This window comes from Theropithecus gelada, chromosome 1 (genome assembly GCF_003255815.1).
Source record: "Theropithecus gelada isolate Dixy chromosome 1, Tgel_1.0, whole genome shotgun sequence".
In the NCBI taxonomy this organism is placed as follows: Eukaryota; Metazoa; Chordata; class Mammalia; order Primates; family Cercopithecidae; genus Theropithecus; species Theropithecus gelada.
Window position 1 is genome coordinate 27,586,531 of NC_037668.1, and position 71,831 is coordinate 27,658,361.

General features: G+C 45.9%; 1 protein-coding gene across 3 annotated transcripts; it reads right to left on the reverse strand.

Annotated features, from left to right (window-relative positions):
• Positions 1-5,105: 5,105 nt before the first annotated feature.
• OLFML2B (olfactomedin like 2B) lies at positions 5,106-46,066 on the reverse strand. Of its 3 annotated transcripts, none has more exons than XM_025365881.1 (9): positions 45,607-46,066; positions 44,847-45,573; positions 41,529-41,792; positions 39,448-39,555; positions 28,069-28,245; positions 21,905-22,130; positions 19,622-20,155; positions 6,713-6,889; positions 5,106-6,184 (listed from the first exon to the last, which is right to left on the reverse strand). In XM_025365881.1, exons 2-9 carry the CDS (start codon positions 45,018-45,020, stop codon positions 5,583-5,585), a joined length of 2,262 nt encoding a protein of 753 aa, XP_025221666.1. In that variant the 5' UTR covers positions 45,021-45,573; positions 45,607-46,066; the 3' UTR covers positions 5,106-5,582. The 3 variants fall into 3 exon arrangements, with proteins under 3 accessions (XP_025221666.1, XP_025221660.1, XP_025221654.1); XM_025365875.1 differs by having other exon boundaries at positions 21,905-22,133; XM_025365869.1 differs by having other exon boundaries at positions 21,905-22,136.
• Between the last annotated feature and the right edge of the window lie 25,765 nt (positions 46,067-71,831).

Here is a 71,831-nt window from a genome sequence, read left to right on the forward strand (position 1 = left end):
GTCTTAGGACTTTCAGACTGCTACTGAAAAGGGAGAGTTCCTTGATTCCCCTCGCAGCAAGCGAGACAGGGGTATGGTTCGCCTGCTCAGTCGCCCCACCGCTCAAACCCCTAGAGACACGTGCAGAAGCCGGCGCATCCGCTTTTGGGCTCTGGTTCCGCAGCAGCTTCTAGGGCCGGGTGTCTGCGACTCCCAAAGCCCAAGTAGACGTGTGTCACAAGGCTCTTTCAGATTTACTGTCTGCAGACGGCTTATGTGTTAATCAGCTCAATGGACCCTCTGCCTTCTGTATCCCCAGCTGTTGCCCAGTGTCCCGAAAGAATCGGATCACACGCAGACTCGAAGGATGAGTGCAGGGTTTTATTGAGTGATGGAGGTGGCTCTCGGGGAGATGGATGGGGAGCCAGAAGTCGGGGATGTAGTGGGAAGGTGGTCTTCCCCTGGAGTCGGCTGCCCAGTGGCTAGACTCCTCTCCGACCGCCCCCGGATGAACTCCCCTCGGCGTCCAGGCGTCCCTCCTCTTCTGTCTTTCTCTGCCGCATTGGTCCGCCATTGCTGCTCTGCTAGTCCCAATGTCCCCTGCTGGGGAACGGCCAAGCTGCTTGTGTGTTCCCGCTAAGGTGTTGGGTTTATATGGGGGCAGGATGCGGGGGGCGGGCGTGGGGGGCCAAAAGGCAACTTTTTGGGCTCAAAAACAGAAATGTCTGTCCTCATTTAGGGCTGTGGGTCTTCAGGCTTGAGGGTGGGGCCTTTGCTGGGGAACTGCCCTCTTCTACCCAGTATTTCCCTGTCTCCTGTCTGTATCACTATAACAAAAATACCCTAGACTGGGTAATTTATAAACAACAGCAACTTATAGCTTACAGTTCTGGAGGCTGGGAATTCCAGGATCAAGGCACCAGCAGGTTTAGTGTCCCGTGAGGGCACCTCTGCTTCCTACGTGATTCCTTGCTGCTGCGCCCTCACATGGCCGAAGGGGCAAGAGGCCTCCTTGGAGCTTTTTTTTTTTTTTTTTGAGACGGAGTTTTGCGCTTGTTCGCTTGTTGCCCAGGCTGGGGCGCAGTGGTGCCATCTCAGCACTCTGCAACCTCCACCTCTTGGGTTCAAGCGGTTCTCCTGCCTCAGCCTCCCAAGTAGCTAGGATTGCAGGTGCCCATGATCACACCTGGCTAATTTTTGTATTTTTAGTAGAGATGGAGTTTCACCATGCTGGCTAGGCTAGTCTTGAACTCCTGACCTCAGGTGATCCACCTGCCTTGGCCTCCCAAAGTGTTGGGATTACAGGCATGAGCCACTACGTCCGGCCCTTGGAGCTTCTTTTAATCCCATCATGAGGGCTCTGCCCACTTGGCCTAATCCTACCAACACTATCACACTGGGGAGTAAGTTTCAAAATAAGAATTTAGGGGTGGGGGGAACAAACATTCAGACCATGACAGAGGAATAAGTTAAGTGACACCTGAAGGAGGTAATCAGATAAATGCAGAAAGTGATGTGTCACCAAAAACCCAACACAGTTTCATCAGCAAATCAGTGACGTGAAAGAAAGAGGTTGGGCAGGGAGAACCATTCTAGATGAAAAGAGGCTTAACTGGAGCTGACGGTAATTCACTAATATGGGTTTCTTGAGCTTTGACAAATACCATGATTATGCAAGATGTTAATATTAGGGGGAACTACTTGAAGGGTGTGCAGGAACTCTCCAACTTTGCAACTTTTCTGTAAATTTAAAATTATTGCAAAATGAAAAGTTTACAGGAGAGGAGGGGAGAGGAAGGGAGAGGAGATAGAGGGAGATTTCAGATGCAAAAACATAATTCAATGTGTGGATACTGATTGATCCTGGTTTAAAGTCCCAGCTGTACAAGACACTTTTGAGAACATTGGGGGAATTAAATTTGGGTTGTATGTTATTGATTTTAAGGAATCATAATTAATCTCGTTAGGTTAAGGTTATATTAAAAATTTTCTTAAGAGATACTTACTAAAGTGTTTGGGTAAAATGTCATGCTGTCCTTAATTTAAAATATTTGCACAAAAAAATTTGTAAAAGATGAAAGGCTGGGTACAGGGGTTTATGCCTATAGTCTCAGCTACTGGGAGGGCCAAGGCAGTAGGATCACTTGAGGCCAGGAGTTCAAGACCAGCCTGGGCAACATAGGGAGCCTCTATTGCTACAGAAAGTAAACAATAACAAAGTTAGCTGTGTTTAGTGGCACGTGCCTATAGTCCTAGCTACTCAGGAGGCTGAGGCAGGAGGATGACTTGAGCCCAAAAGTTCAAGCCTACAATGAGCTATGATTGCACCACTGCACTCCAGCCTGGGCAACAGAGTGAGACACTGTCTCTTAAAAAAAAAAAAGAAAAAAAAAAAGAAAAAAAAAGAAAGAAAAGATGAAGCAAATATAATAAAATTTTGATGATTGTCATATCTTAGTGATAGGAATGTGGAGTTTATTACACTTTCCTCTCTATTTTTTTGTATGATTGAAGGTTTTCATAATAAAAAGCTATATAATTACGTGTCAATTAAAAAACAAAGAGTATTGAATGCCTGTTACTTGCCTCATGTTTCATAATGTTGTTTCATTATGTCCCCAAACAGCCCTGTAAAACAGATTCATTACTCACTTTTTAAAGAGGAGGAAAATGAGGCTCAGAGAAGTTTGATGTCTTGTCCAAGATCATAAGCCAGACTGGGCAGAGCTGGGATTTGGCCATGAGAGGCCACTGTGTCCCACGGTGCCTCTGTGGGAGGAAAGGACCTGAGGTCTGGGTAATTAAGTTGTTGTGGAGACCCCAGGAGCAGGGATTGAACAGAGGGCCCCTAAGCTTATATCCCAGGGGACCGGGAGATTACCAGAGAAGGCCAAAGGCAGAGCTGGTTTGGGAAATCAAGTTAAGGAGTTTCACTTTAGACAGTGATAATGGCATGTTTTACACTCTTTTACTTGCCTTGCTTTATTTGAATCTTCATGAATCTACCCTTCTTGTAGACAGAATGTGTCCTTTTTACGGATGGCAGACAGGCTTAGAGAGGTCTTATCCAAGGTCTCACAAAAGACAAGTTGGAGAGCCAGGACTAAGACCCAGACCCTGGAGATGATTTTCTCCATCAAACACCTAGCTCCACGGTGGGGAAGGAGGCAGGTAGGAAGAAGGCCTGCGCACCATCACCCAACTGTGTTCAACTGTGTTGGATGCCGAGCGACAGCAGAATGCACCTTGTTCCTGCCCAGGGTGCTCAGTTGGTTGTAGGTGCTTCCATCAGCCTCACTTGGGGTGCCCGTGGGGCCCCTTCAGGCCTCTAGCTCCCTACTGTCTGCCTGCCCACAGCCTCCAGGTCTGAGATTCGCTCAACTCCTCTGCCTTCCATTTCTGCTCCATATCCCCTGATCAGATGGCTTTCTCGGACCTGTTCATGCAAACTTCAACCCCCTCCCTTCCCATCTTTGCCTGCTTTATTTTATTGTCACCTGTCACATTACACATAATGTATTTCTTTTTCTCTCTCACTCTCTAGAATATAAGCTTCATGAGGGCAAGGACTTTGTGTTATTTACTCCCATCCCCAGTCAGGGCTCCATAAATATTTACTGAATGAATAAATGTACATACAAATCAATGAATATAAAAATAATGAAATGATAAATTGTTAGGAATTTTTTTTCTACTTTTGAAATATATTGCTGGGAAGTCTTTTAACAGGAAAAAAATAAATATATTTCCCATCAGTATCAAGCAATTAAAATGCTCTAAGTTTGACAAGGTGTTACAGAGCTGAAGACTCAGCCAGCAAGTCTGAGGGCTGGGAAATACCCCCTCATTTTACAGGTGAGGGCAGAGGCCCAGAAGGGTCGGGGTGCAGGTCTCAGGTCTCACCCTAGACGGCAGCAGGTGGAGCATAGCCTGGTCATGATTCTGCTCTTCAGGTTTTGGAGAAACTCATTCTTTGTTTAAATCTTGGTGTTTTAAGTCTTGGTATTTCCAAAGTTTAACCCCACAAAAGAAAGCTGCTTGAAGAAGTCCTGGATGTTGTGCTCAGGGAAAACATTTCCGACCACCCAGCTTCAGGCCTGTGGTTACCCCTGCCTCTGCTTCCTCCTTCCGGCATGTGGGAGGAACCTGAGAAGTGTCCTCACCTGGCCTGAGTGGGCAGTTTGGCTCTAAAGCCAATTGATTCACCCAGACAAGCTGCAGCCGGCCTCCCTGGAGGGCTGTTCCTCGTGGCCCCCCACCTTGTTCTCTACACAGGGAGGTGCTCCCTGGTGTGACCCTCTAACTGGGGGTCAGGAAGTGAGGCCACCTACAGAGGGGTCAGGAGGAGGCTGAGGGGAGCTGCAACAGGAGAGCTGTGCTGATCTCCCCGCAGCATCCCTGGGTCCTGCCCTCCTTCATAACCTCAGGAGATGCCTGTTGAGGCTTTTTCAGATGTTCTATCTCCTGTTTTGTGTAATGTGGAGGAAGAATCACACTTGCGGACAGCAGGCACTGCACAGGGTTCAGCCCTGCACCAGGAGGGGCTGCAGTTCTCCCCCATCACTCAAGCGCTTCCCTCAAGGAACTCATTTCAGAAAGGGGCCCCTTTCCTGGAAGGGAAGGCGGGAGGAGAAAGCCTGGCTGAATGAGCTAGTTCAGGAAAAGGCAGACAGGGTTATGGGGAGAAGGAGACAGGAGGAGAGAGATGGATTGATTGAGAACTTCTTAAGGAAGTGCGGGAACAAGGTCGCACTCACACAGCTTTGTATTTTCAACAGTGCCTAAGACCCGACCCTCGAGAAGCAGGGCTAATGAATGAACAGGTTCCCCAAACTTGGGTGAAATGATGAGAGGAGTAGCAGAACAGAGCAAGGAAGCCAGTGTGACAGAGAGATGAAGGGATCAATGCCACAAAATTAAAGAGAACATGGGGGTCAGCTCATTCCAAATCCCCCACCAGGAAGTCCCTATCAGGAGGGGAGGAGGAGCTCTTAGGAACTGAACTGGGATGCAGCCCAGTTCAGTTAGAGAACATTTCTAAGAAACACCAGACCTCGTCTCCTTCCGGGAGCAGGATCCAACACCTGGCCAGACATATCGGTGCTAAACAAAAGTGCACTGGGGGCTGATTTTAAATTTCTTCTTTATTTAAAAAAAAGCATTTTTCTGGGTTTTTAAAACTTCTCCAATACATTAAAACTTTTTTCCCGCCACACAGCACTTCTTTCTTGCCTCTTTCACTTCTGCTCCTAGTGTTGTCTGCCTCCTGCAAGACCCAGATGAAACCTTTTCAATGGGCAAGATCTGAGACTTGGAGCTGGAGGGGCTGAAGGCCTGAAGGAAGGTGGTTACTGGTCAAAAGGAGAAGTTCACTTGCACAAAAATATAAACTGGGGAGGATGAGACCAGCACATACACGTATGGATTGATCTACAATCCATATAAAAAAATATACCGAAATCGTCATTTTACATTTGCAATATTATACAAAATAATATATATTTTTAAAACAACACATACCCACCTACACACACGTGCGCACACACACATACACACAAGGTGCTAGTGACCCCTCTGTGCTTCTGCTTGTGGGGACAAGGGTGTCAGTAGGCAAAGATGACGTGGTAGGTGACCTGGTGGCCATTGTCCCAGGCATAGAGCAGACGGTCCTTGGGGTTGTAGTCTATCTGGGTTGTATAGGAATACTCATTCTCAAACAGCAGCCTGGGGACGATCTGTGTGTTGGTGTGGGTGTCGAAGGCGTAGGAGATGTTGGCGTTCCGCTGGTTGTAGCTGTCCACAGCGTACAGCACCCCGCAGATGACGAAGCAGTTGCCATAGAAATTCCTCCGGAGCCCCGTGCGCCATGTGGTCTCTTTCTGTGTGCTCAGGTCCGCGGCATTGAGCTTACTCAGGACAATGACCTCCTGGCTGAAGCCCTCGTCGTCCAGGGCCGGGTAGATGAGCCACAGGCCATTCTCGTCCACAGCAAAGTCCACGTCTGAGTGTCCCTGCCATCGCCAGGGGGTGGCCTCCTCGTAGGCCACATCATGCAGCATGGCCCAGGCAGCCACGTAGCGCTGCTTCAGGTCATACTTGATGATGTTGCGGGTGAAGGCGCGATTGTAGTAGAAGGCGCCATTGTATACCACGTGGCCTGTGCCGATCCAGCTGTACGGGAGCTTGTAGGAATTGCTCCAGCGACCTGCAGGTGGGGAGAAAACAGGAGGCTTCAGGGTGGCATGGCAGAAGGTGGGCAGCCCATGTGATTAAGTGAGTGATGATCAACGAGGGGTCTGGAAACCCAGGTTTGTGTCTTAGCTCTGCCACTTTCTAGCATCCTGTAGCGTATCACTCAACCTGTCTGTGCCTCAGCGTCCTTATCTGTCATAGGGAAGTGACAATTCCCATCTACCTCTTTCTTTCAAGGATCCAGGAAGCTAATATACATGAATGTGGTTCATAAATTGTCAAGGGCTATGGGAAAGGGAGGCAGTCTTCTGGACTGCAGGTTTTCCATGTCCCAGGAGCTCGGAAGGAGGGGAAGAGCTGAGAGGCAGAGAATGTGAGGGAGTGGGGAAGGGGGACCGCTCTCCAAGGAAAGGTCCTTTAGTCATCAGAAGAAAGTGTCACCTTCCTAACTGCCATTACCACCCAAAGAGGCCCGGCTGTGATAAAAACAGAGGACGTGGGGAAGGGAAGGAGCCGCCTGGGTCGGATCTTTATCACGCACCTTGTTTGAAGTTCTCCAGGTTCCGGAACTCTACCAGGGTGTTGCCATAGTAATAGTTGGTTACGTAAATCCGCTCATCCTTGGCCAGGGGGTCCTTCATCCAGGCCCCTTCATTCCGCCCGTATGTGTTCTGGGTGGTTGGCCCCGTGATTGTGGAGAGAGTGTCCTTGCACCTTCCTGGTGGAGAAGAGGCAGATGGAGGTTTTGGGCTGATCTAGTGATGCCTCACCCCTTAAACCTTTACTGTTCCTCCTATTTAGAGTCTGGACTCCATGGCAGGCTTTAACAGCTCTGTATAACCTGACCCCAAACATTTTTCCATACCATCTCCTGCTACTCCCCTGATCCACCCTACACTTGACCCTACACTTGAGCCTCCACCGTGCCCATCTTTGGCCACCTTCACACCACCATGCTTTGCTCCTGTTCTGACTTCTTAGTCCTATCCTTCAAAGACCTAAGATCCAGAGTCCTTTTATGACACCATGCCCTCCTCTGGGGACCTATTCTATTTTATTCCATTCAGCTCTCAGGGTATCATGAATGCTGCTTTCTTACAGAGCATGTCATCCTGCATCTCCACAATGCTTGTGCTTCTCTCTCCTCCCTCCACGCCCACCCCCAACTGGAGTGTAGGCACCAAGGGATGCGGGAATGTGGCTTTTCCTTATTACATTCTCGGTGCTCAGAACACAGTATCTGGCTTGCTGCAGGCACCCAAACGTCTGATCACTGGGTGAACATGCAGCATGAGAAGTACGGCCAGAGGAGAGGACTCTACTGGGTGTAACCAGGAACTCAGCTCTGCCAGCTGCTGAGCCGCTCCAGGCTGTGGGACCAGCCCTAACAGAGCAATGGCTATTCATGTCCCTGAGGCCCACCTGCTGTCCTAGAGAGCTGTCCCCAAGCCTATGCCCTTGTCACTACTGGGAGCAGGATGCCAGGGCTCCCTGCTGAGGAATTGGTGGGCAAGATACCAAGTTCTTGAATAAGGAGCTGACTCTGGGTATAGAAGCCTCCTTCAGAGATCAAGTTGGCCACGATGGGACAGGAACTCAGCAATATCCTTCTGAGTGGCTCTGGACCCGGTGCCCAGGAGAGGTCCTAAAAGGCCACTGGAACTATACTGGGTTCTAGATGAAGTTGACAGTCTGCAATGCTCATATGCAGTATTATTATTGAACATAGCCTTGAATGATAGTGAAGTCACATGTAACTACTAAGGGCATGTGCTCTTCCTGTCTTCACACTTGTGGATTATGGAGGAGGTGGGAAGAGGGCAGTGGAAGGGGGCAGTGAGAGAGCCACATGAATCTTACCCTCACACAGCTTCCTTACCGCCTGCTGGCAGCTGGGGCCAGCAGAACCCCTGCCCCACCTGCCATCAAGACTGACGACACAGATGGGTGATGAGAATAATTGGTCCTTGACACTTGCGTGGGACAAAAGTAACAAAGACCCTACAGTTTGGATTCCAGAGTTCTCTAAATTCTAGGCCACCCTCATTTCCAAACTGTTCCAATCCGTTCCATCTATTCTGCTCCCCATGAAGTGGACTGAAGAAGGAGTCTAAGCCCTGCAGCTGACAGGACAGGGGCAAGCAGCTGGGTCCTTGGCCCTGGGTCTGGGGCAGCTGGGGGTGGAAGTGTCATGAACACTGTTTTGCAGGCAAGCCCCATAGCTGGGTGCAGTTGGCAGGGTTTAGGCAGCTCAGTGTGGCGTTTATTAGGTCCTGATCTGACGGAGCGGGAGAGATTCAGTCTCCATAAGACAAACAAAAGAATCTCCCTGTCAATGCCTCATTCCCCCAGAGCTGAGCTCATCTGTTCAAGACAATAAAATAGAAAACTCTGACTGAGCCCTGGCAGCGGAGATCTGATGGAAAACCTCTCATTCCCTGGATCTAGGCAGGGCCCTGGCTGCCAGTGAGGACGCCACGCTCCTTCTGCACTGAGGTGAGCCCTAGCATGCCATCACCGGGCAATCCTCTGCCCTGGCAAAGCTCAGAAAGGACACCAATTCCCTGTCCAGAGGCACCCCTGGCTCATGCCCCTAAGCCCCACAGATAGACATGAGGTGAGGTGTTTTCTGTCCGGGGATTGCCATGGCCACACCACCTCTCTGACCAAACATAGAAATTGCAGATAGACTCTTGAAAGCCAGGACTCATCTGTGCAGCTCCAGCAGCCCTGAAAATCCCTGCAGGGTCCCGTCTCACACCGAGGCTTTGCAGTGGCAGGGCCCCAATGCTGGGCTATAGATGTGCCCCAGGCTTGGGCCAGAGGCCTGGCTCTGGTTTTGGCCCAGCCACCAACTCCGAAGTCTGTGTTGCCACTATAATGTCAAAAAGTTTTAATCTCTTCAGAAGTAAAATGATTGTAATGCATTCCCTGCCTCCTTCACCAGAGTGCATGGAGAGTTCCCTCTGAAGGCGATGTGGTAGGCTGAGTAATGTCCCCTGGAGGGGACAAATCCCTGGAGCCTGTGACTGGGACAAAAGGAAACAAAGGGGACTTTGCAAATCTGATTACATAAAAAAATTCTGAGATGGGGAGACTATAGTGGAGTATCTGGGTGGTCCTATTGAATAAATACAGTCACAAGTATCCTTATAACATGGAGGCAAAGGGAGATTTGACCACAAGAGAAGGGGAAGCAATGTGATGAAAAAAGCAAAGACTGAAGAGATATGGCCACAAGCCAAAGAATGCTGGCAGCCACGAGAAGCTGGAAAAGGCAAGAAACGGATTCTCTCCTCAAGCCTCTGGAAAGAACCGGCCCTTCTGATACCTTGATTTTAGCCCTGCAAGACTCATTTTGAATTTCTGGCCTCCAGAACTGTTACAGAGTTCATTTCTGTTTTTAGCTACTAAGCTTGTGGCAATTTGGAGGCATAGGAAATGGATAGAGATGGAGTCAGCTTCTTGGGTTAGGGCATCCTTATTTCTGTAGGAAGAGGGGAGTCCCCACTTGCAGCTTCATTGTCCTGGTACTAGAACCTCAGGCTGTATTTTCACATGCCTTCAGAGACAGTAAACACTACTGCCCTGCGGACAAGCCCAGACAGGACAAATGCAAACGATTTCAGAGCATCTGAAGGCAGGATCAAGGGAAGAGGTCAGTAAAAAATGAGACCCAGACACATCACTGTGCTCTGAGAATCTGGGGCAGCTCAGATGCTCCCACACTTGGCAGTAAACCGTCAGCCTTGGAGAGAAGACACTGCATGTTGACAACTCTTCAAGGGGGATGACAGAAAGATGGGAGAAAGTTCAAAGGAACTGCAGAGAGGAGAGTGCAGTCTGCATCGCATCTTAGGTTTCCTCAGAGTAGGGCTGCCAAGGATGCCGGTGACGCTGACATTTACTACGCACTTTCTATGTATTCCATCATTTAACCAACAGTCCTGGGAGGCAGCTGGCCCTGTTTCAAAGGTTACCTGGGTCTGAAAAGAAGAGGCCCTTCCCCTCAGCATGTAAACCTCCTCGAATCTCAGCATTCTAAAAGAAATAAATCAGCAAGCAAGAGCCTTCTCGGCCCTCCCCGGCTCTCAGCTCCGGTGCTCACTTGGCAAGCCTCCCCAGTAGGGTCCTTAGGGCATCTGCTCCCCGACCAACCTCGTCAGCAATGCCTCTCAGCCCCTCAACCCGACTGCTGCCCCTCGGGGTGCTCTCCAGTCCTCTTATTCTAGTCAAGCCTCTGCTTTTTGCTTGGAAACTGAGGTAGCCACCCTCTGCTCCCACCGACACCCAGCCACCCACCTCAGAAGGCGTTTCCTTCCTCCCTCGGCTTCCACTACCACTCTCTCCTGGTCCCGCCTGCCTGCCTGGCCTTCTCCAGCTCTTTGGCTAGTGCTTCCTCTTCTGCCTGCTTTCAAATGTCACCCTCTGGAGTTCCACCTTCAGCCTCCTCTCTCCTCATTCCTCCTGCAGACTCAGCTCCTGCCGACAACTCAGCCCAGGTCCTGATTCTGAGCACCATGAATCCATCCAACTGCCTACAAGGCGCTTTCCTTCTGGGTGTCCTCCTGGCTCCTCAAACTTAAAGGACTGAAAATGGAAATCATTTGCTTCAGTTCACGGCTTGCTCCTCCTGTATTTACTGTCCCAGAGAAAGCCATGGTATGCCTTCCACCAACCGAGCCAGAAACCTAGGTCATCCCTGACATCCCCTTTCCCTTCACCCACACTCCAACTCAGCACTGAGTAACATCTTGACCCTGATCCTCCACCTCTATGGCATAGTTCAGACCTTACCACCTCTTGCCTGAATCACTCCAATTGCTCCAGTTGGTCTCTCTGGCTCATCTCTGCCCACTTCTAACTTATTCTCCCCAGTATTCCCTGGCTGCTTTTCCAAGATGCACATCTTCTTAAACCCTTAATGACTCACCATCTCCAACCACCACGTGCAGCCCAGAGTCCCCATCCTAGCACATCAGCCCTTCCTGCATCACCATTCTTACTTGTTGTCATCTGCCTTCATTCAGAGGTCTCAAACTCAGATGCCTACACGGGTCAGGCAGGAACTGAAATGATGAGTCAGGCTGAGTGTGAGACAAAAGGTGGCAGAAGACACTGTGGTGAACTGGAAGAGCTGACCTGAAGGCATTCAGACCCAACATAAAAACGCATCTTAGGATGAATTTGGCCCTCAGGCTGTCAACTTGAGATCTCTTGCCCATACCTAGCTGCTTGTATTCACCATAGTTGCCAGGGCTATGGTATTCACCATAAACCCAGGGCTGGCCTTATGGGCGTATGATCTGTGCAATCACACAGCACCCTTGCTCAGAAGGGCTGCCCTCCATTTAATGATCTGCTGTCACCATCTTGAACATCTTTTTTCACCCTCGAACTTGTATTTTATGTGAAGTCTAACAATGCAGCCTGAGTGTGAGCAGAGGAGAATGCAAGATATGTGTGGTCACCTTCTTTGTCCCCCACTTGCATATAGGGTTTGCTATGCCTAATGAGCACAGAATTGCAGGTAGACCCACTACATGCCTGAGTTCAGTGAGATTCAAAGTGAGCACAAGGTAGGTGTGTTGCCTCAGAGGCCACATTTTCCATTTGAACCAGATCGTGCTCCGAAAGCAGAAAGAAGGCAGTGGTGTTCTAAGAAACACAAATGGTCAAGGAACCCTATCATATTCTTTCTTGTGTTATTTCCCTGTATTAGACAACAACTTATGCTGAAATTGATACAGAAGAAGAGGGAAGGATAGGGCAACTCATAGTTCCTTTTCTTTTTAGTCCTTCCTCACTCAATAAGCTGAAGGCAAGGAGTGCTGTTAAGATGTTCACATATCAAGTAAAACAAAAACAGATGAGTTAGTTTTCTGCAGTGTTTCCACTATTCTAATAAGAACAAAATACATATGTATGTAGGAGCTACAAAATACGAAATGAGTCATTTTGGTGGATTCTGCATAAAAGTTGAAAGATCTTATATTTGCATTTAAAACTGACATTCCACAATATAAAGATGAATGGTATAATTCATGCTAGTAAATTAAATTTTTAATACAGGCATACCTCAAAGATATTGTGGGTTTGGTTCCAGACCACTGTAATAACGTGAATATCACAATAAAGTGAGTTTCATAACTTTTTTGGTTTCCCAGTGAGTATAAAAGTTGTGTTTACACTATACTGCAGTCTACTAAGGGTGTAATAGCATTATGGCTAAAAAAATGTACATACTTTAATTTTAAATACTTTATTACTAAAAAACACTAATGATCATCGAAGCCTTCAGTGAGTCATCATCTTTTTGCTGGTGGAGGGTCCTGCCTCGATGCTGATGGCTACTGACAGATCAGAGGGGTGGATGCTGAAGGCTAGGGGGCTGTGGCAATTTCTTAAAATAAGACAATGAAGTTTGCTGCATCAATTGACTCTTCCTTTCATGAAAGATTTCTCTGTAGTTTGTGATGCTATTTGATAGCATTTTACCCCATAGTAGAACTTCTTTCAAAATTGGAGTCAAGCCTCTCAAACCATGCCACTGCTTTATCAACTAAGTTTATGTAATATTCAAAATCATTTGTTGCCATTTCAACAGTGATCACATTGCCTTCACCAGGAGTAGTTTCCATATCAAGAAACCACTTTCTTTGTTCATCAATAAGAAGCAACTCCTCATTCATTCAAGTTTGATCATGGGATTGTAGCAATTCAGTCCCATCTTCAGGCTCCACTTCTAATTGTAGTTCTCTTGCTATTTCCACATCTGCAGTGACTTCCTCCACTGAAGACTTGAACCCCTCAGGGTCATCCATGAGGGTTGGAATCAACTTATTCCAAACTCCTGTTAATGTTGATATTTTGACCTCTTCCCATGAATCATGAAGGTTCTTAACGATGAATCCTTTCCAGAAGGTTTTCAATTTACTTTGCTCAGATCCATCAGAGGAATCATTATCTATGGCAGCTATAGCCTTATGAAATGTATTTCTTAAATAATAAGACTTGAAAGTCAAAAGGACTCCTTAATTCATGGGCTTCAGAATGAATGCTGTGTTGTCAGGCATGATAGCATTTATCTCCTTGCACATCTCCATGAGAGCTTTTGGGTGACTAGGTGCATTGTCAAAGAGCAGTCAGATTTTAAAAATAATCTGGCTGGGCGTGATGGCTCACGCCTGTAATCCCAGCACTTTGGGAGGCTGAGGCAGGCAGATCACGTGGTGTCAGGAGTTTGAGACCAGCCTGGCCAACGTGGTGAAACTCCATCTCTACTAAAAATACAAAAAAATTAGCTGGGCATGATGGCATGCGCCTATAATCCCAGCTACTCAGGAGGTTGAGGCAGGAGAATCACTTGAACCCAAGAGGTAGAGGTTGCAGTGAGCCGAGATCGTGCCACTGCATTCCAGCCTGGGTGACACAGCAAGATTCCATCTCAAATAATATTAATAATAATCTCTCTTTTCTGAGCAGTAGGTCTCAACAAAGGGCTTAAATTATTCAGTAAACCATGGTATAAAAAGATGTGCTATCATCCAAGCTTTGTTGTTCCATTTATAGAGCACCGGGAGAGTAGATTTAGCATCATTCTTAAAGACCCTAGGATTTTTAGAATAGTAAGTGAGCACTGGCTTTGATTTAAAGTCACCAGCTGCATTAGCCCCTAACAGAAGAGTCAGCTTGTCCTTTGAAGCTTTGAAGCCAGGCACTGACCTCTCCTCTTTAATTATGAAGGTCCTAGATGGCATCTTCTTCCAATGGATGGCTGTTCTGCCTACACGGAAAATCTGTTGTTTCGTGTAGCCACCTTCATCAATGATCTTAGCTAGATCTTCTAGGTAACTTGCTACAGCTTCTACATTAGTACTTGCTTTTCACCTTGCATTTTTACATTATGGAGATGACTTCTTTCTCTAAACCTCATGAACCAGCCTCTGTTAGCTTCAAACGTTTTTCTGCAGCTTCTTCACCTCTGTCAGCCACCACAGAATTGAAAAGAGTTAGGGCCTTGCTCTGGATTAACCTTTTGCTTAAGGGAATGTCATGGTTGTACTGTTTTTCTATCTGGACCACTACAACTTTCTCCATATCAGCAATAAGCCTGTTTCATTTGCTTATCATTCGTGTGTTTACTGGAGTAGCACTTTTAATTTCCTTCAAGAACTTTCCCTTTGCATTCACAACTTGGTTAACTGTTTGGCACAAGAAGGCTTTCAGCCTATCTCAGCTTTTGACATGCCAACCTCACTCAGCTCTGACATTTCTAGCTTTTGATTTAAAGTGAGAAGTGTGGGATTTTTCCTCTCACTTAAACACCTAGAGGCCATTGTAGAGTTATTAATTGGCCTAATTTCAATATTATTGTGATTAGGAATTACAGAATAGGGAGCTCCAAAAAGCAGGAGAGAAACCAGGGAATGCCAGTTGGGGGAGCAGTCAGAACACACACAACATTGATGGATTAAGTTCACTGCTTTATATTGGTGTGGTTGGTGATGCCCCAAAACAATGACAATAGTAATATCAAAGATCACTGATCACAGATCATCATAACAGATACAAAGAAAAAGTTTGAGATATTGTGAGAATTACCAAAATGTGACACAGAGACACAAAGTGAGCACACAGGGTTAGAAAAAGGTGCTGGTAGACTGGCTTGACACAGGGTTGCCACAAACCTTCAGTCTGTAAAAAATGCACTCTCTGTGAAGCACAACAAAGCAAAACATGATAAGATGGAGGCACGCCTGTTTCTTTACTTAAAATAGCATGGAATAGCAAATAAAAAACACCATGAAGGAGAGAGAGAGACAGAGAGAGAGGCACATACACAAAATGAATGGAAGAAGAGGAACTTTATATTTACTACTTTGCATGGCACTTTTACCCTGCCTTTTGAACACAGGCCCTATGTTGTCATTTTGCACTGGGCCCTGGTGCTCTTGTTGGCTCTGGTTCTTCTCATTGCAATGCCCCCTTCCTTCTTTGCCTGGCTAATTTCCCCTCATGCTACAAGACAGTTAGGCCAGCACCTCTTTTTGGAAAAGGGTCCTGGGCTGCCTCAGTCTCCCTCTGTGACCCACTGTGACCTGTGCCCTCCAGTGCTCACCACCCTGGTTGAAGTCATGTGTCTGTGTCAGTCTCACATACAAGCTGTGCAACTCCAAGACAGGGCCCCTGCCGTATCTGTCTTTGCATCCCTGACACCCATGGCACTCACACATCCTGAGTGCTCAGCACTTAATACTGGGCCAAATCCGAGTATTGTTTCCATGCTTAGAGCCCTCTCTACCTCTTTTAGCATTGAGTCCCTACTTCTCACGTCCTTCATCATCAGGCCCCGGCTCCCTATTCTGGAATTCCATCACTCTCCCTCATGTGTCCCTATCTGTGCTGGCACACTTGGGCTGCCTTCCATTCCCTGCCACCTCGGCCCATGCTCTTGGCTCTGCCTGGAGAGTTCTTCTCTGCCCTCTGAGGCTGGTGAGCTGGGGAACAGCCTCAGAGAGGAGCCCCATCACAGAAGTGATGCGACGCCCCTGGACAGCGTGCATCCATTGCCGGCCACACTTCCCACCTGCTCAGCCACTTCAGTCACTGCTGCCTCCCTGAACCTTTGGGAAAGTGACCACTTCTTGCTCACTTTGGATCTTTGCAGCCGAGCACGCTATAGTGCTGGATGAATTATTAATACTAGTTGACTCTTTATCCTTATCAAGAGGCTTAGACTTTAATCCTTTACCACCTGCAAGGATATATTTTATCCATTTTATATCCTTATTTCTAGGGCCAGAGGCCCCTGTGTTATACAATGACTGGATTCCCAGTGGTTTGAGGGAGTTGGATTAGCAGTGTCAGCAAAGAGACTGAGACCAGTGGAGCTGGGGCCGGGGGAGCTGCCTGTCTAGTGACTTAGAGTCTGGGCTCTGCAGAGGCTCTGGAAGCTGCCCCAGCCCACGTTAGCATCGCCTTCCTTGGGCTACCCCAGACCAGCCTCCCTGACACGAGACAGGCAGGACTGGCCATCACGCCCCATGGTCAGCGCAGCTGGCCAAGCCTCGGGGTGGTTACAGTCATCTGCTTTGTGGGGGAGACATTCTTCATAGTTCATGGTATTTCCTAGATTCAAATAGGAGCCAGGCTCTCTCTGGTATTGTCATAAACTGACTGTCCTCTTTGTCTGCTGCTCCTACCCACCCGCCCCCCCGCACTCCAAACCAGCCCCTTCTACAAAATGCATCAGGAATTGTAGTTGCAAAAGTTTGGGAATCTGCAGAGCCTTGGCCACGTGGCAGTTTCATTTCGCTGCAGTAGCCTGAGCTATTCCCAAAGCCAGGGCTGTCGGGAGCAGAAGCATCTTCTTGGATGGTACCAATTCTACCCAAACCCCGGCTCCAATTACTGACAACATTTTTCCTCTCTCTGCCCTAGAGCTATACTATGGCCAAATGCTTTGTTTGCACAGCCAAAAATAAATTCTGATTTACTTGTTTTTGGATTTTTTTTGAACATTTTATAACTATCCTGAGAATAATGGTAGACATTTTAGGACATCACAAAATCAGGATTGGAAACTATGGGATAAAATCTTTCTTTTAAAATTAGCCCTGTTTACAATCACATCTTAAATAGCTCAAAAATCAAAATTACTGGATTCATCAAACAGCAAACAAGCTTTCCCAGGTAGCAAATCAGTGGCCCGTGTCTATTTCAGCCAAAAGCTTTTTATTTTACTGATGACTGGGAGATGTCAGCACATCACAGTCTTCCTTGGCCAGGCACAGGCAAGTCAGGGGTCTGCAGAGAATGTTAGGGTAGGAAAATCCCATCCACACCAACAGCAGCTGGAGGGAGGCACTTGGCAGTGATAAACTATTGAAAATAATTCCCAGAAACAAACTTGTCAAAGTTCCGCATTGCCTAGACAGCCAAACCTTTCTTCTTCTCTGGGCCACCTCCTCTTCTCACCCCTTGGATTTGAAGAACACACTACATATGTGTCCATGTCTATTTCTTCTGCAGTCAACATATGAGGTGAGAACCCCAGCTCCTCGGAAAAATGCCACGGGTTAGTCTTTAAGCAAACCTTACATCCTCAGCATGATGATGCTATTCTAGTTAAACAGAATATTGAACAAGAGAAAATGTCATTCCTACCACCAGGTAAATGGCTGCTGGGACACCGGGCTTCTCTGGGCATCAGCATCTCAGTCAAGCTACTGGAGGGGGAAAGAGTTCTAAGTGTCCCTGAAAACAGCAGAAAAGCCTGCTGGTGGCAAAGCCCTGGGGAGGCAGTTGGGGACAGGCTGGGTTCTGGGACCCAGCTTGGTAGGTTATGGAGAGAGTGGATACCTCACTCCTGGCTAGCAAGTCACCAAGGGAAGAGGCTCCCAGGTTGGCAAACACCATTGCCTGATGGCATGCAAGGTGTGTGGGTCCTACCTGCAGCCTGTCTTCACTGTTAGCATTCTGGAAAACTGTGGTACGGGTGACAGGGGCCAGATTTCTAAATATTTGGAGGGACGTTCCCACTCACCCAAGGGTGACAGGAAGCTGAAATGGTGAAGTATGGGGGCCCAGGGAAGTTCACTCCTATGGCAGAGGGGGAGATGGAGTGTTGGGCTCAGGGCCTGTTCTCAAGAGCGCAAAGGCCAGGCTGTCCAGAGCTGGTGCACAAGTGGCAGCCTCTGCTCTGACCCCAAGGCAGTCTGCAGAAATACAGCAGGACCCGCGCTTCAGAAACGTAAACATTCTCTCCTGCTCCCACCCTCACCTCTGAGGCCCAAGAACTGCCTTCTTGCTTAGCTTCCTCCAGGCAAGGGTTCATGAGATTTTTCCCCAGGGTCCATTTTAATGGGCTATTTCACTGCTCTCATTCTGCCATTATTCTGAAACTTCCACCCAATAAGAATCCATTGCTGTTTCATGACCTGGTAAACTTCCTGCAGAAAACCATAGCATATACTGAGACCCAGAGAAGGCAGAGACTTGGCCAAAGTCACACAGTTATCAATGGCAGAGAGCAGAGTGTCTGACTCCCGGCAGGTGCTCCTTCACCACCCTGTCTCTGGCAGCAGCTCGTACCTTATGCTGAGGAGGGATTGGGAATGAGACTGCAAGGGCAAGAAAAATGGGAGACGGGAAAGATCCGTATAAGGCAGGCCATATCCTCTGTCAAATCAAGTGTATTTTTCAACAAACATTTGATGAAATTATTACTCAATAGTGTTATATTTCAGTCATGATCAGTGGTGATTTAATGAATGTTTGGTTTAGTTCTTTCTGGAAGAGACATTTGTAACTAGCTCCCATTTTTCCTTTTGTAGTTGCCTTTTTTCTCTACTTTACTATTTCACTGCTCTGAGTTCTCTTGGGCCATGGAGCTCCCAGGCACAGAATAGGGCTGCATTCTCCATGCTTCTGGAACATACCTTGTTCTTTTAGACCTAACAGTCAGGAGGCTTCCTTTCTCTGCTTAGAAAACTCCTCTTCAGGCCGGGCGCAGTGGCTCATGCCTATAATCCCAATACTTTGGGAGGCTGAGGCGGGTGGATCATGAGATCAGGAGATCGAGACCATCCTGGCTAACACGGTGAAACCCCTTCTCTACTAAAAGTACAAAAAATTAGCTGGGCATGGTGGCAGGTGCCTGTAGTCCCAGCTACTCAGGAGGCTGAGGCAGGAGAATGGTGTGAACCCAGGAGGCGGAGCTTGCAATGAGCCAAGATCGCACCATTGTACTCCAGCCTGGGTGACAGAGCGAGACTCTGTTTCAAAAAAAAAAAAAAAAAAAGGAAACTCCTATTCATCCTTCGAATCTCAGCTCAAATGACACCTCCTTAGATAAGTTTCCCCAGCCTTCCTGGCAGCCAGGCCAAGCTAATATTCCTTCTTTCTTTCCTCTGTTTCTCCATTCCTCTGCTACAGCACTTGTCACATGGTGCCATGATGTTTCTATGCTCTCCACGAGTGGGGTTCATGATTTTGCACTGAGGCCCATTGCACTGGCTATTCCCCGGCTCTCCCTCTGCTACAAATCTGAGACTTTTCCCCCAGTAAAAACCCTTTGTTCTTTTATGACTTGGTAAACTTACCACAGAAAAATTCACTTATTAATCACTGGATACCCCAATAGCCATCACAAAGCCTCATGTACGGAAAGCCCTCAACAAATATTTATAAAACTGACTCCTGAAGCCAAATCTTGGCTCCATTAATTTATATATCTATTTTAGGAAAAAGAGTCCCACTCTTGCCACTGGCGCAGTTTCAATACATAAACCCTAGATGTTAAAGCTAATCGGTGGTCAAAGGCGTCACTCCATTTGCCATAAAGAACTTTGACCATCTGGTCCCTCCCTCTCCTTTCAACATATTTCCAGACTCAGCCTTTTACCTGAGCTGATCAGGAGACCAAGGCCAGGTACAATGAACTTACCTATGACATTCCGGATGCCATCTTCTTCTTCGGGGCTCAGCGTGGGGCTGGCAGGGGTTGTTCCCTGCCCAGCAGGAGCATCTTTCCCCAGCGAGTCTGTTCTGACTGTGGTGGGAGGCACTGGGACTGTGTGCACAGCTTCCATCAATGCCTCCCTGGGAGACGCTGCCGGAGGAGCTGGGGCTGCTGGTTGCTGGGTGGCTGTGTGGGCCACGGTGGTGGCTGGTACCTGAGGAGAAGGCTGCAGGACTGACTCCCTCGTGGGATCTGGAGACACCGAGGTTGTTTGGAGTGTTGCTGAGAGTGGTTCCACTGAGGCACGGTTGGCAATGCTAGGAGCTGAGGTTGAGGGCTCTGGCAGGGCTGAGGACCAGGGTACGATCCGAGCATTCAGGTCGGTTGTCACAGCAGTGCTGTGTCCCTGGGGGGTGGCTGTGGGCCTCTGGGTGGCACTGGTCATCAGGTCATTGTGTCTCAGGAGCTGATCTTCAATCAGCAAATCCACTCCATTGTCACCGCTGAAAAACTCATCTTCTGTGAAACAAACACAAGGTTCACTGTGGCACGGGAGAGAAACAAGCTACAGTTGACAAGAGCACATGGCAATGGGCAGGTGAATTACAGGGTGCCTTTCCTTAACACGATGGCCTGACCTAAAGAGGGGGCCTGGCTGGGATTTCAGAAGAACGTGGACAGGAGCACAGGTGGAAGGACGTTGAATTTCCAGGAGGTTTCTCTGAATTCACTGCAGCCATGCTCCCCCCAGGACTCAGGGGTCACTGGCAGGATGCATTGGGGTCCTAAACCCCGACGGCTGGGAGTAAGTGAGTCATCCAATCCATCCATCCAACACATGTTTATGGAGTATGGATAACAATAGCGAGCAAAACAAGGATCCTTGACCTCATGGAGCTTCTATTTAGTGGTGGAGACGCTAAATAATAGACAGGATTGTGCAATTGAAGGTGCTATGGGGAACAAAAAGTAGGGTAAAGAGGGTCAAAAAAGCTAGAAGGGAAGGGAAACTTGCAGAGAAGAATAAAGTGGTGAGGATGAGACTCATTGAGCTAGGGAGATGAGCAGCTGCCTGGAGGAGGTGAAGGAGTCAGTTGAGCAGCCATCAGGCACAAAGATTCCAGGGGTGATTAACCACAGAGCAAAGGCCCTGAGGCAGGACATGTGTGCAGTGGCCCAGGAGCAGCGAGGTGGCCAGCGTGACTGAAGCAGAAGTGAGGTCAGAGCGAGGACAGGCACTGGGCATGCATGACTTACAGGCTGTGTGTGGAGTTCAGTTTTTATTCTGAATGAAATGGGGGAGGCTGCAGGATTTTGAACAGAGATGGAACATGGAGAGGCAAACATTTCTTACAGAGGACACAAAGAGCTCTAACCACAAAAGAAATAATTGGTAAAATAGACTTCATGTGCTCATCAAAAACACCATTAAGGAACTAAAAATGCATGCCATAGGTAGGGATACAATACTTGCAATACATATGATGGCAAAGAACTTGTAATCAGAATATGTAAAAAGCTCCCACAAATCAACAACACACACACACAAAAGACCAAAAAGCACAGTTAAACATGGGCAAAATGATGATGCCAGCTACTGGCTGGAGAATAAACATAGTGGAGGCAAAGGCAGAAGCAAGGAGACAGACAGGAGGCTGCTGCATCAGCCCTGATGGGGAAGGACCCGCTCAGACACACAGGGGAGAGGGGAAGAGCTGAGGCCTGCTGGGAGTGCTGGGCAAGGAAAAGAAAGAAGAGAAGAGGAGGAGGAAGAGGCGAGGAGGAGCACAGGAAGAGGAAGAAGCCTAAGGAACCAAGGTAAAGGTGATGTGAAAAGGGGTTGTCTCTCTTCCATGAAAAATGAAGAAGGACAGAGATCGAAGGGGAGGTCCCGGAGACTCAGACAGGAACCTCAGGACCTCCGGAGGGAGGAAAAAGTGGCTTGTGGCTCTAAGCCAGTCAGTGCCCCCAAGCCTCAGTTTCCTCACTGCAAACGGGGAGGACTGGACTGGAGGGCATTGAAGTCCCTTCCAGCCCAGCCGCGCTCTGCCATATGGTCTTCTTCAAGCCCCGAGAAGTTAAGTGACTTGCCCAAGGCCACTCAGCGAGCTGTGAGGAAATGCAGTGACAGCGCTGGATAACAGGGCCACAGCAATTATCAGAATGCAGGAGGGGCGTATGGCTCCCAGGAAGTCCAGCCCCCCATGGTCCAAATGGTGACTCCCTCCCTGCCCTGCCTCTGGGGCCACCCTGTTGACCCCAACTCACGCTGCTCTTCAATGTCATTCTCTTCTTCAGAGACCTTGGCTTTATAGTAGGTGATGCCCCGGATGACGGTGGGCTGGGAGGCCGGCCGGCCTCTCAGGTGGACCTGCCTCTGCAGGGGCCGCTGAGACCTCACCACCTCAGGCGGAGCCAGGGGTTGCTTCTGCAGAAGCTCGATGGAGTTGATCTGCTGGGACACAGTTTCTTCCTGCAGAAACCGCTCTTCATACTGCTCCTCAGAGGGGACACAAGGGAAGGTCAGGTCACTGGTCAGAGAGGCAGTGGGCAGGTGGGGGCAAGGCTGGAGCCAAGGCTGTGCTAATAACAGCAACACTTCCGAAGAGCCAAGCACTGTTCTAAGTGCTTTATACGTTTACATATGTCAACTAATTTAATCTTCTCATCAGTTCCATGAGGTAGGACCTATTTTTATCATGATCATTTACATTTCAGGAAACTGAGGCACAGAGAGGTTATATAAATTTCCCAAAGTCCCACAACAGGTAAGTGGTAAGGCAGATTGAAGCCAGGATGTCTGGTTCCAGAATCAACATCTCTATACTTGACGCATACTGCCCAGAGAATTCAGTCCTCCTCTTGGCTCTGGCCTAGGGATACTGGGTGACTTAGATCCGGTATAAGTTGTTTTGGGTGAGATCCATGTGAGGGGAAGGATGCCTGGGCTGGGACATGAAGCCCAAGGACCAGGATGCACACTGCGTCAGGATGAAGCTTGTTACAGCAATCAGAATGGACTTCCTAAAACACATGTCACTCCAGCCCCCAAACCCTTCCTCCTGCATACAGAATAAAGTCCAAAGTAAAACTGATCTTGATCTAGCTCAGCATTCTTCTCTCTTGTTGCGTGCCCTGCACCCCATGCCTTAGGTACTCCAGTCACTTGGCTGACTACTGAAACTCTTGGCTCTCCTGAGCCACTGGATCTATGTTCAGCCTGTTTTCTCTGCCTGGAAAACCATTATACCTCCTTCTCCCATATATCTACTTCTCAAGGCCCAGCTAAAATTTCAGGTCCCCAAGGAAATACTCCTGGACCTTCTAATTCAGAATTAATCAATCTTCCCCAAGCCTCATTTTGTGCTTTATGGCAGAGATTTCTCATTGATTACCCGAATTCCCTGCCCTCTTGTTCCTTACTAATGAAGACCTGGTTTTATGGGAGTGGGCATGGGACTGAATTCTGGCCAGTAGGGTATAGGAAGAAGTTGATGGGATGTGCATTTGGAAAAGTTCTGTATAAGGGGGGCTGATTCAGCCGGGAGGCGTCTTTTGCTCTCTTCCTCATTTCTCTGGACTGAAATGTGGACAGAATGGCTGGAGCTGAGCAGCCATCTTGTGATCATGAGGGGATTTTGAGGATGAAAGTCACTAACAACATCTTGGAGCTAATCATGCCAGCCCTGGACTGCCTGCCTCCAGAGTTTCTTTTACATGAAAGAACAACAAATATTTCTATTGTTTAAGGCACTGTATTTGGGTCTCTTACCCAAGCCAAACACAAGTCCTAAAGAATACAAGTCTGTGCTTCTGCTGTGGTGCCTCTCCTAGCCTGCTTTCCACAGGCACTATTTAGGGATGTTGCTATCTCTGCAGACTATGGGAATCTGAAAGAAGAAAGACCATTTCTTGTTCATCTTTGATTCCCCTGGATGGAGGCTCCCTAATATTTGTTAAATTGAATTTCTGAATCATAACAAATCCCAAAGAATTGTCTACGTTGGTAACTACTTGGCATTTGATTTTGTCAAAACAAATGATGCTCACATGGCCCTGTGACTGGGCATCTGGATGGCGCTGTGAGAGTGCCCCATGACAGCTCTGATCGTGTAGATGGACCACTCTGTCCTCCATAGAGCTGCTGCCCAAGGAGGAGCCCCTGTGTCCACAGTGTGGCAAGATCTCTGGTGCTGTGTCGGTCTGTCCAGTCAGATTCCCTGTCCAGGATTATAATCACCCACCTTTGAAAGCAAAGGACCTTGGGCATACGACCTGTGAACTGACTGTGCTCAAAGTCAGGGCCACCCCACAGGTGGGTCCAGCTGCTTTGGTGGCTCCATTAGAGAAATGTGGAAGCCTGAGAGGAGTGTGACCCAGCCCTGCTCTCCCTAGGACTCCAGTGGCTGAATAATGAAGATGCAGCTTCCTGCAGCCCCCTAAACCATGAGGTCCCTTCTCAACCAGGGGGAGGTGACTGAGTTCCCTTTAATCTTGTAATTCTAGGCCTGGTGGAAGCCACCCAGAGAGCAGAGCCCATGTGGAAACAAAACCTGTGTTCCTAGATGCCCGGTGCCCCGAGGCAGGGCAGGGCCTTTAGCCACTCCATGTTGGCTGTAGGAACCCGGCCACCATGGCCAATGTGCTCCTTTTGCACAGGAAGAAGCAAACCAAGCTCTTGCTTTGATCTTTACAATTTGGCCTGGAAAAAGCCCTGAGTCTTCATTACCCCCAAGGACACCCCCAAGCCTGTGCCTGTTTTCTCATGACAAGAGAGTTCTGGATGGCACAACCGATGGGGCTGTGTATCTCTCTCTCCCTAGCACACAGTGGTGACCGACTCCTGAAAGGCAGGGGACACCCTTCTGCCAGCCTCCCGTCTGCCCAGAGGAAACAGGCCAACTTGCCCGGCTGTGCCTGGGGCAGCCCCTACTCCTGCTCCTTGCCCCTCCCTCAATTCTCTGTTCTTGCTGGTGATGTAACCTCCACCTGAGCTGTAGCGGGTATCTGGTTGGTGGAGATGATATTTTAATGGATACCTATTATGGCCATGTCCTTTGTATTATTTTTAACCCTTACAACAATGGGGAAAGGAGATACCATCATCCACATTTTACAGATGAGGAAACAGAGGCTCAGAGTCGTTCAGCAATTTGGTTGAAAGTCAATCAGTTCAGTGGCTGAGAAGGGCAGTTCTCGAGTCACACAACTCAGGTCAGCCCCAGGCTGCCTGCCCTCAGAGCCTGCCTCTTCCTTCCATTAAGCCTCTGCCTGCAGCTGTGACCACAGGACTAACTCGCCTGCCATCCAAAAACTTGCCTGCCTCCCCTAGTCCTCTGGGTCGTGGTCTGGCTCCCACCCAGCAGACTTGGGAGATCCCTCATTTCCCATTAGGAAGAGCTGCTCGGCAGGCTGTCAGGAGACCCTGGCCACAGCCCATGACTCAGACACTGAAGGGCATCTAATTACTGGACCCTGGTCTCCCTCTGCATTGCAAAAGCAGGTTGTCATTTCTTCGCCACAAACCCCAGGAACTGTCTTTAATTCCAGGCTCTCAGGGAAGGGTGGGAACTGCAGTGCTTTCTCCCAACCAAGGAGATGGAGCAAGACCATGGACAGCCCTTGCCAGAGAACATATAATTTCCTCAGATCCACTGGCGACAGGCTGCGCTGGGTGGCAGCGGCCCCCTTCAAGCTTCGATTTCCTTTCTCTATGAATCCAAGAGTCTGTTGTATGACTTCAGCTCCTGGAGTCGAATGTTCCTACTCCCACCTTGCTCTCTCCACTCTCACCCTGCTCTCTCCATTCCCAACCCTGCCCCCAGAGCCCCATGCCAACCCCTCAGGCAAGGACCATCTTAGAGAGAAGCCCTCAACAAATTACCACTTACCATTCCAAGAAAGCTCTGACATAATCTACAGGAACCCTAAAAATAAACAACCAAACCCAGTGCCCCTTCCACCCGCTTTTTGGCATGGGGTTCACTAAACAGAGGGATGGCAAGATCCTGCCTTGGGGCCTCCTGCACCACTTCCCCTTTCTGCCCCACCGTCCTTGTGGGGAAGGATTGTGCTAACTTCAGCAGCGTGATGAATGGGGACTGGAGGAGGGGAAGGGACTTTGCTGAGCAAGGAGAAAAAGGGTTTGGTGTGTTTGATTTGGTTTTTGCTGTTTGCCCTCAGGAATTCTGAACTGAGTTCCCGAACATACCACATAATGTGTCATCAAGACGACAGATGCATTCTTAAGCTCAGCCGACTGGGAAACTGGAAGCCAGAGCAGGAAAGGGACGTCTGGCTCCGTTGGGCAGCTGGGCTGCTGATGCCAGGTGGGCTGAGATAAGAGACACTGTGCCCAGCTGTAATGAGTGGGAGCCATCAAGTTCCCTTCCAGCCCAAATGTTTTCTGGCTCCTTGGTTTATGAGCTCAGACCCACTCAGAGATGACCCACCAAGCAGACTAAACACTTGCTCAGTAGCCAGCATGTCAGGTACACCCAAAAATGAGAATCAAAATAATTTTTGAAGAAATATGATATTTCCAAAAAAGCACCAAAGTAGTCATCACGGGCAAAGCTAGAAAATTATCAACCTTTTTTATATCTATTTTATGGTTTGGAATTTTTATTTTGAGTTACATATTGGGGAGGGTGGAGGCACCATACTCTTTTCAGGGCTTGTTGCCTCAAAAGCCCCAATCTGCCTCCAGTCCTGCCTTTGGAACACGTGGGCCTAAGATCCCCAAACCCAGCTGCTGCCTGCCTGGCACCCTTTGATGAACTACCCAAGAGTTTCAAGCCCACATACCCAGCCTTCCTTTCTTTCTTATCTAAATCCTTAATGGCCCAGGCAACACAGTCCTGCACAGCAATGCTTCCCAAAAGTTCTTCACGTCACAGCATACAGAGAAACCAGCTCCGGGGCTCCAGCTGTCCCAGGCCCTGCTCAATCCACACTCAGAATGACTCCCCGAAGCTGAGGGGATCCCTCAATGGCCCACCTGGAACCCATTCCCCAGACACCAGTGTGTCACAGCTCTGCCATCTACCATCAACCCCTAGTAACCAGTTAAAATCAGCGAAGTCTCTCTTAAATGCTACCATCCCCTGGCTGGCCAATGACCCCTTTTACAATACCTGATCCAGACCCATCGTGCTAATAGTGTGCCTTGCTAATAGGACTCTTCAAGTCCTGCCACCAAAACTTACCTGTTTCCTCTTCCTTTTGGACTATCTCCCAAATTAATGCCTATTTCTTGGACAACAATTCAGTAAATAACCCAATACATTAAATGGCAGCATTTAACCATTAGTACATAAACATAACTTAGTAGTAATTGGAACCAAAAGAAACAGGCACCAAATGGGGAGGCATTTTTAAGCAAGCAGGTCTTTCGTTATCACTCAAATCACATTAGACAGTGTTCCAATCATGGGTAACTTTGTGCTAGGAACACAACTGGGTAAGAAGAAACAGAGGGTTGAGACCCTTTGCCACCACTTCCCAACTGAGAGAGGGAGACCATGCCCACAGCTGGATCTGTTTCCTTATCTGTAAAATGAGGATATTGATCTCTGTCCGGCCTGCTTTTCTAGGGCTGTGACGATAGCCACATGGTATAAGGATGAAAATATGTAGTAAATTACAAAGTCCCCTATAAATGAGGAGGGAGGAAATGTAATTTGTTTCCAAACTGGGGCATTTTTGAGAGTAAAAGAGGGTGCTATTAATAACCATGCCAGGGCCAGGTACGGTGGCTCACGCCTGTCATCGCAGTGATTTGGGAGGCTGATGCAGGAGGATTGCTTGTGACCAGGAGTTCCAGACCAGCCATATTTACAAAAACTACATAGCAAGACCCCATATTTACAAAAAATAAAAAGTAACGAATTTTTATTACCAGGCATGGTAGCATGTGCCTGTGGTCCTAGCTAATCAGGAGGCTGAGGCAGGAGGATCACTTGAGCCCAGGAATTTGAGGCTGTAGTGAGCTATGATCACAACACTGCACTCCAGCCTTGGTGACAGAGCTGGAACCTGTCTCTAAAAAAAAAAAAAAAAAAAAAATGCTATGACAGCAGGAATAAACCAGGATGGTCCCAGACAAGCCAGCATGCATATCTTCCCTATTTACAAACACAAGAGATGTTCACAAAGGTGGGACATAAGATTGTGAAAAAAAATAGGGGCTGGGACTCAGACTCAGATTTCAGTCCTGGCTTCAATACTTGCTGAACCTCTCTGGGCTTCAGTGTGAAGTAAAATGGGGTCAACTGCTCATCAAATCTACAGAACCTGCAGAACTATTGTATGGATGAAACGAGCTCATCTCTGTTAAAAGTCTGAAGCCTGAAAAGTTCTATGCAGGGAGAGATGCTGGTATCACGCTTCCAGGGCTTGTGATCAGAGGCCCTTAGAGGCTGGGGCTGTACCTCTGGGTGGGCGTAGGCTGCTGCCGCATCCCTCTGCAGGGCTGAGCGGATGTCTGGCATGCTATCTAGGATGTTTTCAGAGCAGTTTTCTTTGCCTCGCTTATTTATCTCAGTTTGAATTTCTTCCATGTCCTCTTTGATTTGTTCGTTTTCCTTGGTGAGGTTTTTAGAAACTTCCTGAGAAGGAAAAAAAAGATGATCCATTAAAGCACCCGAAGACAAGCAGGAGGCAGCTAGCAGCCATCTTCACTCAGAGCACATAGACGCAACAGACAGGCTGAGAATTCATCCAACAAATGATTGGGGCTAGAGAGTGTGCCCAGCCTTGGGCTGAGCACTGGTACCAAGTCCCCTGGCAGTATTTCCGGGGCAGTTCAGCCCTGGGATATCCAACTGCAGGAAATACTGCCCAAACTACCCATAGCTTTTCTATTAACAACATTGCCAAGTCTCTGGGCCACAAGGACACCAGGCTCTTTTTCTGTCCTTTGTATATAGTCCACCTTTACTCAGTGTTGAAGAACATTAAAGACTTCCATTCACTCGCATCCCATACATGTGAACCAGTAGCTCAGTTAATGAAAGAGGGGCTTTCTAAGCAATTTTGGAAGAGGTGGCCAAACAAACAAACAAACAACAACAACAACAACAAAACTACTCCGCCTTTTTAATGAGCACAAACCATTCCCTGGTACTTTAAAAACATCACTTACATAGAAAATTGATAGGCCCACTTCAAACTTTCCTATTTACCCATAAAAACAGTTTCACTAAATGACCCCTCACTTGGCAAATTAGCCATGCTCCAGACCTGGTTCATACCAGAGAGGGTCAAGGCTACATTTCAGTCAACCAACACTGGTGAGTACCTCTTGAGTGTCTAAGTGTAGTGCTACAGAAAGAAAGGCTTTAAGTATCCTTGGGGTTCTGGACCTGGGTGGGGTGGGAGAGATGTCAACTATAACTAGAGACGGACAAACCATGTCAAGTTCTGTAAATGCCAAATGTGAGGGTTCCTGAGTTCAGAGCAAGAGGAGAGTGGAGGCGTCCCAGGTAGGTTCCTAGAGAAGGTGAACACTGAATGGGATTTAAATCAAGGAAAGTTGTCGACAGCCTTAGAGGTGTCCCTTCTCCTCTAGTTATTTTTAAAGAGATTTGACTACATTGAGATCCAACTTTGGCCCTCATACTAAAGTTTCCATGAGCAGCTACATTTTTAAATGTGATGTCCTCCGTTGGGCCCTGTTTATGAGGTTGAGGAAGCAACAACGTAAAATACAGGATGTGTTTGCTTTCTATCTTTCTTTACCTAACAGACACAGGAAGTGTAAAAGCTGACATTGCCAGGCACAGCTCTGCAGCCTGGTGGGATGCTACTAACATCCTAGAGGAAAGTTCCAGTGATGCAGAACCAGGGGACGTGGCTATATCCAGGCAGTGACACCCAGACACCGCGGCTTCCGGGGCTCCTACAGGGGCTGCCCAGAGAAGCCCAATAGGTGCTTGTTAAATGAACCTGGCTCCCGAACCATCAGCCATGCCATTCTTATGGCATTTCATTGCATGCCAGATCCTGAGCGCTGGAAGGGCTCAGTGTGTTCCATGGCACTTAGGCTAAGCCAGCCTCTCTAAATTGCACAGAATTAACTGTGAGAGCTAAATTCCATGAGAAAGAGGTCTTGTTTTAAGAACGCCCAGAATGAGTGATCTTCCTGGGTGCACAGTCACTCCTGATATGTGTTATCTATCAGGAGGTCAAGTGTAATGGGTAAGAGCATGGGTTTTGAAGGAAACCGGTTCACCCCTCCATGCTGTTATTGCTAGATCTGAGATCTCAGGCACATTACTGAAACACCTCTGCTTCAGTTTCCCATCTGTAAAATGGGGATAGTACTAGCACTTTTCCTATAGGTTGTTAGGAGAATTAAGTGAGTTAATATATATGGATGTGCATGAAACATACCGGACTAAGTGGCTGTTATTTTTCATAGAATGTTACAGCTGAAATGGACCCAAGAACTCATGCCTAACCTTTCCTTTCACAGAGAGGAACCTGAGGCCCAGAGCAAGAATGTGACTTGCTCAAGGTCACTACCAAAAAGTGACAGAGTGGAACCAGCACCCGGTCTCCTAGCCCTTGCTCCTTCAGCTCACCTGTTGGATCACTAAGAACACCAGGAGAGGATCCTGGCACACATACAGCTCTCAGCAGCACCAAGCATGCCCAAAAGCCAGAGAATACTTGCAGTGTGGGTTCAGGATACATGACAGGATATGCATAGATGCTGAGAAATACAGAAATGTTGGACTCTCATAAATCCTCACTATTCAAAGTGTGGTGCAGAGTTCAGCAGCATCAGCATCACACAGGAGCTTGTCAGAAATGCAGATTCCCAGGCCCGCGCAGACCTGCCAAATCAGAATCTGTATTTTAACAAGATCCCCAGACGCTCTGCGTACACATTAAAGTTTGAGAAGCACCGCCTGAAGTGGAGAAAGCTTGGGGCACAGCTGCTTGAAAAGTGGACAGAAATGTGTGAGAAGGTCTGTTTTATAGGAGCTGAGTTCCTTCTGGGACTGATGGGAAAAGTTCCTGGCCCCTTAGTGGGGTTCAAGCATTTCTGTAATCCATCAGCACCTGCTGAGAGCAACACCTGTGGATGCCTTTCCTGTAGCTCTCACAGCCTAAGACAGATCACCAAGCCCAAGCAAGTGCAGGGATTCAATGTGTTACCTTTTCATTAAGGCGTTCATGTGCTCAGTGCTGCACTGAGGGTTCAAGGGTGAGCAAGGCCACTGGGATCCTGCCCTGGTGAAGGTCACCCTCCATGAGGGGTAAATAGGCAATAGACAAAGAAATAGACAAGAAAATATCAACGAGTGAAAAGTGCTCTGCAGAAACTCTGCCAGGGTGATGTGACAGATGCAGGCACTGACTCCTGGGTCAGGTTGATAGGTTTCTCTGAGGAGCGGACTGAGGAGTGTCCACACCTGCGGCCCACCACTGGCCCCAGGACTCTACTAAAGGCGCTGATACCTCTGGGTGGACTGGCTGGCTGGGCCTAAGCATCCTTATTATTTGACAGAAGATCTCACTAGATTCCTAAACACCGTGCATCAGTGGGTGTGGCACGCTCACTGTGAGGCAAAGGGCGCCCCCCCAGGTCTTGGGGTTTCTAGGGCCCTAGGGAGCCCCCCTTCACATTTGTTTATAGTCTCCCATCCCCTTTCGGGTGTCAGTAAGGAGTTGTTATTCTGCATTCCCACAGAGGAGAGTTTTAGGCAAGCCTGCCCTGAGAACCCGGAGGAGTAGTACAGTTTATTCCCCTCACGGGAATGGCAAAGCCCGCCAGCCGCCTGAATAAACAAGAGGCTGGCGGTGGCATCACCCCATTGGCCTGCAGGGCTGAGCCAGCTGGTGTCCCCCAGGGCAGCAGCCACAGCTGCCCCTCCTTGGCCACCCCCAATCAGCCACCTCTAACCTGGGGGTGCTGACCCTCAAGAGCTCCCCACCTCTCCCTGGGACTCTGCGCTCCTCACACCAAAGGCCTTTGGTGAGGCAATTCTCAGGAGATGCAGGGGATGCCACCTGCATAGGGTACCCTCGATTCTGCCCTGGGGGATAGGTGAACCCCATGATCTCATGCCTCAGGCTTTTCCCCCTGGGACAGCTGCAACCATGACATTTATGGTGTGTGCAACTTGGCTCGTGGGCAGTGCTGGCAACGTGGCAGCGGAGGCGGGAATTGCACCTATCTGGCAGAAGCAAGTGTACCCATGGCCCCTGCCAAGGATCCTGGCACAATGAAGAAGAGGGAAGGGAAGAGGGAGAAAGAGCAGATAGATAGAGGGCTGGGACAGAAAGCTGGACACAGCCAACTGTGGCAATGAAAGATTTGGGAACTTTGTCCTCATGATTTCTTGGGCCAGGCAGAGCCAAGGAACTGAGGGGTGTTCATAGAACAAGTGCCATGTGCAGGACTGGTATGCAGTTGGGCACTGGAGGGTGCCTGATGGGAACAGTTGTCCACTGGTGTCACACTGCCAGATGGAACAGGTGTCCACTGCTGACTTCAGCCAGATGCACACACACCAGAGGGACAGAATGTGCAAACAAGGCAGGGACCCTTGGCAAAGGGGAACCGGATGCAGGTGGAGTTAGGGGTGCAGCCATCAGTCAGCCCTAGTCAGTATGGCTGGTGTTTTGACAAGCCATGGAGGGCCGGCACAACCAGATGTGCAGACTGGTGGAATGGGTATGAAGGACACAGACTGTATCCTGACCTTGTCCAGCTCTTAGACACGTGTGCGTGTGCCTGGGTAAGACTGTGTAGTGGCTTAAGCCAAAACCTTGGGACCAGGGGAAAGATGACCATGGGGCAGAACTCTGGCAGTTCTCTGTGGTCTCGCTTTTACAACCAGAACCAGGGACAGGGGTGTGTGTAGGGGAGGGTCTGGCTCTGGAGATCAGGTGTAAACCCACACCACAGTCATGGCCTGCTTATATAACCACATAGGGCAAGGGATGAAACCTCTCTAGGCCCCAGGTGGAAAAAGAAGGAATGATAACACCTACCTCACTCAGGCTTGGCATGGAGATGGATGAGGGGCTGCATGTGGTACAGTGCTGGGAAATCGGGCTTGAGGCATGTGGGTGAAGCTGGAGTGGAAGGGACCCTTGGGGTCTCCATAGCAGATATGCAGGTGGAAAAGGAAAGGGAAGCTAGGGTTTGGTATGGCTGGCGTGGGGAGGAAGGTAAGTACCCAAGGCTGGTGTGCTGTAGAGAGACACGTTAGACACCTGTGGGAGTAGACGAAGCCAGACTGCAGGTGGGCCAAACCCTGGCCCCAAGTCACACAGCAGGTGCACACAGCCACATCTAAGGAGGCTGCATAGAAGGCCGCCTGGTAGGTCCTGTGGGCATCAGGATTCCCTGGCAGATAGCTGGATGTGCATAGGGCTAAGATCCAGATGGCAAGCCCAAGGGCATATGGGACATAGTTTCTCGTGGGAGTGAACTGAGCAAGTGTGAGGGTAACTGGACCCAAGGAGGGAGGGCTCGCAGTTCCCATCAGCTCACCATGCTCACCCTTTGCACCATCCAGGAGACAGCTAGGACCAGATGGCCTGGGACAGCCACCCCAGCTGACAGCTGTCTCCTAGCCCCTGGTAAGAATGCTGGGGAAAAGAACAGCTGGAAAGAGCCGGCGCTCCTGATGGCAGGACAGGTGGGCCGTGGCCTAATCCCTCCGACCACAGCTGATGGGAGAGACAGGCAGGCCTGGGTTCAGGGAGCCACCAGCTGCCCCATTGAACACGCATCCAACCAAACAGCTGTGGAGCATCTGTCCTACATCAGGTGCTGGACCAGGGCCTGGGAAACAAATATGACTTGACCCAACTTGCCCTTAAGAAGTCCAGGGCCTGGCAGGAGATTCAAACAAGGCAACAGCAAGAAGTCCCAAGCCTCTGGTGATGAATTTCTGTATTAGGGATAACCTTACCCCTTAAAATAGGGCCACTCGAGCCATGCGCGCCTGCACATCCTGGCAGCTCTAAACTGTTTCTAGGCAGACAGATGGTGGGCTGACACTCGCACTGTAAGTCTCTTTAGCCAAGAAGAAAACCTTATATCCCACAATGGCAAATTAGATTTGAAGTATATACAACCCCAGGAGAGGTAATATATTGGCTTTAACTCATATTAAGATGTAAATTGAATTAAATAGCGTTAGGGCTGAAATATATCTTAGAAACATTAACTTCAACCCTCTGCCTTTTCACGTATGAGGACACTGAAGTCAGGCTGGGTAAGCAGTGCCCCCCTCCCAGCCTTCACTTGAGGAAGAAGAGTGAAATGACTTACAGCAAACCCCTCGGAGAGAGCAGATTTGATCAGGAGAGAGAGTGAGCCCTGGGGGTGTCTCGACAGGGGTGGAGGGTGGGAGGAAAGGGGAGGCTTGGAAAGAGACAGCTCCCCCAACTCACAGCCAAGTCTGCACAGATGAAAATTACGTTTTCTTATTAGCCGGTGAAAAGATATATCCACCAGGGTCAGGCATGCTTCTTTGATCATGCCTTTCAGTCCAGAAACACAAAAGCCACCAGTGCTTTAGGTGTGGGGGAGAAGACCCCAGCAATGCCTGTGCCAGTACATTCTGGGGAACAGGCCAGCTCTGGGTCTGGTAAATCCATTGTGGACTTAAATCTTCCTTGGAGGCAACATTATCAGGAGAAAAGGCTTCAGCTGGGACACAAGGTTCCCTGGTGCCATCTATGCTCATGGGTGTGGTTTGCAAATTCCAGCAGGTAGATTGGAGAAAAAGGAAAGAGACACACACCAGAAGGGACAAGGCAGAAATCACACTATGGAAAGCTTACAGGCATGCATCTATTTTAAGAGCATGGGCTATGCACCCACACATATACAAAGGCGCACGTGTACATAAGCATTTCAAGCACTTATAAACACTTACAGGTATCCTGCAGCAAGGTGGGGGTGGGACATTTCTTCAATAAAATTTGCAAATTTTACGGAAATGACTGAAACCAACTAAAGCTTTGATGCTGAAGATTATTTTAATGATCTGTCCCTCTGTTTGTCTTTTTCTCCACTTTAGTAATAAATCTGCCCCTGGAAGCAGTATGTGCTGCTCGGGGTTGAACACCATGCCTCTAGTCCTGCTGCCTTCAGAATCCACCTTTAGGCCTGGGCAGCCTACAAGTCTTTGGGTCTCTGAGTGCACTGGGAGCTCGGATGAAGTCTTTTCTTGAGCTGAGTGAGTGCCACTGCCAGCTCTGTATGCAATGAACAGGGCTTGCCTTTGCCTTTGAAATTACAGATTTTCTTTATAGACTTTTAACTCCTATATCTTCAGATACTTATGTTCTGTGCCCACCCACCCCTCAACTCCAACATATACCCACACTTCCTGCATGCCCTTCCCCTTCCCAGCCACTCACAGGAAAGAAAGGTCAGTTGGGGTCTATGCTGGACTGCTGACCACCTTGAGTGTTTCTTGTTCCTGGAGCAGTTCTAAAACTGTTTTATGAGGTTTCAGACCTCCCCCAGTGAACTGGAAAGATATTTTTGGAGTTAAGTTTCTAGAACACAGCGAAATGATCCTACTAAGTTATACCCTCCAAATTGACAAAATCTGCAAAGTCTGACAATACCAAGTGTTGGTGACGATGTGTGTAGAACTTTTTTTGTTTTGAAACAGAGTCTTGCTCTGTCGCCCAGGCTGGAGTACAGTGGTGCGATCTCAGCTCACTGCAAGCTCTGCCTCCCGGGTTCACGCCATTCTCTTGCCTCAGCCTCCAGAGTAGTTGGGACTACAGGTGCCCGCCACCATGCCCAGCTAATTTTTTGTATGTTTAGTAGAGATGGGGTTTCACTGTGTTAGTCAGGATAGTCTCCATCTCCTGAACTCGTGATCCACCCACCTCGGCCTCCCAAAGTGCTGGGATTACAGGCGTGAGCCACCACACCCAGTGTGTATAGAACTTTAATACCCTGCTGGAGGGAATGTAAACTTATACTACTACTTTGGAAAACAGTTTGGCAATATCTCGTGAAGTTGAAGATAAGCATAACTAATGCTTACCTTCTAGTTCCATTTATCTAATGTACCACAGAGAAATGCAGGCACACATGCACCAGGGTACATGCACAGGGATGTTCATGTACAGGAATGTCCATGGGGCTATTCTCAATTATGAATGCAGAAACTGGAGACAATCCACATATCCATCATCAGGAGAACAGATACATTGTAGTATATTCACACAATAGAATACTACACAGCAATAAAAATGAATGAACCACAAGACACAAAAACAACATAGATAAATATTAAAAATATAAAATTGAATGAAAAAACCCAGCACACACACACACACACACACACACACACTTCTGTAAGATTCTATGTATTCAACATTCAAAAAAGGCAAAATGATTACATTTAGGGACGCATCCTTCAATGATGAAACTATAAAGAAAAACAAGGAAGATGCTCAACCTAAAAGTAAGGATAAAGGTTCCCTTGAGGGAAGGGTATGAGTAGGAGAGAGCATGTGGGGGCCTTTTGGGGTGTTAAAATTGGTCTGTTTCTTGAGCTGGTTGGTGATTACTAGGCATTTTGTTCACAGTAATTTTTTAAACTACATTCATTGTTTATACACTTTTCTATGCATGTGTCATTTTTCATTGTTTAAAGCAAAAGCTTACCCAAAATCATTCCACTAAGCAGAGCTGCTCCCAGAGCTGATTTTACCAAAAGGTAAACTCAAAATAGTTCAGATTCTATTTCTCTCTCCTTCCTTCCTCTTTCATCTGCAAATGAAGTTTCCATTCCTACCTCCTCCTATATACTTAAGGTGGAACTGTGGCTGTAGCCCATAAATGTGTGCTTGCTTATACTGCCAACCATTGATCTTACTCTGGGCAAAATGCCTCTCCAATCTGACCCCTTTTGTCTTGTCTGACCTCCAAAGAACTCCCATTGGGACTCAAGAATATTCAAGGACCAGGAGCAGATTTTAACTTCCATTCCTCCTGCAGAACCGAGCTGGAGAGGGAGTGTTTTTTCAATTTACCCAACATTCTGCCTTTTCAATTACTGCAGACTCCAGACAGTCAGCTGGCATGAGCCTTGAGACAAACTCGAGCAAATACAATGCGCCACTATTCGGGCACAGGGGCCCAGATCCATCTGAAGACTACTGTCACACTTCAGCACCCTATCACCTTAGCCTCTCTAGTTGGGAAACCTCCTTCCCGAACTCAACTTTAATCCTGTTTAATGGGACTGTGGGATATAGTCACAGTTCTGCCTAGAAATTCCCTTGGAAGAGCTATTGTTTGAAGTTCCTGTTAGGAAAAACTGATGCTTGCAGGGCAGATGGCAATGATTTGAAGACCCTTACAGGGTTGATTAGAAAGAGCCCTGGACCAGGAACCAGAAGGCCCTATACTTCCTAGCACTGTGATTTTGGCCAAGTCATCTAATTTCCTTGATTCTCACACTACCCAGGAACAAATGGACTAAATGTATATGGAATGCTTTACAAAACATAATATGCTATATAAATGTAAGGGATTATTATTATTAAGGTCCAATCTTTGCTACTAAACATATCACAGTTTTGGCAAGGAGATACTCTCACTAATGTAACTAAAACTGTTTTTTGCAAAAACCAGGTCACTGTGTGACTATATAGATGATACCACCCTGCTGGGACAGTGGTACTGCATCAAATTCACCCATACTCCCTCCTGAGCAGGAGGGCTCAGCTGTTGGACAAGGCTGTAATGAGACTGTGATCCTTGGACAAGCCCAGCCCACTGGCCTTCTCAGAGACTGAGCACCTGACCTTAGCCTCCAGAGCACTGTACTCTCCCCCCAAATCTATCTTTCTCAAGCTGTGTTCTCCAGGCAGAATGGCAACTGTTTGGCTGCCAAGGTCAGGTGAAAGCAGAAGAGGTTGCTGTTGCTCCTGTCCCTATAGAAGAGCAATCCCTTTCTTAAAGGGGCATTGCACATTTGGATGGTTCTGGGGGCCTAGGAAAACACAGGCACCTCCCAATATGGGACCTTGGTTTAATTCCTTTTGAATGCATCTGAAAGAACCAGAAAGTGGTTTTAACTAGGAGGAAGAGTCCGAAGCCTGCATGAAGTCCATTGGTAGTGGGATGGTGCTGACCATCCACAATGTCATCATTCCAGCTGCTAACATTGAGGAAGGAGATACTCAAGATGCCCAGGGTCCTAGTTCTTTGAGAGAACCCCTTGAAGAGAGTGGCAGACAGCAAGGAGGAGGCTGATGCAGTTCTATTTGCCACCCTGATCTGTCTACAAATTTCAGGATCCAAAACCCTGACCCCTCTCATCAGACCTCATAACTGATATGATTAAGGACCTACCAACCCTCCCAGAGCCAACAGCCATATTCAGAAAACACCTCATCATAGCATTGGAGGAGCTAAGCCCAAGGGCGGGTAGAAAAGGAACTGGTGTTCACTTTCTGGGAAAATTTTTAGGAGTGGAAGGAGTGTGCTGAAACCGATCCTTGTAACTTCAATGTTTCATCATCTTTCTGCCAGCTCTCTTGGCAAAGTAATGTAGGAATGTTTGTCCTCAATCTCTCCTTGGTCAGAGCCTTGTTTAATTTAACCATTTCAAAGCATTTTCATACTGATTAGTGTACTTTGTATCCTCTCAGCAATCATACGGAGTAGGCAGGGTACTATTCTCACTGTCCAGATGGAGAAGGTAGGACATGGCTGCTTGGCAGCTCAAACAGAGAGTAAGGAACTCATCCTGTCCTGACTCCGACCCTGCTGCCCTTTCTGCCACAAACTACTACATCTACTAATCATAGATCAAAGAACCTTAGCTCTTTCATGGTATTCCCCCAAAAGTCCACTTTTTCTTAAGGAATATTGATATGTTTACAGTCATTGTGCTATTAAATTTACCACTTACAGTAACGCTGTAAACATTAAAGAAATAGATTTCCACTCAGAGCAGCAGCTCTTTGAGTCACTGTTTCAAGTATCAGTCCAAGAACCAGATGCGAGTCAATGAAGCGTATCCATGAAGTTTCTTACTAGTAATATTGAATAATGATCGTTAGTTACTTTTTGGGTGACTAAATGATTTCTCATCTGTATGTTAAGGCATCACAGCACAAAGACTGTCAACATTAATACAGTATCTATAACAACTCCCTGCTCCCATCATCATGTCACACACCACTAGACGAAAACCATAGCACCACCTGTACAACTCCCAGAGCCCAGTCAGAATAGTATGGTGTCTTTGTCTATGAAAATTGCATGACTTGTCCATTCATCCTGGGCATGACTAGTCTGAATGCTGAGTAGGGAACATTACTTATTAGTAATCATTTTTATGTCTTCTTCCTCTAAAATGAATTTCACATGGATTCACACACATAAATACAGGAGTATGAACCAGAACAGTTAGAGAAGTAGGAACCATATACGAAGGAAGGAGATGACTCCACCTTAAAACTGGAGGTAAGATACTTATTGTACCTTTACATTTCATTGAGTTGTGAGGTCTCTGGAAGTCAAGGTAAAAATGGAAAGACATTGATTATATGATTAAGAGGATTTTATAGATGAAAAAAAGAAGGTACAGTATTGGCATTTCTACTTAACTGATTTTCTTTGTCACCAACAATTTGGCATAGTTTTGGATGAATCTTTTATGTGCATTTTCCCTTTCATAGCATAGGATGGGTTAAGTCTAGTCAGCACATGTGTTAGCTGAAAATTTACTGTGGGATGTTTGGTACACTTTTGAGCTTGATCAAGAGAAAGATATGGAAACCAGAATCTTCCTTACCTCTTCTAGTTTATCCACTCGCCCCACCAGTTTGGTGGTGACTGAATGTAGCTTCAGGAGATCCAGGCCATAGAACGCTCCTTCCAACATGTCTATGATTGTGGAGAGCTATGAAACAAGGCACGGGGTTAGTCCAGGGCTGGGGCAGACATACACAGGGCAGTTTCCTTTCAGATCTGCATGCTGGGGGCTCAACAGGAAAGTCACTAGCCAGGAATTGAGAGGTTGCCACGAGAAACACATTTGTGTAGGCAGGGATGTAGGCAAGCACAATGGTGTATGTGCATTCTGCCTTCTGAAATGTTTGGGTAAGAAAATGGGAGAGTCCTCTAAGAACAAGTAAACCTGAGGTCTGGACCTCTTCACAAACTGTTTATACCTCTTTTACGAAATCTGTCAATTGCATTGACATCTGTCTTTCCTACTAGACTGTGAGCTCCTTAAAAGTAGTGTCTCAATAGCAAAGACATGGAATCCACCTAAATGCACATCAATGACAGGCTGGATAAAGAAAATGTAGTATGTATACACCATGGAATAATATGCAGCTATGAAAAACATGAGATTATGTCTTTTATGAGAACATGGATGGAGCTGGAGGCCATTATCCTTAGCAAACTAACACAGGAACAGAAAACCAAGTACCACATGTTCTCACTTATAGGTGGGAGCTAAATGATGAGAACTCAGACACAAAGAAGGGAACAACAGATACTAAGGCCTGCTTGAGGGTGGAGGGTAGGAGGAGGGGGAGGAGCAGAAAAAATAACTATTAGGTACTAGGCTTAGTAGCTGGATGACAAAATAATCTGTACAACAAACTCCCGTGACGTGAATTTACCTCTATAACAAACCTGCATGTGTACTCCTAAACCTAAAATAAAAGTGAAAAAAAGAAAGCAAGCAGTGGCCATGTATCCTTCATCTCTGCTTCCCCAAGATAGCTGGCTCATAACAGGTATTTTTATTGTATAAACACTCAACAAGGTGGCTCTACATGTCAACACCTTGAGGATATGCTTCTGAAACACTCAACTTCATTATCTACTAAAGGCTCTGAAAGACATCAACAGGTTCTCCTTAGCACAAAATGCTAAACTGACCTGGGGTAAAAGAGGACTCAGTGTCTCATCTTTGAGACTCTTGCTCTATGGCAAGCTGCCATAGTACACCCAGCCTTCTCAGTTTTTATCAATACCGTCCTGCCTGCTAGTACAGAGGCCCTGGGAGGAAGGTGGCCGAGGCTCTGGCAGCACTGAGGGCATGCAGAGCGCAGGTGCCAGAAGCACTTTACATGGTCATCCATTCATTCATTTACATGGTCATGCCTAGCTGAATGTCTGGTACTGTGCCAAGTACTCCCCAGTTGTTATCTCATTGATCCTTATAACCCCACCAAGTAGATGTTATTATTCCCACATGTTATTCAAGGAGCTGGGGGCAGACACGTTAAATAACTTAAGTGGGATCACACAGTGATGATTTGAACCCAAATCCGTCTGACTCCAAAACCCAGCTTGTTCCACTACCCAAGGCTGCAAGGGAAGTGGGGGTGCAGGATCAGAAGAAGCCCTCAGCCAACCCATGGGGCTGCCTAAGTGGGGCCTGAGCTTCCCTACCCTATAGACCACGAAAGGATCACAGTTTGATGACCCAATCTAGAGCAGGCCCCAGGCCTCTCCTTCCCTAGGCCAACCTAGCCCTTGCGCTAAGGACCAAAGGCTTACTCGCATTTTTCTTTTGCGTCTTTGGGGTGTGTGCTGGGCTGACAGTAAATTGTGGCAGCAATTTTCCTGAAGAACACTGAGTTCTTTTGGCCAGCTGGGCCTGGCAGCTGCTCCCAGGCCCAGCCTCTCTGGCTCCATAAGGAGGGGCAGGCACACTTTGCTTGAAGCATCTCCCTTATACACCAGAGCTGAAAAGGACAAGTTTGCCAGGACATCAACCTTGATCCACACACAGCACTCTAGGGACCAGGCCTGACCTTCAAAGGGTTTACAATCTTCAACCATGACCCTGTCAGACTTGTGAGTCTCAAAAGTGCCCTCTCATCCAAGGCATTGCCCCATACCAGGTCCTACCTTCAAGTCCTGGCTGTCCACCTCCCGCAGCTTCTGGAGCCTGAAGTCTCCCTCGCAGGGATTGAGGGCAGATGGGGGTGCAACACAGGCACACTTGCAGGACGAGCCTGAGGTGATGGTTTCCACGGTGTAGAAGTCTTCCTTCCTGGAGGCCCCCGCATTGATCCTCTGGCAGGCATCCCGGCCCAGGGGTCTCACCACACACTTGCACTGACAGTCCGAGCCCTCAGACATAGCCTTGACCTTGTCATAGTCCCCCAGCAACTAGATACACAGAAAATGGGTTGGGGGCGTGCAAACACAGGTGTCAGTCAGCCTCCAGAAGGAGGCTCTCCATTTACTTAGTCAAACGTGCTGCACTAGTCAGAGACCTCAGACAACTCTGAACCATGGAGCCAATAGGTCATCGAGATGCAGTTTGCTGACTGACATTTCTTTGAAGGCATTCAGAGTTCAGCTCTCTTCGTTTGTCTTGGAAAGCTGTGCCTTTCTCATGGGGACTTAGCTTTTCATTATTTAAAGGAAAAAACAGATGAGCCCTGTCATTTGTCCAATAGCCTTTGTTTTCTATTTCTTTTCTTTTTTTTCTTTTTCTTTTTTTTCCTTTCTTTTTTTTTTTTTTTTTTTGAGACAGAGCCTCGCTCTGTTGTCCAGACTGGAGTGCAGTGGCGTGATCTCAGATCACTGCAACCTCCACCTCCCAGGTTCAAGTGATTCTCTTACTTCAGCCTGCCAAGTAGCTGGGATTACAGGCGCATACTACCATGCCCAGCTAATTTTGTATTTTCAGTTTCACCATGTTTGCCAGGCTGGTCTTGAACTCCTGACCTCAAGTGATCCACCTGCCCTGGCCTCCAAAAGTGCTGGGATTACAGGCATGAGACACCGTGCCCAGTCAGAATCCAGGTGTAAATGTAAAAAGGAAAAGAAGAAATTGGAGAGATTGAAAAGTTGGTATTCAAGTTTGAAGACTACTGGCATCTCTCATTCATTTATTCAACATTTATGGAGTGCCTACTAAGGACTCTGAGGTGCTGTGAAGGATAAAGAGATGGGCCAGACGGAGAGCCTGCTCTCAAGAAGCCTGCAGTGCAGGAGGCATATAAATAGCAGTCACACAGAGAGTGATAAGTGCCCCTGAAGAGGCAGAGAGAAAGGGCAGTGGGAGCTAAGAGTGGCTCCAACTGGAAGCCAGGGAAGACTTCTTCGAGGAGTGGCATTTAATCTGGGCCTTGAAGGATGGGTTAGATGTGGAGAAAGGGAATTGAGAGGAAAGAGACAGGTCCAGAAGTCAGTAAGGTTTACTCAGTCTAGGAGTTTATGCTTCTGAACCCAAACCCCAGGCCAAACCCAGGAGAGCAAACTGGCAGCACTTGCTGCTTTTGCAATGCTAAACATTTCCTTCTGGGCACATGCCCCTGCCAGCCTCCCCAGGCAGGAAAACACGCGGCAGTAGGCTTTCTGGAGCCCCAACCCTGGGCACTTGCTGGGAAAAGGCTCTTATCTCCCAATCCTCTCCAAAAGGCCCTACATTTCCAAAGCCAGGGCTCCCTTCCTAGGCAAGCAGAAGGGTTCCCTTCATTTGACTAATGATTCCGGTAGGCAAGCATTGAGCTTGTTTGAGTGGAAATGCTCCTTGGGATGCTGTCTGGGGGGAAGAAGACTTGTAATGTTTTCCTTGCAAAGGTTGAGTTTCTTCTAATACTAATATTTGCTTTAGGGCTGTTGTCAAATACAGAATGGATCAGTGGAAGAAGGTGGTGTAGTTAAGGGTGACTTAAGCGGCTGTTCTTTACGGGTTGATAGTAAATTGTGGCTGTCTGCTCTCTGAAACTCTGCCTAGATTCCTATATAACCCTGCTCTGAGAACCCTGGGTGGATTCCTTCCTTTCAGGAGGCTCAGGTTTCAGGAAAGTTTTTGTTGATAGTGTTCCAGAGCCCCAATGTGAGAGATTTTTATGTCTTTTCAATTTAGAGGTCAGTGGGAGGTAATAGGTGGGCAGAGGGCATATATTAGCATCATTATTAAAGGAAGAGTGAAGAGGCTAGTGTTTGATAAATCCCAAATTGCAGCTGATGATTCTCTCTACAGGAAGGAGACAAGGCCCAGTCCTAGGGCTTGGTGGAAGTGAAGGTACAGGCAGCGCTGGAGGATCCTTTCTCAGACATCCCCCATTCTAAGGATTCTGGTGACACTCACCACACGTCATCATGCCGGCTCTGGAGAGCACAAAATAAACACTCCAGAGAGAACTACCCCTTACAGAGATCTGGGAGATCTGGGCTGAAGACTGTCAGAAGCCCTGGCTCTACCTTTGTATCTCTTTTTTTTTTTTTTTTTTTGATATGGAGGGGACTCACTCTATCACTCAGGCTGGAGTGCAGTGGCCCGATCTCCGCTCACTGCAACCTCTGCCTCCCGCCAGGTTCAAGCGATTCTCCTGCCTCATCTTCCCAAGTAGCTGGGACTACAGGTGCCCACCACCACGCCTGGCTAATTTTTGTATTTTTAGTAGAGATAGGGTTTCATCACATTGGCCAGGCTGGTCTCGAACTCCTGACCTTGTGATCCGCCTGCCTCAGCCTCCCAAAGTGCTGGGATTACTGGCGTAAGCCACCCACTCCCGGCCTACCCATGTATCTCTTTATCTGTAGATGGGTATTAGGGTGTTTTGAAGACTGAGTCATAAAAAACAAGTTTAAGTACTTCGTAAACAGACACTTTACAAAGCCCACTGCTATCATGGGTTACTCGGGCCCCCACTGACCATCTGCCCCAGCTGCCTGCATCTGCATTCCCACCCTCCCCTCTCAATACACCCCGTCATGTTCTCAATCTCTCTGTTTGAGGGTCACCTCACATTCACCACACGTTTCTGTTCTGACTTCACCCCATGCTCCCGCCTGGTGTCTCACCCTCTGCCATAAAATATCTCCCTATGGGATATGCCATCTGCCTCCTGGTCAACATACCCGCCTGTTTTCACATTCCAATTCTGACAAACAGCCACATAGACAAGAGATAACTTTTCACAACCCTGAAACCAAAAACAACTTTTTTTTTCTTTCTTCTCAAGAAGTCAAGCGGCATCTTCCCTTCCTTCATCTCTCCTTTCTCCTGATTAAAGACCCTATGATTTTGAGAGGGGAACTTATATCCTTCCATTAAGAAAATATTCTGATACATGAAAATCAAATGCCCTTTCCATTGGTAACGGAAGGAAAAACAGCTGCCCTTAAACACTTCAGCAAGGACCAGCTTCTGGCTCTCACCACCATTCAGGGCAAGAAGAGCGGTCGTGGCACTCGGCATCCTACCTGAGATAAAACGTTCTCCTGGTTGTCCGCCTCGTTTTGCAGAGTCTCGTCCTCCGTAGGCGCCACTGTCTGCGCATCTGGGGGCTCGCTTGTCCCTGTGGGGACAATGCTGGACACCCAGGCCGGAATCACAATCAGAACGAAGTAGAGAACTAGCAGCCGAGGCTTGGCCATGAGGGGCGCGATAAGAGGGTCCTCAGCCCCTTCAGAGAATGGCTGGGGAGGGGGGTCTCGGCAAGGACTTCTGCGAGAGGGTGTCCTAGCTAGAGGCCGAAAGTGGCTGCTCAGAGCACCTTCTAAAGCTGGGTGCGACTGAGCGGAACGGGAGGGTGCGCCCCAGAGACTCTGGGCATCTCCTTCCCGACGCGAGCAGCCCTCGACTGTGCAGCCCCAGTGGAGAGTCGGACGCAGGGAAGAGGGGAGGCGGGCAAGGGCTAGCTGAGTGCGTCGCCCGCAGGAGGGCTCAGGTGGCTGGAAGGCGTTCGGACAGACGCCCGCGGTGCGCGCCGGGACGGTCGGCGGGGAGCCTCGGGGAGCACAGGGACCTGGCACCGGGCGGGCAGAGGCAGTGGCGGCGCGGGCTGCGAAGGCTGCTGGGCTAGGGAGCCGCGGAGAGCTCGCGCGGAAGGAGGGCGGAGCCTCTATTGTGCCGGGGCGGCGGAGATGCAGCCAGTGACCGCGCGGAGGAGGAGAACCGGGAAGCGCACAGAACTCGGGCGGAGGGGGACTCGGGCGGAGGGGGACTCGGGCGGAGGGGGACCCGGGCGGACCCCGCCCCGCTGGGGCTCAGCTGCCGGGCGCCGGCTGGGGGTGACGTCGGAAGGGCTTTCCTTTCCTTTCATCTGATCGCAAGTGAGTGGAGAGAAGTTACCCTGAGCGGCCTCCCTGAAGTCTGGGGGTTTGCCCATTCTCGCCTAGAAGAGCGACTTTCCATCGCAGGCACCCAGCCCTCGATCCAATCCCGAGTCAGTTGGGGATCTGCGGCATCCTCCTTTTGCACACCTGGGGCAAGGAAGAAGGCGCGTTTGTTCCCAGGCATTTCTTTTTCCTTACTTAACTCTGGGCGAGTTCTCGGGCAGCTTTGAACTTAGCGCCGTTGGTAGCTGCTTGCCCGCCACGGCTTTAGAACCTAGTAATACTTCCACCCAGAGGAGAATCATTGAATTCCTTTCTGGAGTGTATCCTGAGTTGTGTAAACATTGAAAGTCAGGGGAATGACTGTACATCTCCGACACTCTCCGCGAGTCCCCATGGGGAAAGCTGCTGCCTGATAAATGATTACCAAAGGGAACAGCTCTTCCTGTCTTCCTGGTTAGGGACAAATCTCCTGGTCTCTGTTACCAGATTATCTCTGAGAGAGGGTCCACTTTCAATAATGTGCAATTATGTTACTATGTCCCTCAATTACTGAGGACAACCTTTTATAAACCTACAATGAAGATTAGCAATATGTGAATTTAAGGGAGGGCACTGTGCCATCCTGGACAACTGTCACTCGGAATATCGAACAGAGCCAGGCCCCTTCAAAGGATATTACGCACCCTTGGGAAATTCAAGCACCTTGCTTCTTATGCTGAGGAATAAGGGTTGTAACAAACTAAGGAAACTAGCGCATATAAGTAATAGTTGACGTACGTGTAATAATGACCCCTATTAATATATTTTAATCTTTAAAAAACTCAGCTTATGGACAAAAATTCAATGCTCTGGGTGTCTGGGTTTGTGGGGACATCATGCACACACTCTCCTCTGTGTCAGCTATCAAATCTTTTCTGAAGCTATATGGGGATAAACATTGATAAAATGCAGTGTATTTGATTGTTTGTTTGTTTGAGACAGAGTCTTGCTCTGCTGCCCAGGCTGGAGTGCAGTGGTGGGATGATCTTGGCTCACTGCAACCTCCACCTCCCGGGTTCAAGTGATTCTCATGCCTCAGCCTCCAGAGTACCTGGGATTACAGGTGCATGACACCATGCCCATTTAATTTTTTGTATTTTTAGTAGTCGGGGTTTCGCCATGCTGGTCTCGAACTCCTGGCCTCAAGCCATCCATCCGCCTTGCCCTCCCAAAGTGTTGGGATTACAGGGGTGAGCCACTGTGCCCCACCGATAAAAAGTAGTTTTAAAATTCAATTAAGGGGCGGAGTGTGGTGGCTCACCTCTGTAATCTCTACTAAAAACACAAAAATTAGCCTAGCCTGGTGGCATGCACCTGTAATCCCAGCTACTCTAGAGGCTGAGGCAGAAGAATCGCTTGAACCCTGGAAGCAGAGGTTACAGTGAGCCGAGATCCACTACTGCACTATAGCCTGGGCTACAGAGCAATACTTGGTCTCAAAAAAAAAAAAAAAAATCAGTTAAAGTAAACATTGAATGTTGGCCAAGTGCAAGACAACAAACTAGGTTGCTATACATTTAATGGGAAGATGAGATAGTTCACGTCTTACAAAGTGGGGGTGGGAGTCAGGAGGTAAGCAGAATAAGCACTGAAATTGTGAGGCAGAGTAAGAACATATCTCATGGGGTTTAAATAAGGAATAGGTCACTTCTAGTGGAAAGGTCAGTGTGGATTTCATGAAAGCATGATACTGAAGATGACTGGGATGATGGGAAGTTTCAACAAAGCAGTGGATAAGGCAACATGATGCGGTCGGGGGTCGGTGGCAAGGGAGAGAAAGAGAGCATTCTGGGCAAAGACATAATCCTGAATGTGCATATTCGCATTTCAGAGGGCTGCTCACTTCTCAGGGCAGCCTTCCTTGACTCCACCACCAGCATAATTTCTCTGTTAAATGCTCCCATAATACCACATACCTCTTTTTTATAGAAACAGGAGAGATGGATATTTATACTCCTTTGTGGGTTGTTTTGGGGGTGCCTGTCTTCTCCACTAGATTATAAATTCGAGAGGGCAAGGACCTTGTTGGTTTTGCTCACCATTACATCTTCAGAGTTTAACCAGTGCCTAGAACAAAGTGGACACTAAATAAATATTGGTTGAATGAATGGGAACTACAAATAGTTCAACTGGGTGTAGGCTCAGTTACCTTTATAAATACCATCACTGTATCCATTAGGGTGCATTTGACTGCAAGTGATAGAAAATCCTTCTAGGAATGTCTCAATCAAATACACATTTATTATCCCACTCTAAGAAGACAAGGTTGGCTGTTTAAAATTTAATTCAGCAACTCAGTGATATCAGCGAGGACCCAAGCCCTTTCCATTTTCCACTCCATTATTCTTACAGCATTGGCTTTTTGACCTAGTCATAATTGTTTTAAGCAAGTTCCAGCTACTCCTGTACCAGACATTCAATTTCCCAGTCTCCTTTACAGCTAGGGGTAACCACCCAGACAAGATATTTTGCTTCCTCATAAAATAAACAAATAGAAGAGAGAACCTTTCTGGTGCTACTCTTCCCCGACTTCTTGTCTTTGATTGTGTCTTTGACCACAGTCAACGTGTTATAGAACCAACAGGTTCTTATGTCTGCTGCACAGTAACAGGCCACTTACACTGTGTCAGCAGGGTTTGCAGCAGAGAAAGAATTTGATGATTGCAGGGCACCAAGTCAGAAGATGGGAGGAGACCCTTGAATCCATCTCTCTGGGAGTTCTGGGCTGGGAGTTTTAAGGGGATTGTGGAGAGTGAGGGGTTAAAAAATTGAGGTCATTGATTGGTTGGGCCAAGGGGATGGAACAAAGTTCCATCATCAGGATGTGGAAACTGCCTTCTTTGGTGAGTCAGGATCTCATGGGGTCCTTCAAATCAGCTGAGTCATTAGCTTCATCAGCATGCAGGATCCAAAGGAGTATCTCAAAGGGAAAACATAACGTTTCATAATCTTCAAATTGTTTTCCATAGAACAGTTAAGGGACACTATAATCTTTTTTTTTATATATATATACTTTAAGTTCTAGGGTACATGTGCACAATGTGCAGGTTTGTTACATATGTATACTTGTGCCATGTTGGTGTGCTGCACCCATCAACTTGTCAGCACCCATCAACTCGTCATTTACATCAGGTATAACTCCCAATGCCATCCCTGCCCCCTCCCCCCTCCCCATAATAGGCCCTGGTGTGTGATGTTCCCCTTTCTGTGTCCAAGTGATCTCATTGCTCAATTCCCACCTATAAGTGAGAACATGCGGTGTTTGGTTTTCTGTTCTTGCGATAGTTTGCTGAGAATGATGGTTTCCAGCTGCATCCATGTCCCTACAAAGGACATGAACTCATCCTTTTTTATGGCTGCATAGTATTCCATGGTGTATATGTGCCACATTTTCTTAATCCAGTCTGTCACTGATGGACATTTGGGTTGATTCCAAGTCTCTGCTATTGTGAATAGTGCCGCAATAAACATACATGTGCCTGTGTCTTTATAGCAGCATGATTTATAATCCTTTGGGTATATCCCCAGTAATGGGATGGCTGGGTCATATGGTATTTCTAGTTCTAGATCCTTGAGGAGTCGCCATACTGTTTTCCACAATGGTTGAACCAGTTTACAATCCCACCAACAGTGTAAAAGTGTTCCTATTTCTCCACATCCTCTCCAGCACCTGTTGTTTCCTGACTTTTTAATGATTGCCATTCTAACTGGTGCGAGATGATATCTCATTGTGGTTTTGATTTGCATTTCTCTGATGGTCAGTGATGACGAGCATTTTCTCATGTGCCTGTTGGCTGTATGCATGTCTTCTTTTGAGAAATGTCTGTTCATATCCTTTGCCCACTTTTTGATGGGGTTGTTTTTTTCTCATAAATTTGTTTGAGTTCTTTGTAGGTTCTGGATATTAGCCCTTTGTCAGATGAGTAGATTGCAAAAATTTTCTCCCATTCTGTAGGTTGCCTGTTCACTCTGATGGTAGTTTCTTTTGCTGTACAGAAGCTCTTTAGTTTAATTAAATCCAGTTTCAGCTTTCTACTTATGGCTGGCCAGTTTTCTCAGCACCATTTATTAAATAGGGAATCCTTTCCCCTTTTCTTGTTTTTGTCAGGTTTGTCAAAGATCAGATGGCTGTAGATGTGTGGTATTATTTCTGAGGGCTCTGTTCTGTTTCACTGGTCTATATCTCTCTTTTGGTGCCAGTACCATGCTGTTTTGGTTACTGTAGCCTTGTAGTATAGTTCGAAGTCAGGTAGCATGATGCCTCCAGCTTTGTTCTTTTGGCTTAGTATTGTCTTGGCAATGTGGGGTCTTTTTTGGTTTCATACGAACTTTAAAGCAGTTTTTTCCAATTCTGTGAAGAAAGTCATTGGTAGTTTAATGGGGATGGCATTGAATCTATAAATTACCTTGGGCAGTATGGCCATTTTCACAACATTGATTCTTCCTATCCATGAGCATGGTATGCTCTTCCATTTGTTTGGGTCCTCTTTTATTTCACTGAGCAGTGGTTTGTAGTTCTCCTTGAAGAGGTCCTTCACATCCCTTGTAAGTTGGATTCCTAGGTATTTTATTCTCTTTGAAGCTATTGTGAATGGGAGTTCATTCATGATTTGGCTCTCTGTCTGTTACTGGTGTATAAGAATGCTTGTGATTTTTGCACATTGATTTTGTATCCTGAGACTTTGCTGAAGTTGCTTATCAGCTTAAGGAGATTTTGGGCTAAGATGATGGGGTTTTCTAAATATACAATCATGTCATCTGCAAACAGGGACAATTTGACTTCTTCTTTTCCTAAATGAATACCCTTGATTTCTTTCTCTTGCCTGATTGCCGTAGCCAGAACTTCCAACACTATGTTGAATAGGAGTGGTGAGAGAGGGCATCCCTGTCTTGTGCCAGTTTTCAAAGGGAATGCTTCCAGTTTTTGCCCATTCCGTATGATATTGGCTGTGGGTTTGTCATAAATAGCTCTTATTATTTTGAGATACGTTCTATCAATACCGAATTTATTGAGAGTTTTTAGCATGAAGGCTGTTGAGTTTTGTCAAAGGCATTTTCTGCATCTATTGAGATAATCATATGGTTTTTGTCTTTGGTTCTGTTTATATGCTAGATTATGTTTATTGATTTGCATATGTTGAACCAGCCTTGCATCCTAGGGATGAAGCCTACCTGCTCATGATGGATAAGCTTTTTGATGTGCTGCTGGATTCGGTTTGCCAGTATTTTATTGAGGATTTTTGCATCAATGTTCATCAGGGATATTGGTCTAAAATTCTCTTTTTTTGTTGTGTCTCTGCCAGGCTTTGGTATCAGGATGATGTTGGCCTCATAAAATGAGTTAGGGAGGATTCCCTCTTTTTCTATTGATTGGAATAGTTTCAGAAGGAATGGTACCAGCTCTTCCTTGTACCTCTGGTAGAATTCGGCTGTGAATCCATCTGGTCATGGACTTTTTTTGGTTGGCAGGCTATTAATTATTGCCTCAATTTCAGAGCCTGCTATTGGTCTATTCAGGGATTCAACTTCTTCCTGGTTTAGTCTTGGAAGAGTGTAAGTGTCCAGGAAGTTATCCATTTCTTCTAGGTTTTCTAGTTTATTTGCGTAGAGGTGTTTATAGTATTCTCTGATGGTAGTTTGTATTTCTGTGGGGTTGGTGGTGATATCCCCTTTATCATTTTTTATTGCATCTATTTGATTCTTCTCTATTTTCTTCTTTGTTAGTCTTACTAGTGGTCTATCAATTTTGTTGATCTTTTCAAAAACCAGCTCCTGGATTCATTGACTTTTTGGAGGGTTTTTTGGGGACACTATAATCTTTTAACAGGATCTATGCGGTTCTGAGGCAATAGGCACAGAGTAACTGTGAGGAAGCAGGTCAGAGAGCAAGTAGACTTCAAGATTACTGCTGAATGTGCTATGAACTTGGTTTATTTTCATTTCTTCCCTTCCCTTCTTCCCTGGTTAATTTCATAAAGTTTATAGGGGCAGTTTCAAAAGTACCAGGAACTGTGGCCATCTTATGACCATGAGTCCTTTCTCTTATCTAATAAAATATATTTCCTTTAAAGTCTCCTTTTAATGTTCATTCCTACAGTCCTACACAGAATATGTCTAAAGACTTTCCCACAGAGAGTTTTTCATTCCTTTCACTTAAAGATAAATAGTTAAGTACTGGCCGGGCATGGTGGCTCATGCCTGTAATCCCAACACTTTGGGAGGCAGAGGCAAGTGGATTACTTGAGGTCAGGAGTTCAAGACCAGCCTGGCCAACATGGCAAAACCCTGTCTCTATTAAAAATACAAAAATTAATTGGGCCTGGTGGCACACACCTGTAATTCCAGCTACTTGGAAAGTTAAGGCAGAAGAATCACTTGAACTGGGAAGGCAGAGGTTGCGGTGAGCTGAGATTGCACCAATGCACTCCAGCCTGGGCAACAGCACAAGACTCTGTCAAAAAAAAAAAAAAAAAAAGTTAAGTACCTTCTAAATATCCTCTTTCTCAACATCACTAGCCCACTTTCTTCATCTTTATCTCCATTATATTCAACTGTTTCTCAAACCACATGGCCTTCCAAACTCTTCATTATTTTGGTTATTTTCTCTCTAGAAAGACTCCAGTTTGAGTAGATATTAGAATCTATTGAAACAATTTGTTCTTTTTTTTCTGGGCACTGTTCTTTTATTAATGCAGCCTAAGATCACCTTAGTTTTGGCAGCCACATTGCACCAATGACTCACACTGATTTATCTTTTAAGTGTAGTTTTTTCTTTATTTTTATATGAATTTTTTGCTGGTTTCCTCCATTCTGTGCTTTCCAGCTATGTTCTTTTTTTTTAACCCAAGTATAGGTGTTTACATTTTTACTGTAACAGTGTGATGATTTTGGCCCATTTTTTCATCCTGTTGAAATATTGTTGTTTTTGCTTTTGTCCTGGTTTTGCATAATTTCCAAATTCACTAAGCATAGTTTCCATCTTAATTCAAATGATTAATTTTAAAAAGCCATCTTCCTTCAGATAGGGCCATATTCTAGAGCTCTGCCTCCTTAATAGGAAAAGTCTCTCCTTATTGATGTTAACTGTTTTGCTGTGTGACTGTTCAGGCAGTCATGGGTGTTGGTGCCTAGTCTACATGTCTTCATCATGTCTACAAGCATTTCTTGAGAAGCTTTTATCACTGTCTTCCGGAAATCAAGATACACTGTCCATGGCATTGCTTCTACCTGCCTGTCCGGCAACCTGATCTCATGATTCTGCAACGAGCTTGGTTTGGCTTTAGCAAATTGGGTTAAATGGTTTTTACTTGTGTTAAACAAACAAACAAACAAACAAACAAACAAACAAACATAGCTGTAAAGCACAGGATAGAGGAAACTGGCATAAAATTCACATAAAAATCCCCACATCTTTTGCTCAGAGCCTATGAACTCCACGTCACTGGATCCTCACATCATGGTGTAAAATAAGTCTTGCTCTCCCTGCTTCACAGATAAAGTCATTGAAGCACCAAGACAGTGATATGTATGATGGCAACTCTGTACTGGTGCTTCCTATGTGCCAGGTATCATTTGATGGTCAGAAATTCCCTGAGTCAGTATCATTTCCTCTTACAAATGAGGAAACAGGTTTAGAGAGGGACAGACTGTGGAAATGTTCCAAGAATTGGGTCTCAGAAAGGTGTGAGTGTGCCACTTCGTCTACCTTAGATGTCTACCTGGACCTCACCAGTTGTGGCTGGCTAGCAGGTTGTTGAATTCTGGGGATCCCTCAGCGACCACAACCACCATACCTCATGAGCCAGTTTGCATCTGGCAAGAGCATCTGTTTTCCCGTTTACCTGGGAGCCTCCTGACTTTGCTCTGAAATGTCTGTCTGTTGAAAATTAAGACTTCATTTGCCAGGTGGGGCCAAGGTGGCTAGAAATGGCCTGCCACCTTTGTGTGTAATTGAGAAAATGCACCTGCCCCACGGCAGCAGAATCAAAGAGCAAGGCAAAGTCCCACGAGCAACATCATTCTGCCATCTCCTTTCTCTGGCTTGCTGCAGAGTGGGAGCTGCGCCAGGGAACTGCCATAAAATGCTGGAAAGGAATGATGGAAAGCACAACTGAAAATGGGGTCTTTTTTCCCGTGGTCACCCTGCTTTGCTGTTTTCCTGGCTTCTTATTTTGGCTCTGATCTTCTACATTCTCTCTCTCCTTTAATTCAGTTTAATTCATTTATTGAATATATATTATGAGCCAGGCACTCTGTGAATTGCTGAATACACAAAGATGAAGATGATAAAACCTTTGCCTTCAGGAGCTCATGTTATAAAGATTATAAATGTTTGATCCTGGGGAAGGGTACAGAAGAGTATGTTTTTCCTCAAGACATTTTAGCAAAGAAAAAAAGTTTTTTCTTCTCTGAATTTCCCCAGTTTTAAGAACAATTTGCATTTCCTCATACACCAACCATGGTAATTTCTTTTTATTAAACTAAGCTTTACATAATAAAATTTAAGGTTAAAGCTAATTGAAGTGAAATCAACTCAGGTATCGAGTATAATATCTACGTGCCAGGTCCTGAGTTGGACACTAAAGAAACATGAATGAATAAAACATTAATAATAATCAATTCAAGATAATATTTCAACGATCTCACAGTCTCCTGAGAGAAACACATAAATGGACAAGTGCCAGACAGTGTGGAGGCCCACTGACAGGATGGCCAATCCAACTGTCTGTGGTCACCCAATCCAACTGTCTGTGGGAGGAGAGTGGTGTCAGGGTGCTCTGGGGCACCTTCCAGAAGGAGCAAGAGTTTGCCAAGTAAAGGACAATGGTGCCAGAAGGTCAGGGGAAGTAGGGAAGTGGGGTCAGGGAAAGAAGGTGTGGAGGAGGAGAGAAAGGCATTCCAGGCCAAGGGGACCAAAAGGACTGGGATTGCAAGATACGAACGTTGTGATGTGGGTAGAGGCTGGAGTGTAAAATACAAGACAGAGTGAGAGGAAATGAGGTTGGTGAAAGAGAGGCCCAATCGTGGAGGCCCTTATGTGCCATCCCAGAGAGCTGGGAGTATGTCTCACAGGCACTGAGGGGCCATTGAAGGATTGGGGGCAGGAGAGTGCCATTGTCGGACTTGCAGATTAGATGAATGACTCAGGTGGTGAAGAGTGGACAGAAGAGAGAAAGGCAGAGCAATGGCTGCAATTCCCTGCCTGCAGACCACTTGGCCTCCTGGAATGGCTCTGCCTGAGCCAGAGCCCTGTGCTGAGTGGGTCATTGCTCTGACTCAAAGGGAAGCTCCCTTGCCCTCTATAATTGGTGATGCCTAAGGGAGGGATAGGTAGGCAGAGACTCTTTGCCTTCCCAAGGAATTTTCCAGCGCTGCTACATGGCACAACTCCAGGGGATGTCATTCATATCCTAGTCCCTGTGAATGCGGCCCCTGAGAATCATGCAAGGCATGTCTGGCAACCACTGAATCCTGTCCTGGGACAAGTCAGGAACATTGCATAGAGCCCATTGCTTTCTACACACCATGATCTCTCTCTCTCTCTCCCTCTCTCCTGGTTCTAAGAGACCTCCGTGCTCAGGGCAGCTCCTACACATGATGCGCTGTCTGTGTGGTGTGCTTTTTCAGGGCACTCACACACCTTCCCTGCCTTCTCACAGAAGCCCAATAGCCCTTTAATAGGGCTAACGAGTTCTGCCTTCAGTGATGAATCTTCACATGCAGATACCCCTGGAAGAGGTGACTCCTTGCCTTAAATCTATACCAAAGAGTAAATAATAGGCCCCTTCCTAAGAGCTGGTTTTGCTAGAAAAGTAGCAGTGGAAGACACCGGGAAGTTAAAAGGCCATGTTTATGGGACAACCCCAGAGAGGCAGAAGTAGAGAAAAGGAAGACCTGGCCCATGCATTACCACCCCTTAGACTTAGAATTGAGGTCTAAGGGTTCACATTTATTCCTGATCAACAGGGATGAATAGAAGCTGGTTGAGGAAAGGCTGGGAGAGGAGTGGACCAAGCAGAAGTCTGGAGACTAGAAAACAGTGATGAGTTACTGGGAAATGCAAGCTCAGGTGGAACACAGGAGTCACAGCAGAGGGAGAGAGGGTAAGTAGTGAGCAGTTACAGTGGAGGGCCAGATCACATGAGGCTTGTGTATGTGCTGTGGAGTTTGGAGTTCAAGCCAAAGGCTATGAGGAGAGAGACACCAGAATTGTGGTAAGCAAGGGAGTGAACTCTAGTAGGTGGCCCTGGCAGTGGCATAGAGAATGAACGGGAGGGTCAGGCTGAAATAGGGAGACCTATTTGGAGGCTGTTGTAGAAATCCAGGCATGGATGGGAAGGCTTTGATAAAGGCAGTAGCATGGAGGTTAAGAGAAAGGGGTGGGTATGAGATATACCACAGAGATGGAATTAGTAGGACTTAGTGACTTTCTGGATATGGAGGTGAGAGAGGGGAAGGATGTTAGTTAGGATTCCTGCTTGTAAGTTACAAGCAACTTTATATAGATTAAGGGAAAGAAGGTGTTGGGGGTAAAGGAGATTTTATTATAAGGATGTAGGAATGTCTCACAAAACCCAAGTGCTCTAATGTCCCTGGGGCCATCAGAGGCTCATTTGAACCTAGGACATCTGTGGTCCACACAGTAGACTGAAGGTGCCCAGTCAGAGTTACTTGAATATTGAGTGTGGTTAGTTTTCCTTCTCAGACCCAATTCCAAATGCCCAGGGAATGCCTTTTTCTAATATGGGTCAGATGCCCAGTCCTGAACTAATCAACTAAGGCAGGGGGCAGGCGGACAGGTCACTTGGTAGAAACAAAGTGGAAAGAGGGGCAGTTTCAGGGAGGAGCTTCTACATCAGACAAATCAATGGATGTCCACTGTCTCCTATCCCATTGCTGGCTGGCTCTCTGTCTCCTCCTACTTCTGAAGATGTACTTAACATAAATTAATCATGTTATAGGAAAGAAAAGTATCTCCCCATAAGAGACAGCCCAACTTAGTATCTAGGAATGGCAGAAGCAAGTCTTCTGTGTGCCTGTCCCTCCAGGTGATATTTTTTCTTACTGCTGCTTGGCTTGTTCTAATCCAGATGTGATGTCTCATCATCCTACAGCCAACAGACCAAATGGTAAATTTAACTTGGTCTGTATACACACAGACGTCAGCTTGCTATAGATATTTCACTTGGTAGATTAATCACTGAAAATATTTAGTCAACACACCTGCTCATCCATACATTCATATATTTGAATATGAAATTAAATTACATTCATGCACCCCTCCATCCTATGGGGTACATGAATATAACTTAATTTTAGCCTTGTCAGGCAGCCTAGAGCCATGGCGGAGTCTGGGATGTAGGGTCAGACAGACTGGCTGTGGAATCCTGGCTCCGCCATAATCACTGCTGTTCTTGGGCAAGTCATTTCATCTCTGTGAGCCTCAGTTTCTTAATCCTAAGGTGGGGATCCTAAAAATATTCACCTCTGCTTACTGGTGCTTACTGTTCACCACATGTTCCTTTCTTTATCCTTTTAGAAATGAAACCCCAACCCTTAATTGGAAGGCTGAAAATAACAAAGAATGTAAAGATCGCAGAAGGCTTAACAAAGGGTAAATCTTAGATTTAGCATCCAGGGGAAACCTGGACACTATTATGAAGGTGAAGTCTTACTTGGGAGCAAGAGAGATGATTCTAGTCTCAACTTTGTGGGGGCTTCAAACCACAGACCCAGGTTCCAATCTCAGTGATGCAACTCATGTGGTAGGGAATCTTGGGCAAGTTGTTTTTTTCTAAGCCATAGTATTCTAACAGTACTAGGTTGTTGTGGAGATAAGAGATGTATGTAAAAATGTCCAACCCATTGCTTGCCCCATTCACAAATACCTGTTGAATGTTGAGTGAATTTTAAAATAGTAATGATTTATTAGATAGAGATCATTGTAATTATGCCTGTTTCAGACTCACCAGGTGAACTGATTAGGACCTCTGTCTGCACCTCAGTTTCCTTATTTGAAAGAGGAAACTTTATCATTTTTACTATTCCTTCCATCTAGTGATTATGATTAAAGTAGCTGAGTTTCTCCCCACCCCACCCTTTCTGGGATTTTGCTTTGTTGCAGGGACTGAACTTTAAGCAGAAAACTTTCTAAAGCCTGAGTGATTCCTGAGGTGTTCTCAGAGATGGGTCTGTGGAGCCAGCTGCCAGCCCCTTGCTTTTATTGGCAGGGCAGCCAGGCATATCTGGTGGCTGCAGCTGCCCAGGGAGTTGCTGCCTGGAAACCCAGAGAGTGGGGAGGACTTTCTCTGGAGGACAGTCAGCACCGCCTGACGCAAGGCAGTGAGCAGAGTGAGGCTGGCACAGGCATCCCTGGCCTGATGCTGAGTTCTGAGTAGAGACCCAAGGGACACCTCACTTTAGACAGGAGGAAACCCAGCTATGTGCTCTGAGAGCCAACGCTGCGGTCCAAAGAGACACCTAAAATAGCAGCAACACAATTGAGAGAGGGCGGCGCCGCCCAACAGTTCCAGCTCCTGCTGACATTTCTTATTCTCCTTTCTCTAAAAAATTACTTTCTTCCTTTTGAAAACCCAACTCAAGGTGTTCCAATGAATCTTGGGAGCCCCCCTCATCTCTCATCTTCCTTCAACACTTTGATTTCACCCTGCTTTCCTCTTATTCTCTCTTCCTTACTTCACTCAAGGAAAAACAATTTAGGGCTCTGTTACACGAAGTGGTATATGTGGTTCCCGAAAGACTACCTGCTATTCAAGCTCTCCATTTCTTCACGGGAGCTTTTTGATGTTTTAGTTCCACTTCTTATTGACCTAGAAATGTATGCCCAGAACCACACGGCTTTTGCATAACTCTAGGGGAACCCTACAATGTGATTTGTATGCCTTGGGATTAATGAGGATTTGAACACTGCTATGGGCCGAATGTCAGTCCCCAAAACTTCATGTGGAAACTTAATCCCTCTGTCCTCATGAATGGATTAATGTAGCTATTGCTGGAGTGGGTTCATTATCAAGGGAGTGGCTCTGTTATAAAAGTGAGCTTCCTCTGGCTCTCTTTTTCTGCGCTCTCTCTGTCTCTTGCACTGACTTCCACCTTCTGCCTTTCTACCATGGGATGACCATTACTAGATGTCGGTGCCATGCTCTTGGATGTCCCAACTTCCAGAACAGCAAGCCAAATAAACTCCTTTTCTTTTTAAATTGCATAGTCTGTGGTATTCTGTTATAGCAACAGAAAATGGACCAAGACAAGTACCTTGTATAGCCCTGTACAAGCATGTCATTTCATCCTCACAAACATCCTGCAGTGTAGATGCTTTTACCCTTAGCTTGTAGATGAGGAAATGGAAGCAGACAGCTGGACTAATTGGCTCAAGGACAAGTATATACAGTTAGTAAGTAGCAAGCTAGCTTTGGTCCCAGGTCTGTGTGATTGCAAGCTCATGCCATCCATCACACCCTATCCTGGAACATTTCGCTTTTTAAAACCTGACTTCAGCCCCTCACCCGCATGCCTTATCTCATTATAGAATTCCATGCTTAAGGCTCTCCAACCACTTACATGCAAAGTGGAATGAACAGCTTTAACCAACCAATCACAGATGCAGTCACAGAGTGAGGTGTCCCAGAGCTGCCACACCAGCTCTGTGTACTTGGGAAGTAATTGACCTCTCTAGGAAGTCATGAGCCCCAGTTTTGTCTATTTGCCAAAACAATTGGTTGGACTGAGTGATTTTCAGGGTGGTCCCTTTTAGCCCTAAAATTCTGAATTCTTGGGTAAAGCCAAGCAGCTTGATTTATTGGTCCTTTGCAGTGTATTCTAGAACACAACTGTCTTAAATGTAGCTATCCGCAGAAAATGGCTGTTTTGTCTGTTTTCATAAGGCCATCAGTCACTGTAGAAGATGTTGAACATTTGAGGTGTAAGAAGGATAGACATTCTGTGCTTTTCATGCCACATTCCTCAACACCTACACATCCTGTGTTTGCATAAATTATAACATGGTGATTGCATAGCCATTGTGGGCAGCCTATACCTCAAAAGTGGGTGGGAGAGGAGTGGGGAGCAGGAGGGCTGCCCCAGGGCTTACTGCCAGGAAAATCTGGCTGGTCCGGTTTGAAGTGGTGAATCACTTCCCGTGGAGCACGTGTCCTGGCCCAGGTGGCAGGAGAAACAGTCCTGGTTCCAGACCTGCCCCTGGCTCACTCTGGGATGGGAACAAGCTAAGCAGTGATAGAACATTCACCACAGCTCCACTTCTTGAGTGCCTTCCATGCAATCTCACTAATTCTCCAAGCATTGCTGGGAGACAAGTGCAGTTTTCTCTATGTTAGAGATAAAAAAACCAGAAACTCATAAAGTGTAAGCAGTTAGACAAGGCCACAGAGTCTGGTGGCCAGTGCTTTTGAACACCAAACTATATTCAGGCTCCCTTAACCTTTTCATCTGTGAAGTGAGGGACTTGAACCAGTGCTTTCCAGCATATGACATGCATACTTTTGGGGGTACTTGAGACTATTTTAGGTGATGTCCAGATATTCACTTTTAATTTTAGTGACTGTTTTTCATTTTAAAAGGTGTTAAGAAAAATGTAACTCAAACTCACACATTTAGGATGCACACAAATATAAAAGGGAATTGATTTAAGCTCTATTTACAGAAAAGTCAGTCCAGTTGATAAGGCAAAAATGGTGAGGGTGAGGATATTCACAAATGCCTAAAGTTTGGGGATTACTGAGTCAGATAATATGCTCCAGTGTTCTCTGGTTCCAGCAGGACACAGCAGGACCATGGCTTCCCTGAGCCTCCAGCACAGTGTCCTAGCTCTAGGGCATTTGGGATACAAACAGGGAGAGAAACAAACTGTCTTCAGGAGAGTTAATTGGTCAAGGCTCAATTTATCCTCTTTCTAGTATCTCTCCCTTCCTTTTACATCTCTCAGGCATTTAAGGCTTTGATGTCGACATATTCCTTGAGTAAGTAGTTCGGCATAAATTGCAAAGTGGTTGGATGCAGGTGTATTTAGTTAGGTCAGCACAGTGATTTGTTTGTTTTTAATTTGTGAATTTGAATGTCTTTAGGTTGGGCATGCACTCTAGTTTGCACAGACTTTCCCTCTCCTGATAATATTACCTACGGAAACTACCTGAAAGTATATGAGTTTGTGACTCTTGGCTTAGGACCTTATTTCCCCAAGGTCAAAGTCCTTAAAGGCCTGAAGAAGTAGTTCTTCAGGGCATTGAGCTTCTAGGGAGCCATCAGCACTGTGGGATTTCTAACACACCTAGAGTCTCTAATGCATGTGGAGTTTCTGGGCCAGCCCTGCAGAAGAGAGAAAGTCAGGACAAGAGCCCAGCCAAGAGACTGCAATCTGCACAGCTTTTTAAGATTCTTTGGTAGCTCAGTGGCTGCTTTGCAATTTTCAGACTGGGAGTATGGTGACACCTGGTGTCTGGTGTCATTCTTCGAATTCGGCAAGTCCCAATCTGAGCTCATCATTTCCATCCCCAAACTAGCTTCTCCTCCTCCCTCTTACTCCCCTGTTTGAGTGAGGGCAGCCACCAGGCTGGAAACCTCACACTCATCATGATTTCTTCTCTCTCTTTTCCCATACCTCATCCCTCGCCAAGGACTCTCAGCTTGATTCGTGTTAATTTTATATATTTCACCACTTTATAGCTCATAAGTTCATCTTTCCCAGTGCAACTATTTTCTAAGAGTTCTTATCTACACATTACTGCCAGGTTAATATTCTTAAAGTACAGTTCTGACTGCACTACTTCTTTGCCAGAAGTCAGCAGCTCTGCACGGCGTTCTGGATAAAGTCCAACACCTCAGCTTGCCCATGACTTGGCCCTGGGCTATCCACTTTGCGCTATCCCTGTGCTCTCCAATCAGGCTCCAGGATTTCTTGAAACTCAGGTTACAGCTTCCACCTGCATGGACCATTCTTTCAAGAGTTTTGGTTATGAAGAGAAATGGAGAGAAAGAGCCCAAAAGAGAAGTGGAGAGGAAGAACAAATGGTAGAGGAGATGATCCAGAGAGGGATTTTATTTCCATAGACAGATGTGATTTGAGCATGAGTAGAGGCAGAGATTAAAGGGCCCACTGATGAGAGGTGAAAGATATATACTGGCACCCACTGAACACTTTTTATGGGCCAGAGATGCAACTCTGTTTTACACGGATAGCACATTTGATCCTCTCAACAACCTTACAAAGTAGGTGCCATTTTACAGATAGGGAAACCAAGGCCCAGAGAGAAAATTTATTCATCTAATAGCTACGGAGAAGTAGAACTAAGATGGGAAACCAAGCCATTCCACTTCAAGCCTGCTCTCTTCACCATTTCGTATAAGAAAGAGGGAATGACAAGCAGAGCAAAGTCCCTAACGAGGTGGGAGGAGGAGTAATTCCAAGCATGGGATCCACCCGCCTCACATGGGAAGAGGAACACCTCTTCCCTGAGCAGGGGAGAAGTAGGGTGGGATGTGGATGATGCAGTTTGACTCACAGATGGACAAAAGCTGTTGAAAATGTTCTTGCTAACAGTTTTCTGTCGAGAATTAGAAAGAAGTGGTGGGGTAGAGCTTGAGGAGAGTGAGGGGATTCTAAAATAGTTGCTCTGGGGGAATGAAAGAGGAATTGTAAGGACCTGGAGTCAGCATGCCTTGTGCTGAAAGCTTGCTCAGCTGAAGTTACAGACCATGGATTTGTACAGAACTCAGGCACACAGTTGTGTGAGTTCTTGTGTCTCTTCTGCTACTAATTCTAGGTGTCACTCACACACTGTCTCCTTTATTAAACCTTCCCTGATCTCTTAAGCTGGTTGTGGACTTTCCTTTAAGTTCCCAACAGCAGCCAGATGTGGTAGTGCATGCCTGTTGTCCTAGCCACTCAGGAGGCTGAGGCAGGAGGACTGCTTGAGCCCAGGAGTTTGAGTCCAGTCTGGGCAACATAGCAAGACCCCACTTTCTAAAAAAATAAGTTCCCACATCATTTTGACCCTTTTGCAAGATCCTTGTATTAATATATCTTGTATTATGGTTAGATGTGTATACTTCTGTCTTACTACATTAAAGGCTCTCTGATGGCAAGGATGATGTTATACTTGTTTTCTTTCTTTCTGCTCTAGTACATTATATTGTATTATAGTTGCTCATTAAGTGTAGAGTCATTTATTGGTTGACTGTTTCCCTCCAGATGGAGCTATTTCTTTTATTTTTCCTTTTTTATTATTTTTTCATCTCTTACTATCTGTCTGTGCCCCAGAATCTCTCTTTCTGCTTTTTCGATTTTTTCCTCCTCACTGAAACTCTCAGGTGACTAATGGTGGCTGTGGGCACTGCCTTGCTGATCTGAGTTCTCTTGAGGCTGACTGTGCAGAACAGTTCTAGAATAAATGAAGGTCAGGTAACAAATAGAGATAGTAGTGCTGTCTGAACAGTCTCTGGAGTATGTGACTGTGCTTCTTATTGACATAGGGACGCCTTGACTGAAGTGGGCCTGAAATGGATGAAAAGTTTCTGCAGACAGAAATGGTAAGTAATTTAATAGCATTACACAGGGGCCTATGCAGGGGCCCCATACCACCCACATTTCTACCCAGTTCATCTTTTCTGGATTTTTCCTTCTTTAGATGCTATCCTCAAAGTACCACAGCATGAACAGGAGACTTGTCTCACAGAAGTCAACAGTCGTTGAGGAGATGCACGTAGACATGAAGCAGAACCCCCATGTGGTGGGCTGCAGACTGCTTCCTCCAACCTCCCCGTCCCATCCCCACACCAAAAGATACCCAAATCCTAATCTCTGGAACCTGTAAATGTTACCTTATTTTGAAAAAGAGTTTTTACAGATGGGATTAAGGATCTTGAAATGAGGAGCTTATTCTGGTTTGTGTAGGTGGACCCTAATTGTCATCACAAATGTCCTTACAGGAGAGAGGTAGAGGGACATTTGACACACACAAAAGAGAAAGCAACGTGAAGAAGGAGCAGAGAGAGGTTTGAAGATGCTTGCCTTGAAAACAGGAGTAATATGTCCCCAAGGCAAGGAAGAGATTTTCCCCTAGAGCCTCTAAAAGGACTGCAGCCCCATTAACACCTTGATTTTGGTCCAATGAAACTGATTTTGCACTTCTGTCCTCCAAGATTGTGAGAGAATAAGTTTCTGATGTTTTAAGCCACCAAGTGTGCAGTAATTTGTTATAGCAGCCACAAGAAATGAATATACCATAATACCACTAGAAAGACAAGCCATTCCCTGATAGTAAGTAACTGACAGGAGGCATTTTGCAGAATATATTGTAAGAGAGAAAAAATCTTATTATCATTTTGGTTGTTAAAGACCTTGATGTTCAAATTATAAAAGTGATTTCAGACAAAGGCTAAAAAATGGTCACGCGGGAGGTAAGAAGGTCACTGATGAATAGATGACTCCCTCCCAGCACAGACCCGTATGGAGCAAAAGCAGCACAGGTCACTCAGAAGAGGATCGGCCAAGCCTCAATAATGCAAGAAAAGGGAAATCCAGGTTGTACCAGAACAGACACAACCTCTTAGGCATACGCAGTTACAGATTTTTTCCCACTTTCCTTATAAGGGAGGATTTAAAGTTAATATAAAAGAATCAAATGTTCAGTATTTATTTATGCTTAACTAGATATAACCAATTGTACTTTAGACTCATTTGTTGATGTGCATTCAGTTACTTTCAATTAGTCCTTATAACATGTTTATAATTTCCTGAGGAGAGAAACTTCTCCAGATAGTGTTATGGATCATTCTAGATCCAATGGCCCCACCAGAGTGTAGCAATCAAACTTCTGTTGCTCAGAGAGAGTGAGCCGGGTGCACGGTGCTCTTTCAGAATGCTGCGTCCACCAGGCTTTTTCCAGGGTGTGTGGGCAATCCATTTACTAGCAGTAAGGGAAGGAGTAGCATGGTAGGTAAAAGAGTAGCAAGCTGATGGTTTCTATGAAAACAGAAATAAGGTAAGTTCCTTCTTTGTAAAAGGAAAATATAAAATCAGAAATGGGATATCTTCCTATAAGAAAAGAATCAGCTTTACTTAAATGGAAACTAAGGAGGACTCCCTCTTCTGGCTGCAATGGAGTAACTGCTTGCAGACTTAACCCCACTGTAAACAACCAGAAAGTGAGACAAAACACATGAAACAATTTTCATACATTGCACAACAGGCAGCCCAGGACCATGAACCCTCAGAGAAAGGAAACAAACAAGGTGAGACTTAAGACTTAGCATGGTTTTCTGCCTGGAGGAACTTTCTGGAATGTGATGCAGGGATGGGAAACCCAGGAAGATTGTGGCATCTTCCTGAGTTAAGGAGAGAGAGATCAGAGTTCAGGAAGGCCAAGGCAGCTTGAATATTCAAGGTACAGTGCCAGCAAGAAGGGAGTGAGATAGGTTCAGAAATGGGCAAAAGGTTTTGTCTTGAACCCTTGACTGAACACTAAGCTGTACATGTGTAGAATGAAACTCCATGACAGGTGTACAGATAAAATTATGAGAGGAGGAAAAATTACCAGAGAGACCTACGATAAGCAATTCCCAGAGCTCACACAGGATGGACAAGGTGTTCAATTCCTGACCATTCAGAGTAGAGAGGCCTCTTTCAACAGTCATGCACTCAGTAGAGACCCCAAAATGGTTATGCTTCATGAAGTATTAGGGCTCAACTAGGCCAGAGTAAAGGCAGTGGTGTGTTGGAGTTGGCTCACACTGGTTTGTGAGAGTCAGTTATGTATATCTCTTCTCTGAACTTCAGTGACATACATTGGTAGCTGGAAATCAGCTATTATAGAATATTTACGCCAAGTAAATCAGCATATACTACAATTTACAGTTGTTTCAACCACCCCCACCCCAGAGAGCTGATTGTTGAGTGCTTATCAGCTACAATACCACAGGTATTGTAGGAGGATATATAGTCATTGTCCCCGGTCACTGGGACACAGCACTCCTAAAAATCTTGGCATTTTCGGGATGATAAGGGTGATAGGAATGTCTTTTGTTCTAACAAGGCAACTCTTGGCAGGCCACTAGATAACTTCAGGATGGGGGATGGTCATCAGAAAGATAAAGCTTGGAATTTTCCACCCCACCCCTCAACCTAGGGGTTGTGTGTGGCAGTGGAAGGTCCGGGTGGGGATGAGAAATAGGGCTAGAAATTAAGTCAATCACTAATGGCCAGTGATTCAATTAATCATGCCCTAGTAAGAGAACCTCCATAAAAATCCCCAGTGACAAGGTTTGGAGAGCTTCCAGGTTGTTGAACACATCAAGGCACTGGGAGGGAATGGATGCTCTGAGTTCCCCTCCCCTCATGCCCTGCCCTATGCATCTTTTCCATAGGCTGTTTCTGAGTTGTATCCTTTATCATAAATCAGTAATAGTAAGCAAAGCACTTTTCTGAGTTCTGTGAGTCATTCTAGAAAAGTATCAAACATGAAACGGGGAGGGATTGTGGGAACTTCCAACTTTGTACTCAAATTGGGCAGAGCAGGGGTAACCTGGGGACCCAATAATTGGGAAGCATCTGAAGTAAGGGCAATCTTGTGGACTGAGCCCTTAAACCTGTGGAGTCTGATGCTAACTCTGGGTAGTTGGTGTTAGAATTGAATTGAATTGTAGGACACCTCATTGGTGTCAGAACTGGTTGGTGTCAGGAAGAAACAAGCCTCTCAATACCACTGAGTAAAACCTACCCAAGGTCCACGCTAGAAAAGCTTTAAAACAAGTCTCAAAAGGATCAAGCTAGTCTGCAAGTAACTTAACTGCCTCTCAAAATAAAATTAAACTTTCTTTAAAGGAAAACATTAAAACACCACCAACAGTGTAATATTCAAAATGTCCAGCATCTGATAAAAAAATAACTAAACATATAAAAAAGCAAAAAATAAAAAATAAAAGAAAAAAAATGTGGCTCATCACCAAAAGAAAAATCACTCAATAGAAAGAAACCAAGATGGACTAGCTTGGGCAACATAGTGAGACCCCATCTCTACCAAAAAAAAAAAAAAAAAAAATTAACCAGGAATATTAGTAAATGTCTGTGGGCCTAGCTACTCAGGAGGGTGAAGCAGGAGGATTGCTAAAGCCCAGGAGTTTGATGTCATAGTGAGCTATGATTGTGCCATTGCACTCCAGTCCAGCCTGGGCAACAGAGGGAGACCCTGTCTCAAAAAAAAGAAAGAAAGAAAGAGACCAAGATAGAATTAGTAGACAATATGTTAAAATAGATATTATAAATATAAATATTATAAGTAGATATTATAAATATTTTCCACAATGTAAAATTTCTGCAATATTTCATGGAAAAAATATAAATTGTCCCATACAATAGACAAATAAAGCAAGCCTCAAAAAGATTTAATGGAAAATATGAATATGACAAGAGAAATGAAAGACAAAAAATAATTAAATGGAATCTCTAGAGCTGAAAAATACAATACCTGCAGTAAAAATTTCACTGGATAGACCGAACAGCATATTATTATAGAAGCTAAAGAAAAAAGGTTAACAAACTGGACAACTTTGAAATTATTTAAAATGAACAACAGAGAGCAAAATTAATTTTATTAAAAGTAGGCCAGGCACGGTGGCTCACGTCTGTAATCCCAGCACTTTGGGAGGCCAAGGCAGGCAGATTACCTGAGATCAGGAGTTTGAGACCAGCCTGGCCAACATGGTGAAACCCAGTTTCTACTAAAAATACAAAATTAGCTGGGCATGGTGGCACATGCATGTAACCCCAGCTACTCAGGAGGCTGAGGCAGGAGAATCGCTCGAAACCGGGAGGCAGAGGTTGCAGTGAGCCGAGATCGCACCATTGCACTCAGCCTGGGAGACAAGAGCAAAACTCCATTTCAAAAAAAAAAAAATGCTGAGAAGAATAACAAACTGTGCCAGCACGAACTGTGGAACAATATCAAGGGACTTAACATGTGTAATTGGAGTCATAGGGTGGGAGAAGAAAAATATTTCAAACTATGATAACTAAAAAATTTTAATTTTGATGAAAACTACAAACCCAATGCTCTAAGGAGCAAAATGAACCCTAAGTGATATAAACACACACTCATACACAAAAAACACAGAAAAGAACATAATAATTAAGCCACTAAGACCAGTAGTAAAGAGAAAATCTTAAAAGTAACCAGAAAAAAAAAGACACATTATATACATTGATATAATGATAGGAATTCCCGAACTTATTATCAGAAACAGTGCAAGCCAGGAGACAATGTAATGACCGATTTAAAGTGCTGAAAGAACAACAACAACAAAGAGCCTATCAACCCAGAACATTCTATATCTGGCAAAAATATTCTTCAGAGATGAAGGCAAAATAAAGACATTTTTAGATAAGCAGAGGTGAGAAAATTTGTCGTCAACAGACCTGCATTAAAATACATGCTAAAGGAAGTTCTTCAGACTGAAGAAAATAATACCAGATGGAAAGCCAGATAGATAAGGAATTAAGAGATCAAGAAATGGTAAATATGTGGAAATATATGAGACTTTCCCTCATTTTAAGAACTCTTTAAATGTAATTGCTAAGGCAAAAGCTTAAAAAAACAAAATATATTTTGGCGTCTACAACATAAGTAGAAATAAAATACAAGAATAGTGCAAAAGATGGGAGGGGAACATTTTAAGTACACAGTTGTGCATTTCTTAAAATATACCTGAAATTGTATAATATTTTGAAAGTAGACTGTGGTGAGTTAAAAATATTGTAAACTCTAAGCAATCCCCTAAAAAATAAAGCCAAGAGGTAGCTAATGTATCAGTTTCCTGGGTCTTTCATAACAAACTACCATAAACTGGGCAGCCTGAAACAAGGGAGATTTATTCTTTCACTGTTCTAAAACCTAGAAGTCTGAAACCAAGGTGTCGGCAGAACCAAAGTGATTGAAGGCTCTTTCTTGGCTCTCTAGCTCCTGGTGGTTGCCAGCAGTCTTTGGCCTTCCTTTGACATTCCTTGATTTGTAGATGTTTCACTCCAATTCCTGTCTGCATCACATGGCATTCTTCTGGGTGTCTATGTCTCTGTTTTCACTTCTTATAAGGACACCAGACATTGGATCAGCATCCATCCGAATTCAGCATGACTGCATCTTAAACTAATTACTAGTGGAGTCTGCAAAGACTCTATTTCCAAATAAGGTTTCACTCTGAGCTTCTGGTGGACATGAATTTTAGGGGACATTATTCAACCCAATATAGCCAACTAACCAAGAGTGGAGAAAACATGGAATCATAAAAAATATTCAATAAATTAGTTGATTATTAGAGAGTAGACAACTTCCTCAGGTATGAAAAACAATATAATTAAATCTCTATCAATTTTAACTTGGTTAATTAGTTAAAATGCCCAGTTGGTGAGTGGAAGACATGATTTGTTTATTTATGCCCATCTGCTATCCATTTCCTTCTTTTTTCTTGCTCACAGTGATCCACCTCTGTCTAAGTGATTCACTGGATGGTAACCCAAAGTCCTGCTCAGAATTAAGTCCCAGTTGGCTTAAACTACTCATGTTGGTCCCATTTTCTTGCCAGTCACTTATTTAGAGATGAGCATTTTTGGCCAATTATTGGCTAATGAAATGTGGTGGACATGACTGAGATTTTTCTGGGAAAAGTTTTTCTTTTCTCTAAGGAATACACATTAGGGGGCCCAGTGTGGTGGCTCACACCTATAATCCCAGCACTTTGGGAGGCCGAGGTGGGCAGATCACCCGAGGTCAGGAGTTCGAGACCAGCCTGGCCAACTCGGTGAAACTCCGTCTCTACCAAAAATACACGCACACACAAATTAGCCAGACATGGTGGCAGGCGCTTGTAATCCCAGCTACTCAGCGGGCTGAGGCAGGAGAATCTGTTGAACCCGAGAGGCAGACATTGCAGTGAGCTGAGATCAAGCCATTGCACTCCAGCCTAGGCAGCAAGAGCGAAACTCCATCTCAAAATAATAATAATAATAATAATAATAATAATAAATATGCCTAGAAGAAGCAATCCCTTTCCTATCTCTGAGAATTTTTGTGTTTGAGTGCCATGTTTAGAATTGGAATGGCTGCAGCCATCTTGCTACCAGGAGAACCACAAAGAAGAAGAGCTGGATCTGGTGCATGATACATGGAAATTCTCAACCTCCAAATATCTTATTATAGGGAAAAATACACGCCTTTTTTGTGAAAGCCAAAATGAATGAGGATGATCTGTTATTGCTGCTAAAAGTATTCTAACCAATGGAGTAGGTCTACACAAGGCCTGGGTGAATACGCCCAAATTTTCATTAATCACAACTGTATGAATGGGACATACTTCCCATTCTAGGACTACACTCATGCATCCTTTGAAGGCCAAGAATGAACCAGAAAACTCCTACCAACATAAAGATGAAGATTGCCTGCCTTTAACAGATGTCTTAAAGATTTCATATCTAGTTGTAAGTTGTAATTTTTTGTGTTAATTTTCTTTTTTAAATTTGAGATGGAGTCTTGCTCTGTTGCCAGGCTGGAGTGAAGTGGCATGATCTCGGCTCACTGCAACCTCTGCCTCGCAAGTTCAAGTGATTCTCCTGCATCAGCCTCCCGAGTAGCTGGGACTACAGGTGCACACAACCACGCTTGGTTAATTTTTGTATTTTTAGTAGAGACAGGGTTTCACCATGTTGGCCAGTATGGTCTCGATCTCTTGACCTCGTGATCCACCTGCCTCAGCCTCCCAAAGTGCTGGGATTACAGAGAGCCACCGTGCCAGGCCTGTGTTAATTTTCTTTTTCTTGGTCACAGATTTAGTCTACAACTTAACTGTATGGTACAGTGACTGTATCAATAACATATCTTCATATGTAAATGTCTTACAAAACATCTTATATGTAGGTAATTGTATAAGAGTAAGATGAGGGTAAATCTGACATTATGAGAGTACTGATGTCATAATAAGGAAAAAAATCTGATGATATTTAAATCTTCCCATCAGAATTTTTTAATCTTATATTTTCATTTTGAAAATATTCTAAAAGTCAGATATAAAGTTTTCTAGAACATATGGAATACTTCAGTGAGATTTAAAAGTGTTCATTTACATTTGCATTTATGATTATATTGTCAGCCAGTGATCCCTAAGTGACAGTGCTTGATTTTTAATGTATTGGTAATAAAGTTTGATATATCCTAATGTCAAAATGGCAATTGACCCACGACTGTTACCGTGGTCATGTTAAATTCTTTTAATAGTTCAAAGACAAAACTTTTCTTCTGCAATGACAATTTATGCTGCAACATCATTGAGTCTTCTCTTGGCATAAATGGATTATTCATATTTTTTTAAGAATTGAAATTCCTGAATATAGTGTTGATGGCTTAAGTGCAGATTATTTTGAATTCAGCCGCCTGTGCTATTGGAGGCCTTGGGATGATTCAGTTCTGCCCCCATTTTTCTCTGTTTGAACTACTAAGAAGACTCTATTCCCTGTGACTTCATTGAACTCCACTGGGCTTATATGAAGATGCAAATGCAGACACAAACCTTGAAATATGTGGCAATATTTGATTATATGTTGGTGTTCCAGATGATCCCCAAATATGCTTTTTATTGCTCCTCCTTTTAAAAATGAAACAGAAGCTCAGAAATGTGAACTAATGTTTTGAGGTGGCATAACTACTAAACAGCAGAATCATAATTTGAATTTAGGTATTTTGGCTGCAGTTTTAGTGTTTTTCCCATGATATCAGTGTTTCCCAAGGTGATGTGCATACTACTGGTGATATATCTGATAATCTTAAGTGATAAGTGGGCAAACATTTTTAACAGTTTTCTAGTTAAATGTGTGTTGGAAAATATAATTAATTATACATCAAAACTGCTTTCTCAGATTTTTGCATAGGACAGGGCTAACATAGACAGTGCCATAAAAATCCATCTTAGGACACATAAAATACAAGGTACACTAAGGCAAGTGTATGGATGTTTTCAAATTCCAGTAACTGAACCTTCCATTATGTAAATTATTGATGTTAGAGATGATATACA

Coding starts and splice junctions, on each gene's coding strand:
- OLFML2B (XM_025365869.1), bottom strand. CDS start 45,020: ATGGCCAAGCCTCGGCTGCTAGTTCTCTACTTCGTTCTGATTGTGATT. Junction 28,246..39,447: donor GAGTGGATAAACTAGAAGAG/GTAAGGAAGATT, acceptor TTTCCTTCTCAG/GAAGTTTCTAAAAACCTCAC. Junction 6,890..19,621: donor TGGCATCCGGAATGTCATAG/GTAAGTTCATTG, acceptor CTTCTCCACCAG/GAAGGTGCAAGGACACTCTC.